This window comes from Schistocerca gregaria, chromosome 2 (genome assembly GCF_023897955.1).
Source record: "Schistocerca gregaria isolate iqSchGreg1 chromosome 2, iqSchGreg1.2, whole genome shotgun sequence".
NCBI classification, from domain to species: Eukaryota; Metazoa; Arthropoda; class Insecta; order Orthoptera; family Acrididae; genus Schistocerca; species Schistocerca gregaria.
In genome coordinates, this window is record NC_064921.1 from 478144200 (window position 1) to 478216288 (window position 72089).

The following is a 72089-nucleotide window of genomic DNA, read 5'->3' on the forward strand; positions in this document are numbered from 1 at the left end:
ATTACGAAACTATGCATTTCAAGTGATACAATTCATTAAGTATCTCCTCATATTGCACTGTTTCTAACATGCCATGTTGCACTAACATGTCATAAATTGCGACATTGGTGGATAAACGTGCTAATTTTCTGGGGTTGATTATGGACATAAAGTCTTCAAACTTTATTAAACAGCCTCATCAGCAAAGTCTCGAGCAGTAAATATCACAGTCTTCCTCGAAGTTCATTTTTGTTCACTGGTAAAACACAGCCACAGGTGGGTCCGGAAATGGTAGGTTAGTGTTTTACTTCCTTGTAGACAGCGAGGACACTAGATGTGGGGAAGACTGGGAAAGAAGATCAGCTGTGGCCTTACAAAGGAAGGTCTGCCATTTGCTTTTAGCAGTATAGGGATATCACGGGCAACCTAAATCTGGATGGCCATATGGGGATCTAAACTATCGTTCTGCGGAATGTGGGTCCAAGATCAAATGTGATTAAGAAAATATATACTAGCCCATCAATAACGTTAACTATATTTATGTTCCCCTGAAATAGTGCTTGTTCACCTCGTTTTTGGGTAATATAACCTCATTTAGGCCTAAAAGGAAGTGCCAAAAATTACTGCATTGCCTGATTAGCAGACTTTTCACGAGGTTTTCTGTGATACAGCAGGCGGCACACGAAAAAATCATCGAAAGCTAGACATGGGCTTCTAAGATACAATATCAATTCAAAAAGTTCAATTTTACACAGTTCCACACGATATACAAGATATCTCACTTGATCGAAAAAACAGTTATATCAATCGTCATTATCACCATCCGAGGGTTAAACGCACACGGATAAAATCACGATACATTACACAGTGGAACACAACACATTTCCGTATGACTGACAACGAATAACTTCCCTAGTGAAAGAACCCCGGCCACTATACAGTCACGCTGCGAGAGACGAAGGAACCACTCCCTTCGAAATTACTTGCAGCGTCTTCCACATTGCTCACTTGGCACTCTTTTGCCTTCGAAGTTATTTGTATTGAAGACCTATAACAATCTCAATTTTTCTCTGAGTAAATCTATACTCTGTTTGTACTGGTAAAATTCTTACCTTGATAACTTTTAAACTTTAACTTTCATAATTTTTCAAATGAGTTCAGGGGTAGATAATAACCTCTGAACTATCTCTTTAGAAATTTCTGATCTTTAATAAATTACAGTATCATAGTTGGTACAGTTTCGTTGTTATTCACATCAAATACAGTGCTGTAGTTTTATCTTTGTATCTTAGTTACTAAGGTAAGCTAACGTAACACGTTTTTCTAGTTCTGGTGCAACGATTGGTTTTCAAGTCATAATTCAAAAAGTAGGAAAGTAGCTTCATGAAAACTTTTACCATATGATTTTAAGAAAAACTGAACCCAATTCCAAAAGCAGAGCTCTTCAGCTTCAATATTGTGTACTTTTAAGACGTTGAAAAATGGAATAATTCAAAAATAAAAGAAGTAGCTTCACGAAACCTCTAAAAGAATGTTTTTATTACCATCGGGACCTAACTCCAAAATTATAGCTTCCTAAGTTTAATAATATGCTCTTTTAAAATTCCAATAAAACTGTATTTTTTAAGAAACTAATTATCGGGTCATGTCGAGACTCGAAATATTTGACATTGTCTTCGTTTTGCATAATCTGGCAGTATTGTAACAATATCTACACATTTAATTTTACGTAAGTTCATTATGCAATCTCTTTGTTTGCTGTGTTCGTGGCATCCATTAGGATCTGCTGTCTTGACCTTCACCGAGAGATGGGGAAAAATCATTATCTCATTCAGCATATTAGACCTACCGATATGTGCATGCTCCCGCACAACCTGTAACTTACATAATAATTGCACTTTTCTTGTAGTTAACACATTACTTCAGCTAACATATGTTTTGTTACAGTTATAGAACGATAAAACAAACAAGTTATATATGTAACTAGTTAATTTGTGAGCTCCATTGTGCCTATCACCAAGTATCGTATAGAGATCGAAAATTTCCCTTTTTTCAGTGCAGCTTACACTGTAAGTTACATCAGTAGTGTTATGTGTATTTTAATAGGCATTTCAGACATATTATACACCACTATTATCAAAATCTTTATTTACTTTTGTTAAGATGTTCACATTACGTTCACATAAAAAGTAGTGTGTTGCTCTTGACGCTTTCGTTCTTTTGTTGAACTGCAAACATTGCATGTGTGGAAATACCGTGAGTTATAACCTTTACGTTCCTTAAGAGATCAAAACAATGTTGACATAAATATTGAAAAATCTCTGACTGGCTGTTTCGTTTTAATAGGTGGTATATTACTAGGCTGCAAGTGAAGAAGAGCAAAATATGAGTATTTTGGCATGAAGTTGTCATATTAGACAAGAAACCACGATCTAAAAATAAATTGCTAAAGTACTTGGTTGTGACTGGGAAATTTAAATATAAATGTTGGCCTGAAAGCTCTCTGTTTGGCTTATTTCCATCAAATGGATGTGGGTTAGGAGAGGGAAGGGAAATGAAGGCATCGTAGAATGGGGCATGGCTTATTATGTCTTAGGTACAGTACGTATTTATGTATATACCCACCAATATGCGCTATCTTGCGTGGTATCGACGCTTCTTGTCTCTTCCTGTTTTTTCCTTGGTAGGGATCAAATATGAAATCGTAACGTTTCGTGGGCCGTCACCCATGAAGTAGTCAGTAAAGATATGCTGTTTTTATGGTTCCCCCGTTTTATGGTGAACACTAGGGTTAGTTGCTACTTGTTGATCTCGTGTCCCAGTTTTATGTCTGTTTGTGACATTTTGGGTGTACTAAGAGATGTCTTATAATAGCATTAGCCACCAGCTTCCTACCATTTATCATAATTATTTTATACATTTGTTGTCCTTTATCAACCTGCAGTGGTCCCATTGATAACAGTTACTAAGGGATAAAAGATTTGAATATGGGCATGTAGTTTAGTTCAGTACGTTAAAATAAGAGGATCAAGTCGTTAAGTGCAGAAATCTCCATTTTCATGTTTTTACATTTTTACATTTTTCTTACTTTTTAGATATTTGGAACTTTATATATTGGTAGTTTAGATACTTTTATCCAGAGCTTCTTTCTTGAATGCGGTGTTAAACAAGTTTTCAGGAGCATATGCGTGGACATGACCTGTGCTTACTATAACCTACAATGTTTAACTAGAATGTTACGGAAATAGTGTCACATGCGGTTACATTATTTATCATTTTACGATATTGTTCCTAATGGCTTTGTCTTTAAAGAGGAAAATGGCAATGTATTTATTACCTTACTTTATTTTATTGTTGTAAAATGTGGATGAGAACTGTTGCTATGGTATTGTGGTTTATTCGATAGTGTAGGTTACGATGCTTGTATACAGAAAAAAGAGAAAATAGTCCATATTTCCTTCCTTCCCTTCCTAACATTATGTTAACATCTTGGCTAGCATATACACACATAGAGCGTATCATTCCGAAATGGAAAAAGTACTTAAAGCGTCTTTGCATGGAAAACCTTGACGCTATTTGGTGAGGGGCACTTTTTTTCTGGCTGCCAGCTGCACAATACGCCGCTCTGCAGCCTACAGGAACATTAAAAAACAGAATTAGGAGATATGAAAAACAAAACAAAAGCGGGCAATAAAATTGAAAGATGGAGAAAAAGATATGAAAAAAATATAAGAAGAAAACGGTCGGGGCTGCTGATAAAAACACATAGTAAACACATGGAGGGGACATAGAAAAATGGGCGCTGGGTAGATGGGAGGAGTGGGAAAGGCAGTGGAGGGGAGAGCAAAACGGATTTGGGGGAGAGAAGGGAGGCAGAGAGAGGGTAGGTGGGAAAAAAACAGGATGAATGGGGAGAGAGGGAGCCCAGGAAGGAAGGAGGAGGTGAGGATCAGAGTTGATTGGAGGGATAAATGGAGGGAGGGAGGGCATCATCCGGGAGAGGGAGTTGACAGAAGCCACCTTGGGAAAGGAAATGAAGGGTGTAGAGGACAAGGATAGGGGGGACACAACGGTGAAAGTGCAGCTAAGGGTGGGGGTTGGAGAGGAGAGGAGCAAGCCGGTGATGAGGGGGATCAAGGTGGCAGGAGGTGACGGTTAATGGTGAGGCCAAGTTAGGTGAGGGTGGGGTAGATGTAAGGGAGAAATTAAGCAGCCAGAAGGAGTGAGTGGTACGACCAACAATGATTGCCTAGGACTTGGAAGGATTGATTTTCAGGAAGCACTGGTTACACCATGCAGCAAAAAGTTCAAGGTGATTCTGGAGAAGGTGTTGGGACCGTTGAAGGGTAGGAGCGAGGGCAAGGAAGGTGGTGCCATCAGCATACTGCAGGAGGTGTACTGGAGGGGGGGGGGGGGGGGGTTGGGGCATATTACCTTGTACAGGAGGTAGAGGAAAGGGGAGAGGATGCAGCCCTGGCCCACTCCTACAGAGGTGTAGAAGGTGTGCGAATTGGCGTTATGGATGGTAACATAGGAGGGGCGGTGGGAGAGGAACGAAGCAATCAGATGAATGTAGTTGACAGTAAGGGCATAGGTCTGCAGTTTAAACAGGAGACCAGGATGGCAGACACAGTCGTAGACCTTTTAGAGGTCGAGAGAGACAAAAATGAAGGAGTAACGGGAGTTAAGCTGGAGGGAGAGGAGATGAGGCGTAGGAGTTGGTCATCAGAAGAGGAGGCAGCTCGAAAGCCACATTGGGAGTTGGGGAAGAGGTGGTGCCGGTTGAGGTGGTGATGGATGTGCCAGGTAAGGATGGATTCCAAGAGCTTGCTGAACACTGAGGTGAGACATGTAGGGCGATAGGAAGAGGCATCAATAAGAGGCTCGTTGGATTTGGAGAACATCAGGATATGGGAGGTTCTCCACAGGTCAGGGTAGAAGCCAGAGGCAAGGATTACGTTGTAGGGGGTGGCAATGACTGCCAGGAAGGAGGGAGGGCAGTGTTTGAGGTGGCGGTAGGTAACATGGTCGTGGCAGGTAGCAGTGTTGCGTGAGGGCCATTGGAGGTCGTTACTACTGCTTGCACTATTAACTTTAAAGTGATTTTTTTAATGAAAAACAAACGAAACCCAAACACTGTTACCTAGTATCAGTAAACATTAACTTCATTACTCCTCTTCAAAAGGACGATGTGACAGCTGGCGCTGACCTAGCATAGTTGTTCTGACGTATAGAATCACGGCTTAGCTTCACTGCGTAGTCATTGTGGTTTTCGTTTTGTGTTCAGTGACCCAACCACATACGTTTATCATAACCGTGTTTGATACTAGGTGTCGTCGTTCTCAGTTCAGTACTACTTGAAAATACTACATGATATGACTGAGTGACATTGCTTCTATTGTACTGAATATCATGGCAACAGCTTTCAAACCCAGTTATGTGGTAAACCGTTTTACTTTACACCATTTTCAGCCGTTACCTACCCACCAATTTCAATTATACTTACATGGAGTTTAAGTAGTGTTTACCTTAAATGAAGGGCTTATTTCAATAGTGGTACAAGTCCATTTCCGTTCATATTGAGATACAGAGTCCTAAAGTTAAATGAGAGCTGAAAAATCTGCAGTTGAGATACCAGAAATATTCAAGCATATGGCTTCTTGCTAGAGATGAACCTTTCTTTATGTTTATTTGGCTCATTAATTTCATAAGCGTTATAGACAGAAAAGTGGAGGTAATGGACTTGTACCACTATTGAAATAAGCCCTTCATATGAAGTCAGTGAAGGTGACAGGCTGATGACTCTGCATTTCTTGGACTTGTTCCTACATTCCAGAAATCCCAACGTTCCCACGCAAATCCACTTCCAACAATTTACCTCCTGGTGTAACCAATGGGTCCTCAAAATTAATCCTTCCAAAACTCAGGCAATATTTAGAGGATGTACCACCCACACCATGACTTCCACCTCACCATTTACGACTGACCCCTCCAGTTAATGAACACACTAAAATGTCTGGGACTGTCAATCCACTGGCAACTAATGAAAAATTCACCTATTAACCATCCAACGGAAAGCCCACGACAGACTAAAATTACTGAACTTACTAACTGGTCGAACTTGAAGATAGCACCCCTCTGTTCTTTAAACCTACAAAATCTTGATCCGACCCATCATTTGCTTTATAGCTTTTCCTAAGTTCTGTAAGTCCCTCCAGGTCCTTGAAATGGCGCCTCATCTTCAGCATCCGTTGACCGTTTCCACAAGTATCCTTTATCAACTTATTTAACTCTCATCTCGCCTCACTCTGGGCACCTTCATACAACATACACCATCCGCAGACTCGGCTCCAGTAGTCCTATAGTTTCCCCTCTTCTTTCCATCCTTAGTAAGCTGGCCGGCCTCTGTGACCGAGCGGTTCTAGGCACTTCAGTCTGAAACTGCGCTGCTGCTACGGGCGCAGGTTCGAATCCTGCCTCGGGCATGGATGTGTGTGATGTCCTTAGGTTAGTTAGGTTCAAGTAGTTCTAAGTTCTAGGGGACTGATGACCTCAGATGTTAAGTCCCATAGTGCTCAGAGCCATTTGAACCATTTGAACCCAGTAAGCTGTCGCGTTACTACCAACACATCCCACCAATACTACACCTGCGCATCCTCCAAATACTCTTCCAAAGAAATTCCAATCATCTTCTTCACCCAGACCATGAATTGTGTCCCGACATTTACCCATCCTACCATATCTAAAAGCACCCCACTCATTCCATTTCATCCACCTTTTCCCGCCCTATATTATCCCTAACTTCTCTTCCCCCTTCTCTTCCTACCCCATTTCCCCTTTCAGTTTTTTAGCCTCACGGATACTATCTACTTTTCCTTTCTTGCCTCCCAACAGCCACTCGTACAAAGTCGATACTGGGGTTTTTCTAGTACGGCGATACTGAGTGTGACTTTGGCCTAGGGGGCGTGCGAAAAAATAGTGTGGAGAAAGTTGGCTCTTTAATGTCGCATTATATCCCGTTAATCAACGACCCCCTATCTTGCGGTTTCAACCGTCGTCCCTCGTGAGAGTTCCTTGCTCATAGCAGCTCGCTACTACAACCGCACTGTTATGTGTGGAATAAATCCAATGTAGACCTGCTCCCAAATTACGGCCTAAGGTCTAAGATATCTTTCGGAAAATGCTGACATCCTGCTCTTCCCCTTAATAAGTACACTGCGAAAGCGTTTACACTCGTCTGAATCACGCAAGACGGGCATAGTGTAAATTACCCCCTCTGTCATTGTCGAACTTCAGCCGTCAACAACACCCCACTGGTCCTCACTCGCATAAATTTCCCATGGCGTCCAATTTCATTGTACAGAATGCGGCACCTCCTCCACTACTCGCTGTATCTGTCCCCACAATTATTCGTATGCCTTACGAAATTTCTCGCACTCCTTCGAAACGTCCTCTAGGACTCCCCTGTTCTTGCCCACTCGTCACAAACTAGACAACACCTCCCACAGCCTCCTAATTTCATTCCAAAATTCCTATGCTTTAAACGCAAACCTAAGCGTCCACTGATGACTAGTAATCGTCACATCCTCTTGGCTGACAAACTGAACGCCTCGCTTCAAATGCATCAGGTGAAGAGGTACAGCACCGCCACAACGAACATTCTTCCACTTCCATTCCTCTTTCTTGGTGTACAGCAACCTGAAGTAAAGACAGAACTACCTTCATCCTCCCCCCTCCCCCCTCCCCCCTTCCCCCCTCCACACCAAAGAAGTTTTCTGTCACTGCCTAGTATCTTTAAAAGTTATAATTAAAGAATTCCTATTTTTATACATACTTGATACGTTCACTCACAACATGCTCCACTCAATACATCCCACACATCATATGCTAAATAACCACCAAGGAACATAATGAAATTACTTCTTGTACTTCTTTGATCTCAGGTGCATATGATACATCTTGCACGTTCATTTACACTTTCTTGTGTATTCCTCTCCTTTTTGCTTTTTGGTTTTTGTTGTGGTTCCACTGTTACTAACCGTAGATCGACTCTAGAGAGCCTTTTAATGATCGTAGGCTTCTAACGTGCACCGTAGCCTAACATCGACTTGTGGTTTTTAGTAACTGATGAGGACCATAGTGCCTCGTTACAGATTTCTTCATCGTGGCTTTCGGTGTATGCGGATTAGACAACATCACTTACTGCCCCACTCTATACTGCAGTAAGCTTCCCGCGTATTTCACAGCTTCCTCCTATCTCGGAACTGCCTTGATGTCTGCCCTCTGTACTCACTTTCTACTTCTCTGACTGTTGTCGCAAACTCACAGTCCTGCTCCCTCTGTCCTTGTCTCTTTTCCTTTTACTTTTCAAACGGTGATGCAATTCTTCACACAAGCATCACTGGCACAGTGACAACTAATGTGGACTTCTGAATTGTATGCGCACATATAATTGTAAAGGATTTTTTTACTCCGACGTAGTAGGATATAACGTTAATAGCATATGGTGGCCGATTTGAAACAACAGGAAATAAAATGTAGGTACAAGGGAAGTGATAAAATATGAATGCTTGTATTAGCAAAACTTTATTTCCCTAATACTTACAATTACCGAACTTCAGTGATTTCTGCTTTACATTTTGGTCGATTGTTGTAGACTTAGATATACGTTATTGAAACCAGTAACAGGAAAAAATAGTTGTGATTTAGAAGCCTCTTGTTCTATGTTTATCATTTTCTATGAGATTCTCTTGAAATGCTTTGTGCATTAAAAATAACTTTCCTGACAGTATACGCGTACATAATGTGATTACTGGTGAAGTATCATAATACCAGCTGAGTCAACGCAAGTGGTTGTAGACGCGAATGTCACGAGGAAGGCGCGTGTGCAGGGAGTTACTACACTTGTTATTGTGGATTGTCACTGGCGACCTCCACAGATAGGTAGCCTCAAGGACTCCAGTCACTTCTTCCAACATTATTCAAAAACTAGTGTTAAGCTTTCTACAATTCTTTGTTAATCTTCTAATGTACTTTTGAGATTGAAAATTTTAACATCGTTTTCCTTCATACTTCTGTACTACTTTTCTTGCGGAGAAATCCATTAAGCTTCACAGGGTAACTGAAGCGTTACTATCCTGTGCACCTCCTGCAGTCAGTGTGCCTTGTCGGCTCGTTCTGTGTTCTTACATCCTTGCCTACTGGGAGCGATCCGTCTCTGTCTAGTTGCCGTGTGCCGCTTCGGTCGTCTGTTAATCGACTCTTGAACTTGGCGCGGGTTGTTGAACACACACACACACACACACACACACACACACATAAAAAAGAGAGAGAGAGAGAGAGAGATAGAGAGAGAGAGAGAGAGAGAGAGAGAGAGAGAGACAATGAGAGTGAGAATGTGAATATTCGTGTGTGTGTGTGTGTGTGTGTGTGTGTGTGTGTGTGTGTGTGTATCTAAGCAGCCGGTGGTCGATAGAGTTGTGTTGGTTGGCAACATTTGGGCCTCATGTCGACGCAGCTGATTCACCCTGCATTAAGGAGGCATAGTTGCTGATGTGGGTGTTGGAGTGCTGTTCATTTTCTGGTGCCGTCTGTTCTGCCCTATGGCGGTAAGGTACCCGTTACTTGACTTCCGTATGTACCCCCGTATGGAACTTGCTCCCGCTACGCTGGATTGTCTGTGGTTCTCCGCCACTCTGTGCCAAGTATTAAATTTACTTTCATGCGCCTCTGTTTGAAATTATCTGATTGCTAAATTTGACATGTTTTAAAATTTCTTTTAATTGCAATTTGTTCAATGTCTGTTTATCTTGTTATTCGGGCCTGAAATTAATTGTCATGTGTTCTAGTCATCACGTGTATTAGTGGCCACTGAGGTCGAAATTGAGTCTTATTTGTATTGGTAGTTGCTTCCCTGACTGATGTAACGACTATAAAACTGCCTACGGCAGTGGTACGCAAACGCTAGCGACCCAATCGTCTCCATTCGTCCCTCCATTCACGCCTGTCGCGAAATCACTGGAGGCGGGCTGCACGATGTTGGGGCGTGAGCGGAAGACGGCCTAACGGTGTGCGGGACCGTAGCCCAGCTTCATGGAGACGGTTGCGAATGGTCCTCGCCGATACCCCAGGAGCAACAGTGTCCCTAATTTGCTGGGAAGTGGCGGTGCGGTCCCCTACGGCACTGCGTAGGATCCTACGCTCTTGGCGTACATCCGTGCGTCGCTGCGGTCCGGTCCCAGATCGACGGGGACGTGCACCTTCCGCCGACCACTGGCGACAACATCGATGTACTGTGGAGACCTCACGCCCCACGTGTTGAGCAATTCGGCGGTACGTCCACCCGGCCTCCCGCATGCCCACTATACGCCCTCGCTCAAAGTCTGTCAACTGCGCATACGGTTCACGTCCACGCTGTCGCGGCATGCTACCAGTGTTAAAGACGGCGATGGAGCTCCGTATGCCACGGCAAATTGGCTGACACTGACGGCGGCGGTGCACAAATGCTGCGCAGCTAGCGCCATTCGACGGCCAACACCGCGGTTCCTGGTGTGTCCGCTGTGCCGTGCGTGTGATCATTGCTTGTGCAGGCCTCTCGCAGTGTCCGGAGCAAGTATGGTGGGTCTGACACACCGGTGTCAATGTGTTCTTTTTTTCCATTTCCAGGTGTGTACTTAAGGTATGGTTCGGGCTTGGGACCACGCTCACATTTTCTTGTTCAAATGGTTCAAATGGCTCTGAGCACTATGGGACTTAACAGCTATGGTCATCAGTCCCCTAGAACTTAGAACTACTTAAACATAACTAACCTAAGGACATCACACAACACCCAGTCCATTTTCTTGTCTTGGTTAGTAGATTTTTCATATGTTCTATGATTATTATGCATGAATTATATGTGTGATTGTATGCTAGCGTCTTTCCGAGCAGTTCGTATTGTTTGGAGACGCTGCCCTAGGGTGTTATCTGTTACTCACCAGGTCATCGGGCATAGCCTGTCCGTGTAACCGCGTCGGCTGTGTAAGCGAGCGCTGGCGACGTACCTTTTCCCGTCACTGTAGCCTCTGAGACGCTGCGGGCTGCTGGCATGCTACGAGTTGAGTTTCTGTGTCATAGCAGTCGGGCGTTAATAAACCTGAAGTGCCCGTTATTGTACACCATCTTACTCCGACCTTTTTTAAATGGTATTTTATTATTTTTTCACGTCAGTACCTTACTTATGCCCAAGGGGATTCTCTGATAGATCAAATATTGAATATTTGCGTTCAGAATGTGCTCGCTGCATAAAAGCCCCAGCTCGTCAGGTACCAGACTAGTGAAATTACATGTTACTACACTTCTTTTAATTTGTATTCATTGTCGAGCAACCCCTTTGACCAGCTAAATTTTGTAATTGTAATCTTTAGCATCACTTTTGTCACTGTTTGGTCAGTGCTAAGCAAGGGTTTGACTTACATTTAATTGTACTACTTGCCTGTTAGTCCTTAAGTACATCTTATTCGTTTAGAATAACTAATTAATCATCAATTGGTTTAATGGAAAAAATTTTGAAGCAACTGCCTCAATGCCTTTCCTTAGTAATTTTATCAACTTTTTTGCTGGTATTTGATCTGCTGTTAACATTTAAAATCTGTCGCTCTCGCTAATTGTCACTCGTTACTTGCGCCTTCTTAATTACGTTCATTGCAAGCAGCTATTATCATTTGCATTTTATTAGTGTTTTTGGCATTTGTGCAATAAAAGATCGTTGGACTTTCGTGAAGTAACAAATGACTTCTGATAAATGGCCTGTACTTCTCCCATGTTCCTTTATCTTGGGGCATGCACTGATATTTTAGTCGTTGTGAATAATAATAGGCTTTTCTTTCCAAATAGTGTAGCGATTTGTCTGTTGGGAGAGTGATGCTATAACGGGTGTTGTCAAGTCCGTACCTTGTCCGTCTTGGTAGGTGCGCGGCCAGCCGGACGGATTGCCAAGGGAAGGAGTCTGGGTCCGATTGCCGGCAGGGTCGGAAATTTTTTACCCAAGGGGAACGGGCGCTGCGTTTCTTTTATATTCATATCGTCGTAATTGACTTTGTCCTAATGACCTGGCTTAATAGACAAGTCCCGGAAGCAAACAAATTGGAAGAAAAGTCTGTACGCTTTTCACCCTTCTGAATCCGCACGTGAAAAGATTCTAAGACCTCATCTAGGTGGAGCTCCAAATAAAATGGCCAAGTCCCATCCGCTGAGAGTACGCCATGGTTAATACTTAGTATGGTCATGGTGCAATTGCTCCCAATCTAACTACGCGGGCTCCTCGGCTAAAGTTCGTGCGTGTACCCAACTAAAACATTCAACACTCACCAAATTTCTAGCTATTGCTAAAAATTATTATTCATCACTTTCGTAAATGTTTCCCCTTTAAGATAGTAATTTTTGTCTATTACACTCTGAATCAGTAACATGAATACATCCTTTCACATTAACGCACCACCACACTACAAATCAGAAGTCAAAAATCTCTGCTGTAAGCCAAGCTCAACAGTATTCTCCCAAAACAGTAATATTCCATAACAAGGGTTAAATTTTCAGTTCACATACACTGAAGTGTCAAAGAAGTGTTGTAGGCATGCCTATTCACATACAGAGATATGTAAACAGGCAGAATACGGCGCTGCGGTCTGCAACGCCTTTATAAGACAACAACTGTATAGCGCAGTTGTTAGATTGGTTGCTGCTGCTACAGCCGCAGGTTATCAGTATTGGACTGTTGATGACCGGAAACATGGTGCCTGGTCGGACGAGTCTTGTTTCAAATTGTATCGAGCGGATGGACTTGTGTACGGGCATGGAGACAATCTCGTGAATTCATGGAACCTGCGTGTCAGCAGGAGACTGTTCAAGCTTGTGGAGAATCTGTAATGGTGTGGGGCGTGTGCAGTTGGAGATACACGGAACCCCTGATACGTCTAGATACGACAGATGACACGTACGTAGGCGTCCTGTGTGATCACCTGAATCCATTCATTCCTTTGAGCATTCCGACGGACTTGGGCAATTACAGCAGGACAAGGTGGAACCCCACACGTCCAGAATTGCTACAGAATGGTTCCAGGAACACTCTTCTGAATTTAAACACTTCCGCTGACCACCAAATTCCCCAGACATGAACATTACACCTGTCATCTGACATTTTCCATTTCATATTGGCGACAAGTGCAGCACACTATGCTCACACTATAGATGTTCCTCCTTGACCTGTCGCGTCCGAGATGAACACGGAAGACTTTCAAAGTGACTTCTATTAATTTCGTTCGTCCCTTAATATAGTCAAAAGCATAATTCTTATTAAGTGGTGCAACAGCTTCAATATTTTCGATACTTCCACCGAGGCTGAAACAGGGAAGCGGGGCTGCACGTCCGTAACGCCAGTTCTGACACTGCAGTGTGAGAACCGAGGATTAGGGTTAGGAAAATCCGACCAGTTACAACTCATACGCATATAAAGTTCTCAATAGATAGTTTTTTTCGGTGTTTGTTTGCTCTCGGTTATCACATGTTCCTTATTTTTTATTAAGAAACGAATAAAGAGCCGAAATATCGATTACCCAATGCAGCAGTGCTAAATTTTTTCGTTTTTAAACAAACCATTTCAAAAAAGAGAGTAATTTTTATTCATGATATTTGCATTGGTTTGAAATATAGCGATATTTTAGAAAATGGGAAGACAAATCAGTGTTGTTTTCATAAGAATGCCGACAGAAATGAGCAACAAACACACGGCGTAAGAACTCGTGCAGCTTTGCTGAGACAACGTTCCTGCTGCCTGTGTCGTGGCTTTTACGGTACACGTGTGCGTGCGGCGTGAAAGACCTGCCCCAGTCTGGTCTATCGGTAGTTTCTCGCCGTCGTCGCTGGTCATCCGTTGCAGTCAAGGTGGCACACACCCTAGTGTGGAAATATTTTTACGAAGTGACGTAGCAATGAAGTACAATGCTTCATTTTCTTTAAAATATTCCAGATTTATCTGCTATTTCTATGAAATAATGAGAGGAAGGGAATTGTGGCAACATTAATAAATTAAAAACTTAACAACAAATCATTCCTAGTGGGCAAGAAAAACAGAAGATTTTCCTCCTGTGTCTACATACAGTGCTTTTATCTGCTTGTAGCCCCTGAAAATGGACAAATTAACACGAAAAACAGTGTTGTTCAGCCTCCAGCACCGACTATTTGTAATGCCCTAATAGTGGTACGATTTTTGTACACAGTTAAAAAAAAAGAGAGTTAGTAAGAGAATACAGGTGATTTTTTGTGCTACTGAAGCCTTTATCACTTTTTAGAAAGGCAGTGAATGGTGGACGGACTAAGGTTTCTTTTATTTCCTTATCTGATTTGATATTTTAATTCTGTATATCTTGAAACTGACATAGTCAAAATTTTTCATTTTTTTTCGATTTATTACACTAACTAATATGAATAAAAATCCTCAAACCAGCTATTTCAGAAAGCGGTTTTATGAGCAGTTTAACAGTCTGGTTAAACTATTGCAGAAAACAAAATAACTGGAAACTCGTTGTTTTAGCGATAACTGCCATCCCTACTGAAGATTCGGCGCTTGCCAGGCAACTAACGAGCTTGGCCCCCCTACCCCTACACACTCACACAAATCGTATCGGACCTGCAGAGGGCTTGGGAGACTGCTCGTTCTCTATGTACCTAGCCTCGACATGCGAAATACCCATCTTGGAAAGACTGAAATTCTCTGCCTCAGTTTCCTTTTTCCCAATGAATCACTTTGGTTTCAATTATGCCTTCACCTTATTACCAAGTACACAATCTACCCTGCGATCCACCATCACATCTTGGATATTTGTGCCAGAGTCCTGCAAAGCGGCCCGCACGGCTCCACACTGGGCTTCAGCAGTTTCCGTCGAAACGTGCCCGTCACGTCACCACACGGGCAATGTTGGGCCTCCAGTCCGTGATCGGAGTGCCGCAGGCCGGCGTTGCCCTCTCAGCCCTTCAAATCGCCCCGGCCCAATGGCTGACATCGCACTGCTCCCCAATAGTCAGACGAAGCGAAACCATGACGTCACTGCGCAGGCCAGGCTGCTCCGCACGGTATTTTACATTTTATTCCCACCACTGGAAACACCTACTTTATTTTATCGTTGATTTATGTAATTCTAATTCACAAAAGAAACTTTACTCTAACAATTCAATCAAAATTGCATGTCGCATTCCTTGTCTCACCTAGTATAATTAGAGCTATGTTGGGAAGAACGTTTCACTCATCACATGCAACTCGGTGTCGTAAGTGCAGCATCTACACGCCGCTGCCTCGTAAGGCTCAGTTTAGTTTTTATTATAGTGATCTACTAGATCTTTTATTAATTTCAGAATGCCACGGTTTCTGAAACTATGTACGGTTTTCGTAGTGTCTGAAGCTATAATATAACAAAGTCGATTGTAAGAAATCCTAATGTATCGTCTTACGTGTAACTGGACTTAAAAAATAAGAAGAAAACAATTGTCTACTTCCTCACTGCTGGTGTTTGTCGCTATGCACTTGCAAATATTTTCTTGTGTTGGCGAAAGTTGTAGGTTTTGGCCCATTTGTATACAGGACTTAAAATTTTTCCAATGCTCTATTCATTACGGCAAAAGAAAAAAATCGTAGAACTCAGTACATGAGTAGTGTTAACACGTAATCAAATATGTAACACATATTTCAATAGCGAAGTTGCCGAAGGTTATTGTTAAAGGAAGTCGAATCGATACACGCCGAAAAATTCAGTCAGGAAACTACGTCGAGGAATTCACTACTGGAGACACAGAGTCAAAAATATTATTTTGGCTTTATTTGTGAATTGATGGTGACTGCATGGGATGTACGTCGGTATTTATCAAAGTAAATTATTTTTATTAACCATTTTGCGTCAAAACATCGACAATTATATCCAGTTATGTGGTTGCTTATCTTCCTACTAAAGTGTAGAACTATTACACAGGCCAACGATGGGAAAACTTTTTTGCTGAAAATACCTTATACTTATGTTTTTTAGGGTGAGAAAACCAAACATGATTTTTAAAAAACTGTATCACTCACCATTTCTTCACATTTTACAGTTAAATTTATTAAATTAAGCGATTTTTTAAAGAATTTAACAGCTTTTATATAGCTAAAATAATTTAAAAAGGAGGTGTAAGGAATGTAGATGACGTTGGTAGCACTGCTAAAAAACATTTGCTGGCAAAAATCCTATTTTTGTGTTAACATATGGTGTTTTGTTTACTGTCAACATAATCTAACTTTCCCATTTCCTGTACATGTGCTTAGTACAATGTCTAGTAGTGGTTGTAAAAACTCTGGTGTCACTTTTTGTTATATTTGTGCTGAATTTGTGATTAAAAAACACCAAACAAACATTACAGACTTTGTGAAATTGTTTATCTATCATACTTTGGATCTAAACATGGTGACCAAGAGGAATCTTGGGCGCTGCTGAATGTATGTTATGCGTGTGTTGAAGAGCTGGGAAATGGTCCAAAAAGGAGAAAAAAACCTTTAGATTATCTGTTCCTATTATATGGAGGGAGCCAAGAAACCATTCCGATGATTGCTACTTTTGCAGTGCTGATATTACTGGTCATAATTCTAAAACGAAGAAGGTAATAAGCTACCCTAACGTTCCGTCCACCATCTGACCAGTAGTGGATGATGTAGATATGCCGGTCCCTGGACCATCATATGATTTAAATTATATTCCAACAGAAGTATTTTCTGATGTACAATGTGATTTAGATGAATCAGATGATGAATTCCATTGTAATACAGAATATCTAGAGCCCAAATTGTTTACTCAAACCGAGCTTAACGATTTGGTTAGGGATCTGGGCTTAACAAAAGAAAAAGCTGAATTTCTTGGCTCTAGATTAAAAGAAAAGAACTTACTGGCAGTTGGAACCAGCATATACATGTATAGAAAGAGAGAGCAGTAATTTTCCAAGTTTTTTCAACAAGAAGGTGATTTAGTGTACTGCTCAGACATTCCCGGTCTGATGAATGAGTATGTTATTGAATACAAAAAGGAAGACTGGAGGCTGTTTATTGATTCATCAAAAACTAGTTTATAGGCTGTTTTATTACGCAATGGTAACATGTATGCATCTATACCTGTTGGACATTCTGTACATATGAAACAAAGATATGAAAACCTAGAATAGACTATTATGCTCATGGTGGGATAATATGTGTCGATCTGAAAGTAACATGCGTGCTCCTTGGTCAAGGAGTTGGCTTTACCAAATTTCTATGTTTCTTGTGTGAATGGAACAGTAGGGCTAGAGATCAACACTGTCGCAGAAGGAAATGACGTGTGAGGGAGTCTTTAAAACCTGGTGAGAAGAACATTCTACGCAAAAACCTTGTAGACCCAAAAACGTACTCCTACCACCTTTACTTACAAAGTTAGGCCTAGTGAAACAGTTTGACAAGGCTTCACCTACAGATGGGCCATGTTTTAAGTCTCTCTGCAAAATGTTTCCACACCTTTCAGAAGCTGAACTAAAAGAAGGCGTCTTTGTCGCGCCTGACATTAGAAAATTGATGTTTGATGTTAACTTTGAATCCACATTGACCTTAAGTGAGAAAGAGGCATAGGTATCATTCAAACAAGTCGTTACAGAGTTCTTAAAACATGAAAAAGACCCAGAATATGTTTCCATTATAGCTACATTGTTAAAGAAGTTTGAAACTTTAGGATGTTCACTTTTTGAACAGTCACTTAGATTATTTCCGAGACAACATGAGAGACGTTAGTGAGGAACAAAGAGAGCATTTACAAAACGTTTAAGTGATGAAAAGACGCTACTAAGGCCTCTGGAACACCAACATGGTGGGGAACTACTGTTGGTCACTCCACCGAGACGTTCAGCAAGCGACTCGTCGTAGAAAAAGCCACACAAAAAGCTTTAAAGAAAAAAGAGAAAGAAAATACAAACCAATACCAGCTGAAAAGTGAAACTCTATTAACACATATCATTCTTTCAAGTAGCTTCCTGTAAATACAAACCATGCTTATGCTGTAACAAAACGTTTCATTAATTTTACCATTTACCATATAGCATAAAACTTTTTTTACTATATAATAAAAAGCATATTGCTCGAAAACTATGGGTGATCCAAAAAAAACTAAGGCTAGATTTGGATTCAGCTCATAAAAATCTATAAAGATCAGCTGTCAATGTAAAACACGTTAAAAAAAATTCGTTGGCCTGTGTCTCTATGCTGCTCATTTTTGAAATACAACCTACTACCAGCTTAGAGGCAGAAGTGATGGCACTTTCCGTAGGACCTGACCATCTTTTACAGGACAATGCTCAAGCACGTACAGTGTAAGCTGTCACTGATTTGTTTGACTGATGGGGCTGCTAAGTGCTACACCACCCATTGCGCTCCCCTGACTTAAGCCCTCGTTAGTTCAACTAGATTTCTAAACTGAAGGGAACACTTCACGACATTCGCTTCAAAACTGTTGCAAATTCGTCGGGCAATAGACAGCGCTGCTCGAACTACCAACGTAACTGGCATTGCTAAGAGTATCCTACGACGTCCACATTGCTGGCAACGAGTTATACACAATGATGGTGGCTATTTTCAAGGTCGGTAAAAGTTTGAAACCCGTATCCATTTTGTACGAGCTGTAAATAAATAGTTGCCACTATTAAAGTTCCAACCCCCGTATTAATTTCATTAGTTGTACCTGCAGCCGTCAATTATAAATTAACTGCCGTTATTGCTTAGATGTACTGTCATACAATAACACATACCCTGTCTCTTCTCGATTTTCGTTATCTTTCTCTGAGTCTGTTTTCCTCCCTTATATGAGCGTATTCATCTTATTTCACATGCAGTCTAGATCGTTATCAAAGATTATCTTCCCCTCTCAACGCATTGAGATTTTTGTGTTCTTAACCACAAACATACGTATTATGTCTGAAATCTTGTACTATCACTTTAGGATTTAGTCCAAAGGAGCATGCGGCTTTGCAAAAGCACTCATAGAAAAAAATTGGCGTTCTGTATTTTGCAACATATTGCATCTTAATTCGTTGGCGTCTTTCCTCACATAGGCTACTTCATTGCCTTACTTAATGACACTAACCACCTCCATTTTCAAGCACTCAGTTTAAACGGTTTTAATTTTTATAACCAGGATAGCGGCAGTTGTACGACACTGTGACGTCTTCATACTTCTGAAATACACACGTAAAAAAAGTTTGCATCACCCCGGTTCCCAGAACTCCTGAAGACAAACGTTGACTGTGGATATTGTATCACAGACACAGTCTCTAAACCCGCCCACAAAACAACCACGCATGAGCAGCGCCTATTAGACGGAGGGGTCGGACAGCCGATGAGTTCCTGTCATTCCACCAGGAAGGAGGTACATGGCTCGTGTTGTCTGTAGTTCAACCATGCGTAGACAGTCAGTACCGTGCTTTGATCGCGTCTGCATTGTTACTTTGTGCCAGGAAGTGCTCTCAACAAGGAAAGTGTCCAGGTCTCTCGGAGTGGGCCAAAGCGATGTTGTTCGGAGATGGAGGAGATGCAGAAAGACAGAAACTGTCGATGACATGGCTCGCTCAGACCGCACAGAGGCTACTATTGCAGTGGATGACCGCTACCTACGGATTATGGTTCCACCATGTTGAACAATGCTTTTTGTGCAGTCACAGGACGTCGTTTTACGACTCCAACCGTGCGCAATAGGCAGCATGATGCGCAGCTTCACTCCCGACGCCATGGCGAGGTCCGTCTTTGCAACCACGACACATGCAGAGCGGTACAGATGGGCCCAACAACAAACCGAATGGACCGCTCACGTTCTCTTCACCGATGAGTGTCGCATATTACTTGAACCAAACAACCCCGTCAGGCTTAACCCATTAAACGCGCCGCTTGCCCACGGCCGCTCGTTTGCCGGCGGCGGCCTTGTCCCGCAGCGGCCTCATTCTTAGCTTTGTCGTGTCAGTGTGTCAGTTATGAACTAAGTTTTGCTGCCCCTGAGCGTTCGACGCGTATTGAGTGTATTTGTGCTCATTTTTCGTGGTATAATTATTGTTGTTATGGTCTTCAGTTCTGAGACTCGTATGATGTAGCTCTTCATGCTACTCTATCCTGTGAAAGCTTCAGCATCTCCCAGTACCTACTGCAGCCTACGTCCTTCTCAATCTGCTTAGTGTATTCATCCCTGGCCTCCCTCTGCGACTTTTACCCTTTACGCTGCCCTCCAGTACTAAATTGGTGATCCCTTGGTGCCTCAGAACATGTCCTACCAACCGATTCCTTCTTCTAGTCAAGTTGTGCCACAAACTCCTCTTCTCCCCAATTCCACTCAGTACCTCCTCGTTGTTATGTGATCTACCCACCTAATCTTCAGAATTCTTCTGTAGCACCATATTTCGAAAGCTTCTATTCACTTCTTGTCTAAACAATTTACTGTCCATGTTTCAATTTCATACATGGCTACACTCCATACAAATAGTTTCATAAACGACTTCCTGACACTTAAATCTATACTCGATGTTAACAAATTTCTCATCTTCAGAATCGCTTTCCTTAACGTTGCCAGTCTACATTTTATATCCTCTCTACTTCAACGATTATCAGTTATTTTGCTCCCCAAATAGCCAAACTCCTTTATCCTCGTTTTGCTTTTGTTGAAGTTCATCTTATATCCTGCTTTCAAGACAGTATCCATTCCGTTCAACTGCTCTTTCAAGTCCTCTGCTGTCTCTGACAGAATTCATCGCCGCACCTCAAAGTTTTTATTTCTTCTCCATGGATTCTCATACCTACCCCGAACTTTTCTTTTGTTTCCTTTACTGTTTGCTCAATATACAGATTGAATAGCATCGGAGAGAGGCTACAAACCTGCATCACTCCCTTCCCAACAACTGCTTCCCTTTCATGTACCCCGACTCTTATAACTGCCATCTGGTTTCTATACAAATTGTAAATAGCCTTTCGCTCCCTGCATTTTACCCCTGCCACCCTCAGAATTTGAAAGAGAGTATTCCAGTCAACATTGTCAACCGCTTTCTTTAAGTCTACAAATGCTAGAAACATAGATTTGCCTTTCCTTAATCTTTCTTCTAAGATAAGTCGTAGAGTCAGTACAGCATCACGTGTTCCAAAATTTCTACGGAATCCAAACTGATCTTCCCCGAGGTCGGCTACTACCAGTTTTTCCATTCGTCTGTAAAGAATTCGCGTTAGTATTTTGCAGCTTTGACTTATTAAACTGATAGTTCGGTAAATTTCACATCTGTGAACACCTGCTTTCTTTGGGATTGTAATTATTATACTCTTCCTGAAGTCTGAGGGAATTTCGCCTGCCTCATTCATCTTGCTCACGAGATGTTAGAGTTTTGTCAGGACTGGCGCTCCCAAGGCTGCCAGTAGTTCTAATGGAATGTTGTATACTCCCGGGGCCTTGTTTTGACTCAGGTCTTTCAGTGCTCTGTCAAGCTCTCCACCCAGTATCATGTCTCCCATTTCATCTTCATCTACATCCATTTTCATAATATTTTCATCAAGAACATCGCCCCCGTATATATTCCTTACACCTTTTTGCTTTCCCTTCTTTGCTTGGAACTGAGTTTCCATCTGAGCTCTTGATATTCATGCAAATGGTTCTCTTTCTCCATAGGTCTCTTCAATTTTCCTGTAGGCAGTATCTATCTTACCCCTAGCTATATATGCCTCTACATCCTTACATTTGTCCTATAGCCATCCCTGCTTAGCCATTTTGCACTTCCTGTCGATCTCATTTTTGAGACGTTTGTATTCCTTTTTGCCTACTTCACTTACTGCATTTTTGTATTTTCTCCTTTCATCAATTAAATTCAGTATCTCTCCTGTTACCCAAGGATTTCTACTACCCCTCGTCTTTTTACCTACTTGATCCTCTGCTGCCTTCACTATTTCATTCCTCAAAGCTATCCATTCTTATTCCACTGTATTTCTTTCCCCCATTCCTGTCAATTGTTCCCTTATGCTCTCCCTGAAACTTTGTACAACCTCTGGTTCTTTCAGTTTATCCAGGTTCCATCTACTTAAATTTCCACCTTTTTTGCAGTTTCTTCAGTTTTAATCTACAGTTTATAACCAATAGATTGTGATCAGAGTCCACATTTGCCCCTAGAAATGTCTTACAATTTCAAACCTGGTTCCTAAAGCTCTGTCTTACCACAATATATATTCTATCTGAAACCTTCTAGTATCTCCAGGGTACTTCCATGTATACAAACTTCTTTCATGATTCTTGAACCAAATGTTAGCTATGATTAAGTTATACTCTGTGCAAAAATTCTACAAGGTGGCTTCCTCTTTCATTTCTTAGCCCCGATCCATATTCACCTACTAGGTTTACTTCTCTTCCTTTTCCGACTTTCGAATTCCAGTCACCCATGACTATTAAATTTTTGTCTCCCTTCACTACCTGAATAATTTCTTTTATCTCATCATACATTTCATCAATTTCTTCATCATCTGCAGAACTAGTTGGCATATAAACTTGTACTACTGTAGTAGGCGTGGGCTTCGTGTCTATCTTGGCCACAATAATACGTTCACTGTGCTGTTTGTAGTAGCTTACCTGCACTCCTATTTTTTTTTTAATTCGTTATCAAACCTACTCCTGCATTAACCTTATTTGATTTTGTATTTATATCCCTGTATTAATCTGACCAAATGTCTTGTTTCTCCAGCCACCGAACTTCACTAATTCCCACTGTATCTAACTTTAACCTATCCATTTCCCCTTTTAAATTTTCCAACCTACCTGCCCGATTAAGGGATCTGACATTCCACACTCCGAGTCGTAGAACTCCAGTTTTCTTTCTCCCGATAACGACGTCCTCCTGAGTAGTCCCCGCCCGGAGAGCCGAATGGCGGACTATTTTACCTTCGGAATATTTTACCTAGGAGGACGCCATCATTATTTAACCATACAGTAAAGCTGCATGCCTTCGGGAAAAATTACGTTTGTAGTTTCCCCTTTGCTTTCAGCCATTCGCAGTACCAGCACAGCAAGGCCGTTTTGGTTAGTGTTACAGGGTCAGATCAGTCAATTATCCAGACTGTTGCCCCCTGTAACTATTGAAAAGGCTGCTGCCCCTCTTCAGGAACCACACGTTTGTCTGGCGTCTCAACAGATACCCCTCCGTTGTGGTTGCACCTACGGTACGGCCATCTGTATCGCTGGGGCACGCAAGCCTCCCCACCAACGGCAAGGTCCATGGTTCACGGGGGTATTATTAGTGGAATAAATAATATGTGGTGTACCCTCACGCACAGTGACTCAGAGGAAAATAAGAGAAGAGCAAAGAAGTTTCCAAGAAATATGGGAAGTAGAGTTTTGCTTTATACATGGACACTAAGGAGGTAGTGCTACTTGCTTAATATGCCAGGATACGATTGTGGGACTGAAGAGATACAATTTATTTCGCCACTACACAAGTAAGCACAATTCATTTACAGTAGCTTTTCCTTTTAATTCAAATGAAAGAAAGGAAAAAAAATTGTTCATCTAAAATCTACCAGTCGTTGTCAACAAAAGTTATGTTTGCAGCAGTTGGGCAAATTGAGACTGTCACAAGAGCATCACACCAAGTATGTAATATTCTCGCAAAAATATGAAAGCTTTCACTGATGCTGAATTAGTGAAGCAATGTATGGTGACTGTTTCTGAAACTTTGTTTCAAAATTTCTCCAACAGTAAACAAATATCAGCTGAAAAAATAAGCTCACACTTTTAGAATCTACCTTTCGACGTCGTATAGATGATATTTCAAAATATAAGTTTGAGGCAGTAATTAATAAAGTCAAACTATGCAAATACCTCAGTCTTGCATGTGATTCCAGTACAGATTTAGCTTCGATGGCTCAGATTTCATTATTTGTACGTTACTGCACAAATGATGGGGTAATAGACGAAGATATTGTAGCAATTATAACCATGAAACATCACACAAAAGGATGTGATTTTGTGGATGCAATTAAAGATTTTGTAAGAAAATGACTTGTCTATGAGCAAATTAATATCAATATGTACAGATGGTTGTACGTCAATGACAGGCGTCAACAATGGGTTGATAGCACTGATGAAGAAAGGATAGAATTTGCCATATTTACTCTCCATTCACTGCTTACTGCGTAAAGAAAATTTCACATGTCAAATTTCAAATACCAAATTGAAGAATGTTATGCAAACGGTTATAAGCGTTATAAATTTCATTCTTGCCCGTGAACTTAATCACCGAAAATTAAAAAACTTCTGCAGGAATTGCAAGCATGTTACAGTTATGTTCTCTTACATGCTGCTGTCAGATAGCTAAGCCAAGGAAAATTGCTAGAACGGTTTGACAATTATTTTATTGTTAAAACAAAGTGTCAAAAATTATCCTGAACTTGTTGAAGAAGAATGACGGATACTTACAGGTTTTTTGACCGCTATTACACAAAAGTTCAACACACTTTACTTGGAATTACTAGTACCAAACAAGATAATTGGGCAAACGACTAACAAAATATTTGCATTTGATGCCATACTGCAGTTGTATGTAAATGAACTCGAAGTAAAAGATCTGTCTAATTTTCCAACTTCACCTATGCTCCAAGCAGGCTTAACTATCGCCGAAAGTATCTACCAAAACACGAAAGAATATTTGGAAGCCTATTTGGAAGAAATAAGAAACAGATCTGCATATGGTAGAAATATTCAAAGCTGTTCCATTCTCGTATAGAAACCTTGGCACGTTGGATATGATGATCTCAAATTATTCTGCCAATTTGGATTTCCTAAAACTAATTTGCTAAGTGAAATAATTGAACTTCAGCGTGACACACAGCTTAAAGCTCTGTTTATAGAATATCTTGAAACACAACAGTACACTGAATTTTGGAAATGTGTGACTAACAATTATAAAAATTTACGAGACTATTCACAGTTCATTTTAACACTATTTCCTTCAACGTCATTTTGAAAAATGAAATACCTGAAAAATAAATATCGTAAGCGGTTGTCCAGTCATTTAGAAGACGCAATGAGGAATTGCATGCAGAACAAACGAGGCAGATATAGACAACAAAGCCAAAAAAGTTCAACATGACAAGTCACATTAACTAAAAGTTATATATTTGTATTCAGTTTGTTTTGAAATTATAATGAAGAAAACTCTAATTCAATAAGAGACCTATAGCTTTGTTATATAGCCTGTTGCATGTGCAGTGCATCTCTCTGTTCTTATTTTTTAAGTTTCGTATTTATTTATACATTTTTTGAAAGTTTGAGATTAATGCAATTATAATAAAGTTTTTGTGGCCATTTGAATAATGTAGTATAATACTTTAATAATACATCTATCTCATCTTGCATAAAAGTACTTTAAAATAAATTTCAAGAACAAAATACACTGATCCCATATTTGTTTTCGGAAGTGGCTCAAAATTACTAGCGAATATATATATATATTGTGAGGCTACAGTGAAGATCTCTAGCTCTTTAAATAAGTGTCTGCAGGATGATCTTGGATGAGCTCCAGCAATTATTCTCATTACATGCTTTTGTGGAATAAATACTCTCTTACTCAGTGATAAGTTACCACAGAATATGATGACATATGAATGCATAGCATGAAAGTAGGTGTGGTAAGCTAATTTACTAAGATGTATATCTCCAAAATTTGTGATGACCCTAATAGTATAAGTAGTTGAACTCAAACGTTTCAGCAAATCCTCAGTGTGTTTTTTCCAGTTCAACCCCTCTTCAATGCATACACCTAGAAATTTTGGATATTCTACCTTAGCTACCGATTTCTGATCGAATTCTATATTTATTAATGGTGTCATTCCATTAACTGTGTGGAACTGTATATACTGTGTTCTGTCGAAGTTTAATGACAGCCCATTTGCAGAGAACCACTTAATGATTTTCTGAAAAACATCATTTACAATTTCACCAGTTAATTCTTTCTGTTGGGTGTGATAGCTATACTTGTATCACGGCAAAAAGGACCAGCTTTGCATCTTCGTGAATATAGAATGGCAAGTCATTAATATATATATATATAAAGAACAGCAGAGGACCCAAGACCGAGCCTTGCAGCACGCCATTTTTGATTGTTACCCAGTTTGAGAAATCACTAGTTTTTTACATATTATGTGAACTGTTTATTTCAACATTCTGCACTCTTCCTGTTTGGTATTATTTAAAGCATTTGAGCACTGTCCCATTCATACCACAGTACTTGAGCTTATCTAGAAGTATCCGATGATTTAGACATCCAAAGCCTTTGCTAGATCCCAAAAAATCCCAACAGGTGACTTCCGGTTACACAGAGCCTTTAATATTTCATTAGTGAACGTATATATAGCATTATCCTTTGAAAAACCCTTCTGAAAACCAAACTGACATTTTGTTAAAACTTTATTTTTACAAAGGTGTGAAGTTACTCTACAATACACTACATTTTCAAGAATTTGGATATGGCTGTCAGAAGAGAGATTGGGCGGTAGCTGTTGACATCAGACGTATCCCCTCTTTTATGCAGTGGTTTAACAATGGCGTACTTCAGTCTATCTGGAAAAATGCCCTGCTTCAGAGGGATATAACATAGGTGGCCAAGAATCCCACTTATTTTTTGCGAACAAGCTTTTATTATCCTACTGGAAATGCCATCAATTCCATGTGAGCTTTTATTCTTTAGAAAGTTTATTATCCTCCTAATTTCAGAGGGGAGGTGGGTGGAATTTCAATTGTATCAAATGGTGTGGGTAAGGCCTCTTCCATTAACTGCCTTGCTTCTTCTCATGAAAATTTAGATCCTATTTTCTCTGCAACATTTAAAAAATGATTATTCAAAATGTTTTCCACTTTTGGGTTGTTGTTTATCAAGTTTCTAATCGCACTGATGGTGATGCCCTCACCCTGTACTCTTGGTTGCCCTGCCTCCCTTGTAATAATATTCCAAATTGTTTTGATTTTGTTATCAGAGGTATTAATCTCTGACATGATGCACATGCTTCTGGACTTTTTAATAAACTTTCTTGATTAGCACTGTAGTTCATAATATTTGGATGTTTCTGGGTCATTTCTCTTTCTTGTTGTTAGGTACAGTTCCCTTTTGTGGTTACAAGATATTTTTATTCCTTTAGTAAGCCAAGGTTTTTTGCATGGTTTCTTATAATTAGATTTAACTACTTTCCTGGGGGAAACAGTTTTCAAATTCTCTTACAAGCGTATCATGATATACATTATATTAGCATTGGGTTCCTTGTACGCCTCATCCCAGTCTAACTGCTGAAGATTTTCTCTGAAATTTCTAATTCATTGATTGAACTCACAACTTTGGAGGGTAGTTTTGAATTACTGAATGGAGCTATGTCATATACTGTAACTAGCTGAGCATTACGATCAGAAAGCCCATTCTCAACAGGACAAGAATTTATGTTTCTAAACCTATTTTGGTTTATAAAAGTGTTACATATAAATGTGCTGCTGTCCTTTACTACCTGAGTAGGAAAATTAATGACAGATGACAAATTGAAAGAAATGAGCAGGTCTTCCAGGTCATTCTTCCTATTACACTTTTTCAGTGAATCAACACTGAAGTCCCCACTAATAATAATATATAAGAATAATATATTAAATAAAGGTGCAAAGGACACTAAATATGTTTTGAAAAATAATGTGTAAGTAAATTATTACCAAATGCACTTAAATTTGTGTTACAACGCTGAATATGCACGATCAAAAATTAGGCCTAAACAGCCAAATGTAACCAAAACGAACTTTTTGCGATAAGTGGAATAATAATTAAGTAAAAGAAAAATCTTTAATGGAAAGCTTGAAGAGCACTCTAATGAACGTATTTAATTAGTTAATCTCTACCAATAGCACTGAAGATTGCATTATAACGCTATAACACTCGGAAAGTAAGGCAAAGCCGTGAAATATAAACAAAACGAACTTTTCGCGATTACTGGAACAATACGCAAATAAAAGAAAAACTTTTACTGGTGGGCGTGAAAAGCACCCTAATGAACGAATTAAATCAGTTAAACTACAGCAAATGTACTTCCACTTGCGGTATAATTCTAAATATGCACACTCAAAATTAGGCCTAAGAAGCAGTAAGTAAACAAACGAACTTTTCGCGATTACTAGAACACTAAGCAAATAAGAGACTAACTTTTAATAGTGAGCTTGAAGAGTACACTAAATAACGTATTTAATTAGTTAAAAGTGAAATATAAACAAAACGAACTTTTCGCGATTACTGGAACAATACGCAAATAAAAGAAAAACTTTTACTGGTGGGCGTGAAAAGCACCCTAATGAACGTATTAAATCAGTTAAACTACAGCAAATGTACTTCCACTTGCGGTATAATCCTAAATATGCACACTCAAAATTAGGCCTAAGAAGCAGTAAGTAAACAAACGAACTTTTCGCGATTACTAGAACACTAAGCAAATAAGAGACTAACTTTTAATAGTGAGCTTGAAGAGTACACTAAATAACGTATTTAATTAGTTAAAAGTGTTCAACTACAATTAATTACAACCTAAATTACTAATCTTTCACGAGCACTCTGTCTCCGTAGGTGCGACCATGTGCAGGGCAACCATCTACTTACGGGAGCCCTACACATTATTAGGCAGGTGTACCAGTTACTTTGGCTCTTCAGTGTAGAAGCGCGAGATGAAGCCTGGATATCTTCTCTTACATTGAAACCGCAGTTGCTTGACAATTTTTATTATTATAGAGTTGCTGCCTTCTTTAATTAAAGTGTGACACTATGCTTTTTACTTTATTGCTTTTCCCTTTATGTGAAAGTCGGGAAGATTGTAAAATGTAAGTCGAGAGAAAGAACGGTTAAGACTAGAGCCTAGCGGAAAGATACATGTAGCGAAATTGCGTCAACTTTTGAGAGAAGTATTCATAGTAATTCTGTTGTGAGTGACGTCAACGTGGAACGCTTGGAACAGTTACAGCACCTAATTGTAACTCTCGTATGGGAATTTTGAATCTGCCTTAACACTAAACACTTTTTACCATTTATTTATTTATTCCCAAACTAGTTTCATTGACAAATATCGCCCCCATTAGTGGATTCTTTAAATCTAAAACATGCATATAGTTGCATAGTTATAAAACACTATAAGACATTATTACATTTGAACTGCATGCTTTTTTTTAATATTATGTTCTGTGGATATTTTCATACTGCCTTATTCATTACACGTTACAGCATGGTTTTAAGATTGTTGTTGCTCTTTGCGGCATATTTTATCTGTTTTTCTGTTGTGTATTTCTCGGAATACATGCAATTGTATAACGCTAGCATAAGTTCACGATTTTGTATTTGTTTACTAACAGCCACTCATACAGTTACAGATGACATGATATGCCGAGAAAAACATAAGAAATAGCAGAATTCCATAACTTTGTCTCCTTTGTGGTCTCCAATTGTAACGTTAAGTTTCTCGCTGTTCTCATTTCTGCTACTTTTCATTACCTTGATCTTTCTTAGACCTATTGTTTACCGCTATTTTTGTCAGTTTATCGAACGTCTTGCACCATTTTACATTCTCGAACACTTTTCCCTTGTCAACAAATCCTACGATTTTTCTGCAATCCTGCTTCCATTATTAACCGCAACTTCAGAATTGCGTCTTTGCTATGTTTACCCTTTACTAAGGCCAAACTGATCGTCATCTAACACATCCTCAATTTTCTTTTCCATTCATCTTAAGCAGATTGTGCGATAATTTTCACACTTGTCAGCTGTTTCTATCTTCAGAATTGTGTGGCTGATGTTCTTCTGAAACTCGGATGGTATATCGCCAGTTTCGTACGTTCTACACATCAACGTGGATAGTCGTTCTTTTTGCCACGTCCCTCAACGATTATGTGTAGTTATTTGTTATTTACACATCTGAAAGTACAAGAACATGGCGAAAGATCCAAAAAAAATTTTGAACTTAACTGACCTATACAATTAGTTTTATATAAGTAGCACAGAAAAGAAGGGAAACAATGGAGAAATTCTCCTGTCGTAGCACAGAAAAGATTAATATGTTCCTCTTTAAAAGACTCTGACACTCTGACAAAAAGTGGTGAAACAACTGTCTCAATCCTCATTTCGCCTTCCTCGCCAAAATTTTTGGCATGATAATACATCCGCTTTTCGCGTTCTACGTAAGAGAATAACAGGAGACGGTGGAAAAGGGAGGACGGAGTTGTGATGGGAGAGAGTGACAGAAGGAGCCAAAGAGAGAGGAGATAGTGATGGTTGATGACAGACAGTGCAGTAAGAGAGAATGAGAGATGGATGTTGGCAGAAGCAACTAGGTCAAAAGGAGAGAGAGGCACTAGTGAAATGAAAAGTACACACGAGTGGAGAGCATACTTAGGCTTGGGCATCTGGACTGTTCCAGGTTGGCGACCTTCTACACATAGGTATAGGGTAGCACGCGTTTTAGATCGAGATTTTCAACAGAGAAAATAAGACGGACTCTGCAGAATTTTTGAGCCTGAAGACAGTGGCAGTGGGAAAGAAAGATGAAAGTGAGAGAGGCGACAGCAGAAGAAATACTATAAATCAATGTGAGAAAAAGGAGACACTCGAAGAGACATATAGTATATAGATATTGGCAGTGAGAGGGAGTTGCTGAGGATGAAGACTTAACTGCAGAGAAAGGAGTAATAGGATTTAGAATGTTACGTATAAAAGAGAGTGAAAATGTTCGCATCCCAAAATTTTGGGTGTCGAAGGCGGAATGAAGAAGTGGTAACCCACTTTTCTGGCAGTGCTTTAAAGATGAATATATTCGCCTTGTTTGTGCTGCGACAGAAGCCTTTTCCCGCTGGTGTGCACATCATCAGTTAAGTTTCAATTGATTGTACTCTGCTCAAAACTGTCGGTGATTTCACTTAGAAATAGACCCTGTTCTGAAACGTTTATGTGCGGGTTAAGGGAGCGTTCCGCATGCGGAAAAAGTGCTAGCTGTTATAAGTATTGTTATCTACTTTGAGGAAGACCCAGCCGACTATTTGAGTCATTTGCAGATAGAATTCGAGGAGTTACCGCTGACATGTTGTGACAAAAAGCATAGAAGATAACGGTATCTCACTTCGTGAGGCGATGCTCGAATATAGATGTTCTTGTTAAAGGAGTAATAATTATTCAGGCGTGGCACTAATATGCAATATTGTCCTTTGTATTGTAGAGCAGAAATAAATTTGAATTGAGTTCTACTTATGCGAGTATAAAAACGCAATCTCAGTCCGTATTTTCAATTTTTTTCCCATGCAATTAGGTGTGATAGTACCACTTTTCACAACGTCATGTTAGAAAACTTGAAGTAATTCGGAATGAGAGTAATAACAAGGGAAGCATAAAGAAATGTTGCGTTCCACGACAAAGACAATATCCAGTATCTAACAAGTTTATTGAACAAAAACATTTGCTTCACCTGTATGGAAATAGAGACCAAGGATAAAGTAACCATAGTAACACAACAGGTACAAAATAACTTTGGATTACAATAAGGTCAGACTGCCACCAGACACCGAGGTCACTGGTGAGAGACCATGGCCGAAAGCTACTTTCGGTTGAAGCATTACCTGGAGCCAAGACGGGAATGAGCACTTGCTGGATTCTTAGTTCGGCAATGATAACTCTCTGAATGCTAGCTCCGTGTCATGTAAGGCTGAATCCAAGAATGATGACAGTTCTTGTTTAGACTCATTGGAGTAGCAGTTGGAGTTTCTGTCTGAACGCCGGATCGTCTAATTCAGAATAACGTCAATAATGATGGACACGCTATCCTACTGCAGAAGCTAACATTCCTGGATAGCAGCTGGCTTGAGAGTCCGGAAGAAGTAATGACGATGACTTCTGACAACGGTGTTTGTCCCTAACGATGGACTTCCAGATTAAACCTGTTTGGTGGCGTGAGTAGCACCCGTCGTCTGAACCAGGAGAGGCTCTTGAAGCCTGACTGACTCGTAGCTGCCTTGACTTACCTGACACGTGACGTGCAGACGCGAGTGGCTTCCACATTGGCAGGCGCCGGTTTCGACTCGTGGTGGCCGGTCACGACGGTCTCTTGTCGTGGGGTCGCACTTGGGATGTTGAGGCGTGCACGGGCAACTGTAGCTGCCCACGTGATGGCATTGCCCAAAGGGTTGCCCGTCTATTTGGCGACTGCCTCCGACATGGCACATAAAAATAAATGGAGGCAAGGAATATGGATTTATCCTGTAAACATATCCTAGGCTTAGGCTAAGCCATTTATCCGCAGTATCCTTTCTTCCAGGAGTTAGCCATTTCTCTGCAGTATCATTTCTTCCAGGAGTGCCAGTCCCGCTAGGTATGCACTTCACACACGGATTTATAAGCAGTACCAAAGACAGGAGTCCACAGAATACAATGTGACAAAACCAGTTTCTGTTTCATATAAAGCAAAAACGAATATGCAATCATTTACCTCGCCCAATATTACGAATGAGAGCAAAAAGTAAGCTAAATACGAAATACATAATTAAGTTGCAAAGAAAGAGTGCAATCTGCACAAAAAATTTGTAATCAGGAACATAATTTCCACTCGATAACAGCCGCGCAGTCATATTTCCAATATTCGGTCTTATAAATAAATACCCTTTACTTCCAGACTACCAGAATATTATCATCTAGTACTCGTATTTCGCGTATTCAGAGTTCTCTGCCACGTCACTTGGAGTATTACCGTCGTCCTCTATAACACGGCCCCTGCACTTCTGATATTTTGATGCTCTGTGTTGTAGACAAGAGAAGCAGCTGCGCCCACCGAACAGAAACAGGGATCAGTCCACACGGTGTCTACTGCAGGAGTACAAATAAGGTTTCTTTCCTAATAGAAAATAAGCAAAATAAATACCTGGGCAACTACGGATTTGTCATCTAATAATTGATGAAGTTGGGTGTAAATACTACTCTGAAATGAAGTTGGCGTGTGTGAAGATGTCCTGCTAGGCAGCATCAAAACCAGTCAAAACACTACCAAAAGAAATTGCTTTCGAACATTTTTGTTTCAGAATTGTTTTACACATATGTCGATGCTTCATGTATACAAAATATCCATCCACAGCTGTACTTCTGGGTGTGGCCGTGTCTGACATCTTCAAGTACATTACTGCAAAGCCGAACATGTAGAAACGGCACGTGTGACATAATGTTCATGTTGTACGAACCATTCATTCAGAAAGTGCTAAAAATTATGCTAATGAGTAGTTCTTGTTTCTAAATGGTTAGTCAGTAATGTGTCTTATGAAAATCATCACGAATCATTTTCAGATTTGCTTTCAGTATTTTTATTCGAATCATCGACAGTTTTACTAACAAATCCTTAACCGTAACATCGGAAATCGTCTCCAGAGTTTGCTCAGAAGAATTTCTTTTTCGAATGAGTCACTGTTTAAGTAACATATGTTCACCTTTCATGCCTTCAATCAAAGGCACTCCCACTGTTTAAGTTGTTTGATCATAGGATTTATTTTATCACCATAAATACAAAATTAGCGACACCGGCTACATGAGTACAGTTATTTGTCTGCAGGAGCTGGAGCTACTGCTGTACAAGCCTCTGACTTAGCTGGTGCTCTTGTTGACTTCGGCGGACGCCTTACTGAGCAGAGACCTGACGTTCTGGAGGCCCTGTAACACAAAGGAGTAATCGATATCACCGCTCTATAAAGACTCAAAGTGCAGCTGTTGTGCCTCTAAATCTAAACTTTGCGATACTCTACATCGTGAAGACCTATTATTCCACCATTGCTCCTTAGAAAGATATTTGTGATGTATTGGACGTTTTATATGCACGTGTTTAAGTGCTGAACCACATAAGTTGTATTCCCCAGTAGACTATTGCGTAAATGATCCTAGATATCGAAACAAAGTTTCCGGCATATAATAGCATAGTAAGCGAAAGATAATGTTCTGTCTTGGCAGTACATCTTTCTTATGTACCAATATAAGAAGAAATTTATTTTCCAATAGAACGACATGATATTTTGGACGACATTCGAAATCCATTGGAGGGAGGGCTTCACCGATGTAACGGTTTTTAAGGTATGCTGTGAAAATTTCCCAAAACACTGCTAGGTAAAGCTGAAGACAGCTACCTGGATGCTGAAGGCGTAAAAATCGCTCAACAAACTTGTCCCGATGCAAAAAACCGTGCTCACCAATCTGTATCGTTGTATGTGCATCTAGTGTCTATGCATTTGTGCATGTAATATAACAATCACCAATGAAGAAAAGCTCTATATTCCTTAATTTACGGCAAGTGTGATATAAATGCTAAGCAAGTTGTCGAAATATACGCTGCAAGGTATATTAATCGACGACACGTATCACGATTAATGATTAAAATTATCCTAGCTATTTTCGCAAAAATTTCACAGAAAATATGATCAAAGCTTGTACTGGACGTCCCATTCCGGAAGGTTCTGTATGTCATTAAAATGTATACACTTTCATTGAAATTGAAAATTCCCTTAGTTTTTTCTTCGATACATAAAGCCATTTAGAAAATATCGAGGTGTGGAACTTTAGATGGTACCTCAGGTAGTAGCCACATACATACTTAAGCACGCTTTCTAAAATATATAAAACTATTTAAAATAGAAAAAAGTCAGGAAACGCAAAAAAGTTAGAACAAATTCAGAAAAATTTCGTCTAACTTAGAGATGTTGTCTTCGTACTAAAGTAAGTGTACATACAGTAACTTATCGGTTGATAATCTCTTAAAACCTGTGAACATCATTACAATTATTTATATTTCTGTATATCTTTCAGTTTGGTTAGGTAACAGGTGTTAAGCAACATAGTAGTATAATCAAGCTGTGTTCAACATTGCGCCAGTGAACTGATTCTACACTGACTTTCAACCAGTTTTGTTAATTATTCGATTCCTATGAAACTGCTTACTTATATCGATAAAGCCAACATATTTTTGGTAATGTGTAGAATCTTTTAAAGTTACTCAATGTTATTTGTGGTAAAATAATGACATAGATAGAACGTATGTGCGCGTAACACTACAGATATTGCGAGAAGTGAAGGGCGACTACCCATCGTAAACATGCGTCTCTATTGGGGGAGATAGCATTACTTTGTGCTAACAGCCATACAATAAATGTCTATATGTACTTAGGAAGCAGACTTAAAGTAATGTGGGCATGAAAATCAGTATTCATATTCTTGAGATAATACCTCGTAATGATAGGAATGTTGGGTCGGAGTAGATATGGAGTCGAGTCTAAAAATTGAGAGTTTCAATACCACATGAATTCATGAAAATACCGTTTGTAACGTAGCACATTATACCGAGACTTTACATCTTACACTGAAGAAAGCTATCTCAGGTAGTGTCTTGTCGCGTAACAGGGAAGAGAGCAGTTTTTTTGTTCTCACAAGAGCACAATTGAGGCTGTCGCTGCTGGGGCGTCTTGCTTGCCCATCGTCCGGTCCATTCGTTATGTACATTAAATCTAAAAAAATAATATTAAATTTTAGTCGATGTTTTTCATAATCCATACAAAGACTTGTACTGATAATGCAAAATCTCAGCTCATTATTTTCAGCACTTGCGGTAATATAAAATTTTACCTATAAACCATAATACCTTTTTTTTGGTACTGAAAAACAGAGCTAAAGCTGCCGTTTACAGGCTTGTATTGATAATGTAAGAACACTATAAAAATCTCAGTTCATTACCTTCAGTACCTTCGGAGATAAAAATTTTTAGCTAAAACCTATCGTAAATTTTTCGGTTCTGCAAAAGACAGCTAAAGCTTCTGATGTCTTCATTTCCAATCACATTTAAAACTATATCTAAAAAGTTTCACTTCATATAAATTCTTGTACTGGAATTTTCTTTGCTATCGCTGCGATGGGTTGCTGAGGTAATAGTAACTATTAAAAAAATTTTTTTTCAACTATGTTTCGTTAAGAGTCTCGCGGAGAGACTGAGAGCGTGGGTGGAGGATATACGTAAAATGTGAATGTTTTATATTTTAAAAATATGTAAAATGTACGAGTGGGAAAATTCCGTAATCATGAATCACGTAATGTATGGGACGTGAGTCCAATATACACACTTTTGTATAAAAGCAGCCACAAGAAATGTTAGCGTTAAAGCAATTAGTGTTTCGTTTCTGGGGATAATTCGAATTTGGTTTATCTAAATTAAATTGGGTTTCGTAAATTCAGAATTTCTTTTATAAAATGGTTTCTGCAGTTCTACTGGATGACTTATGAGCGCTGGAGCTTATTATGATTGATTGCCTAAACCATCAAACAATAGGAAATAAGCAATTCCCACGCCTTATGTAGTTCTTTGTGGTACAGCTCTTTGTCTCAACGTGTCACTCGGGATCCGTCTTACGGTACAGTTCAATGTGGGACCGCGCCATACAAATTTTTGTTATGATGAGGAAAATCTTACTTTCTGTCGGTTCTGTTATCGGAATTATGAAGCGGCTACTATACTAAACTTTTTTAATGAGAGTTTGGAGTTTTTATGTAACTCAGTTTGGAAGTCATTTGCTTATGAACTTTTCTGCCGTACTTAAAGCTCACCGTGGCGTGTTTCGTGAACATCTCGGATTACTTGGACCTGCACTTCTTTCCTAGAAGCCAGTGAACGAGTAATGCGGATAATTATGGGTTCTTGTAGTAAAAGCAGTAACTAACTTACACCAGTGATAGTTTTAACGGTAAATATGGACTTGATAGCCATTTACAACTTCATTTTGGAGATAATAAATTCTAATTAGTTGAACTTTAAGCATTAACAAGCAAGTTATTTAGTATCCAACGTCAGAAATTTTTTCCAACTTACAGATTCTGCCTCTAAGCTCGAGGTAGGCGGCCTTTGCTTTGTGTATATTTAGTCGGCGTTACTTCAACGCTGCTTTTCATGGCCGACTGAGTATCTACCAACATAGAGTGAAAGGGTCTGACAGCAAGAAACCTATCAAGATAGACGTATTGAAAAGCTAGAGGAGAACATACATATGGCCCACACGCTGAATACGTTGTAGGCGATGTGAATGCCACGCATAATAATTTCCGGTGTATCCAGTACTGCCTTTTTACTTCTAAACCTAGTCAGCCCTTTCCAAGATAATGCTATAGCACCCCTCCCATTTTATGATTAACTAAGTACAGTCTTGTTAACTTAAATATAAGGCAATCAAAGGAAGACTTTTGTCAGGAAATCACTAACGCGAGCACCGTTGTGATACGCACCTGCTGGAGGGACTTTGTGATGTTCTGGATGACGGCGCTGGCGGTGTTGGCCTTGGCTTGCTGGAGCTGCTCCAGGGCTGCTTCTCCACGCTCCACGAACTGCATGGCTGTCTGGAAGGCCTCCTGGGTCTTACTGGGGATGGAGCTCACCGCGCTCTGCAGGTTGGCGGCCGCTTCCTGCACCATCTGGGACGCCTCTTGCGAGATCTGCTGCCCGGCTGAGATCAGTGCTTGCTGGAAGTCAACAGAGGAGACAGATCAGGGAGGACTGTGTAGTTTGTACACAAGTGGCGCGACCTTACAACGAGCCCTCAGCTGTAAGCAGTGGTAAGTGACAAAATGGTTGTTTTTTGAAGTTGTTCTGTGAAGTTTCAATAAAAGCTCCTAACAGGATATTTCACATCCGCTTGATTCACGTCCTACATTAAAATATTTCAAGAGTAACAACGTATTTTTAAAATCTTAAATCCTTTCAAAAATTTTACTCTTAAAATGCGTCGTTCAGTACTTAACTTTGTAAGTTGATGATCTTGGGTTTGTGGGGCGCTCCAAGTTTTTTCACAGTTCAGTCTAGCCACAGTCATGAACGATGAGGATGCTGATGAAGTGATGAGGACGACACAAACACCCAGTCCCCGGGCAGAGAAAACCCCCAACCCGACCGGCAATTGAACCCGGGACCCCGTGATCCAGAGTTGGGTAGGGTTGTTCTGAGGGAGGAGACCAAACAGCGAAGTAATCGGTCTCACCGGTTAAGGGAGAATGGCGAAGGTAGTCGGTCGTGCCCTTTTCAAAGGAACCATCCCCGAATTTGCCTAAAGAGATTTGAGGAAATCACGGAAAACCTAAGTCAGGATGACCGGACGCGGGCTTGAACCTTCAACCTCCCGAACTCGGGTCCAGTGTGCTAACCACTGCGCCACCTCGCTGAGTCCCGTGATCCAGAGGTAGCAACGCTAGCCACTAGACCACCAGCTGCGGACAACTTTGTTTACATGCAAACTGAGTGCTCTTCAAGAGGGTTATGGTTAACTTACGCTGTTTCCTTGCTGAGGGAGTTGATGAAACACCACCGTGAAAGTTCTCAAAAATACGAATTTAAAAGGTCTTAATTGCTTCAGTTTGTGACACTAAGTTTTGTATCATCAGCTTTTGTAATAATAAAAAATATAACAACTTCAAAAAATTAATCTGAGTCAGCGAAGTATAAAATTAGTTTCACTATCGCCTTGCTACGGCACGCATTCACTGAGGTGATAAAAGTTATGGGATAGCGATAAGCACATATGAAGATGACGTACACAAGATATAAAACAGCTCGTAAGATAGGAGTCTTTGATCGCGGAATAGTTGTTGGAGCTAGACGCATGGGACATTCCAATTCAGTAATTACACTCCTGGAAATTGAAAAAAGAACACACTGACACCGGTGTGTCAGACCCACCATACTTGCTCCGGACACTACGAGAGGGCTGTACAAGCAATGATCACACACACGGCACAGCGGACACACCAGGAACCGCGGTGTTGGCCGTCGAATGGCGCTAGCTGCGCAGCATTTGTGCACCGCCGCCGTCAGTGTCAGCCAGTATGCCGTGACATACGGAGCTCCATCGCAGTCTTTAACACTGGTAGCATGCCGCGACAGCGTGGACGTGAACCGTATGCGCAGTTGACGGACTTTGAGCGAGGGCGTATAGTGGGCATGCGGGAGGCCGGGTGGACGTACCGCCGAATTGCTCAACACGTGGGGCGTGAGGTCTCCACAGTACATCGATGTTGTCGCCAGTGGTCGGCGGAAGGTGCACGTGCCCGTCGACCTGGGACCGGACCGCAGCGACGCACGGATGCACGCCAAGACCGTAGGATCCTACGCAGTGCCGTAGGGGACCGCACCGCCACTTCCCAGCAAATTAGGGACACAGTTGCTCCTGGGGTATCGGCGAGGACCATTCGCAACCGTCTCCATGAAGCTGGGCTACGGTCCTGCACACCGTTAGGCCGTCTCTCACGCCCCAACATCGTGCAGCCCGCCTCCAGTGGTGTCGCGACAGGCGTGAATGGAGGGACGAATGGAGACGTGTCGTCTTCAGCGATCAGAGTCGCTTCTGCCTTTGTGCCAATGATGGTCGTATGCGTGTTTGGCGCCGTGAAGGTGAGCGCCACAATCAGGACTGCATACGACCGACGTACACAGGGCCAACACCCGGCATCATGGTGTGGGGAGCGATCTCCTACACTGGCCGTACACCTCTGGTGATCGTCGAGGGGACACTGAATAGTGCACGGTACATCCAAACCGTCATCAAACCCATCGTTCTACCATTCCTAGACCGGCAAGGGAACTTGCTGTTCCAACAGGACAATGCACGTCCGCATGTATCGCGTGCCACCCAACGTGCTCTAGAAGGTGTAAGTCAACTACCCTGGCCAGCAAGATCTCCGGATCTGTTCCCCATTGAGCATGTTTGGGACTGGATGAAGCGTCGTCTCACACGGTCTGCACGTCCAGCACGAACGCTGGTCCAACTGAGGCGCCAGGTGGAAATGGCATGGCAAGCCGTACCACACGACTACATCCAGCATCTCTACGATCGTCTCCATGGGAGAATAGCAGCCTGCATTGCTCGAAAGGTGGATATACACTGTTCTAGTGCCGACATTGTGCATGTTCTGTTGCCTGTGTCTATGTGCCTGTGGTTCTGTCAGTGTGATCATGTGATGTATCTGACCCAAGGAATGTGTCAATAAAGTTTCCCCTTCCTGGGACAATTAATTCACGGTGTTCTTATTTCAGTTTCCAGGAGTGTATTTCGAAGTTCAGTTTTCCGAGATATACTGTATCAGGAGTCTGCTGAGAAAACAAATTACAGGCGTTACCTCTCACACCACGGATAACACAGTGGCTGACGGTCTTAACGACCGAGACCAGCGACGTTTGCGTAGAATGACCTCATCGCTTGGACTATAGACGACGGGAAAACCGTGGTCTGGTTAGACCGGTTCCGGTTTCAGTTGGTAAAAGCTGACGGTAGGTTTCGAGTGTCGAGTAGACTCCACGAAGCCACGCACCCCTGTTCACAACGAGACACTGTACAAGCTGGTGTGGTTCCATAACGGTGTGGACAGAGTTAACAGGAAATGTCTGTGTACGGCTACTTGGACAATATTTGCAGCCATTCATGGACTTCATGTTGCCAAACAACGTTGGAATTTTTCTGGATGACAATGCGCCATGACACTGGCCACAGCTGCTCGCGATTGCTTTGAAGAACATTCTGGACAGTCAGAGCGAATGATTTGGCCCCGAACATTTATCGGACATGAACGAGAGATCCGGTCGCGCACAAAATCCTGCACCGGCAACGCTTCCACAATTATTAACGGCTATAGAGGCAGCAGGGTTCAATATATTTCTGCAGTCCGTGTCACGTCTAGTTGTTGCACTACACCGGGCAAAACAAGATCTGACATGATATTAGGAGGTATCCCAAGACTTCTGTCGCCTCAGTATATAATGTTATCGATGACCCTTGACATTTCTACCCTCATCCTATCATATTAATTCACTTAAACAATGGTAATGGACCAAACTTAATCTTGTTTCGATGATTACAATTATTCTGCGTGTTGTAACATGTATAAAATTCTTTAATGATAAACTGTAAAACCAACGTTTCCGCATTATTACAGCGGCATTCGTCAGGGGAAAAGTAAGTTACTTAACTTGCTTGAGTAACTACTCACATTCAACTGATTACCGATAACTTTCGAAGCGCTTTTCAGTTCAGCAACATGTTCACGATCTTACGTGAGTCGTAGTTCTTCGTGTCACTTTGGGATTTGTATAAGTGATCCCCGAAAACCATCTTCGTGGCACGAGCATCGCACTCGTTATTACTACTGGCAGGGCGGGTTCTGGCACTGAACACAGTCGACATGCACGCGTCCTGACAGATTTTCCACTAGTTACAATAAGTTATAGACAGAGCTGCAGTTTCTCAGTTTAGCTTGAAACTAACAAGTAGTACCAAGAAGAATATCATGTTTTACATGCAATAATTCTGCTTGTCGTCGACTGTTTCTTACCATTAGTCCCAGTCAAGGTCTTCATATACAAGTTAAAGGTCACGCTTATTTGCAAGAAAATATTCGTTCCCTCGACATACAATTTAGCAGCTACAAAATGGAATGACAGCCACGCAGTATGACTAATTCCAACAATAGGACAGAGATGAACGAAACCAAGTCATATGGAATAAAGTAAGTAAACTATTTACTATATTAGTTGATACATTTAGTCCATTGTGAGTGTAGGCTGTAGATGGTCCATACCTTCATGGAAAAATCTTTCCGATTGCCTGCGGAACTATAATCGTACCTAGGCGTACACCTCTTCGCCCGAAACAAATCGACGGCTGAGAATGCCTGTCTTCTGGGCTCCAAAAATATAGTGCAGTGTACTAAAACCAATAGCCACGCCAGCCCCGGGAAAATCATGATGACCAACTTCTTTGACTGCAGGGGCCCATTGCTGAAAGGCTTTCTGGAAAAAGGCACCACACTTAACGTACGGTGATACGTGGGCACTTTGCAAAAACTGAAGCACGCCATAAAATGAAAACGCGCAGGGATGTTGACGGACGGCTTCACACTGTTGCACAATAATCTCCGGCAACATCTTGCCAAGGTCGTTTCGAGAACGCTGAAGAAGTGTCGCTGGGAAGTTCTTAGGTATCCCCTACACAGTTCCGATGTCTCGCCAATGCGTTTTCCATACATTTGGAGTACTGAAGAAAGACATTCGTGACCGTCGATTTGCTTCGGACGAAGAGGTTTAGCGGTGGCCGAGCGGTTCTAGGCGCTTCAGTCCGGCATTGATGTGTGTGATGTCCTTAGGTTAGTTAGGTTTAAGTAGTTCTAAGTTCTAGGGACTGATGACCACAGATGTTACATCCCATAGTGCTCAGAGCCTTGTGAACCATGTGAAGGGTTGTATGCTTGGGTACAATCTTAGTTCCATAGCCACCTGCAAATATTTCTCCATGAAGGCAACGACCGTCTAGACTCACAGCGGGATATATGTATTACCGGTTATGGCGACTACTTTTAAAATAGTAAACAGCTTACTTTCTTTATTTCCATCTGTCTCGTCTTCATTTGACTGTCCGTAATACTTCAACGTTACACTGAAAACAGAATGTCTCCTAATACATCTTCTGTATAGATTAAACAAATTTAGAAAATTTTGTTTTCTATGTCAATATTATATCATTACCTAGAGAAAATTACCTGTTCGTTATCACGTTCTTTTTTGTTTTCTGTCACAAGCAGAGTGCAATAGAACGATACCAAAAACTTGAAGAGGCTATAGAGGGTATCTTGAAGAACGGATTGATGATAGGGAACGCATGTCGGAAAATTTCATTCAACGCCACACCGCCCTTCAAAGTTACAGGGGCCAACGTATAATGCCGGGCCTTCCCTTCAGCAACAAAAGTCGTATTTACAGTGCCGAAGCGCAGGCGTGGCGTTTAGGGTATTATATGGAGTCGGACACGTCCTCTAGTACCTCAGTAACACTGAAGAACGTACAAAGCCGCGTTTGCTGCAGAAGAGGGGTGTAGGGCAGGAACACTCTGTCGCGCCCTTGAATGATATTTCCGGTCCTAGGTTCCTATCCTTTATTTGTTCCTCAAAAAACGAAGTAGTCGGCCCAACGGGAAACGGCGGACGGGGGCAACGACCTTCGGCTTCCTCTGTCTGAACCCGTTGTTTTGCGCTTCTGCGAAGGCAGAACTATCACTTTGTCATAGGGACCACCGAGCCTTTATGATGTCCTGGGAGTCGTACGCAAACCATATGATAGACCTTGGTCACACTCATCACTAATTTGTAAATAGGAAAAGAAAACAAAGCACACCCCAAAGCAACGCCAAGTACACAAAGCATTTGGTAACGCCTTCCCAACAGTTGCTTTTTTAGATTGCCATTGTTGTAAACATGTAGTCAGGCCCGACCTCTAGCGGTATCTTATACAACAACGGTTCAAAGCATGCTCCCCTAACTACAGGTAACACTGCGAAGCTAAAGAGTTCCGCATAGTACAATCTACAACGATTGTAATGCACATTGTATTTTTCTTCTTTATCAATGTGAACCCGAAACAGTGCTTGTAAAGTGTTTTTGTTTGGTGCTGCTGTGATACATCGAGTCCTTCCTGAATCTCAGTGACGCCGTAGACGACGTGCTTTCATAGCTTCGTGGATAATGTTCTGCTTCCCAGTTCTTCCAAGGCCATGCGTGTATGGTCTACGAACTCGCCCGGCTAGCCTTGCGATCTAACGTGCTGCTTCTCGACTGGAAAGGCGTGCCGGTCCCCGCCACGAATCCACCTGGCGGATTAGTGTCGAGGTCCTATGTGCCGGCCAGCTTCTCGTTGGTTTGTAAGGCGGTTTTCCATCTGCCTCGGCGAATGTGGGCTGGTCCCCCTTATTCCGCCTTAATCACACTATGTCAGCGATTGCTGCGCAAATACTGTCTCCATGTACCACGTACCCGTACGCCATAATTACACAACCTCGCAAACATTTGGGGTTACACTCGTCTGGTATGAGACGTTTCCGGTGTGGGTGAGGGTGGGGGTGGGGGTGGGGGTTCACTGGGGGCCGAACCACACAATAACCCTGGGTTTGGTGTGGGTGGAATGGTGTGGCCTATTGTGGGATTGTGAACCACTGAGGGCTACGGCAGGAGGAAGCTTCTCCGTCGTTTCTAGGTCCCCAGTTTAATGCACAATTCATAATAGTCTAAGACGTCGTTTAATCACATACTACTTTTTTTTGTTTTCCATTTTGACTCTTGTATTGCCTCATGAATTTTCAGTTAAAAATATACTCGCTGTATTTTCATGTCATCCTAATTCTATTGGCTTATTAAATTTTTCTGGTTTTGTTCTGGTAACACTTTTTCCGTATTATCGTTCTCCATGTTCATGGTTCATTCATGTATGGCTGCTGAAAGTTAATTAAAGATGCAACATTAATTTTACTTTCGAGTGAAAGTCTCCTTTCTGCTATCACTTAATTGAAGCAGTCCATCACAGATACAGCATTTTTCCTTTTTTCTCACTCACTTCCTTTCATCAACCTGTATACAGATACCTCTATCTACGTCCGTTTAATTTTCCTCACTGTTAATATTCTTTTTTTGTGAATCAAGTTTTAGGATGAATTTTTCACTTCGGTTGCATGTTTCACCAAACACTTTTAATGAAATTTATTTGTAGCAAGGCCCACGGGCGTGATAAACCTCTTGCCATTCTTGGAAGAAGTACGTTTCCTACAAAGGTTGCTTTTCATTTCCATGTTACTTTTATTTCGTTCACTACGACTTACGTTTGTGCCTCTCCGAATATCATGGTTACATCTATGAATTTCAGCCGACCACTGGCTGCACATAAAATTATGACTTAAACCCAAAACACATGCTGTCAATGGGTTGAATATTTTACTTGAGGACAGATATACGGTCGAAAAGTCCTGGCAAATAAAATAAAAATAACGTGGAAATGAAAAATAGCCTATACAAAAAACTTACGTTTTTCAAGATTTCTGATGAAATTTTCAGTCGCCTACATGCGTTGTAATCTTAAATAGTTGATTATCTGATTTCCATTTCAACTTTCTGTATATCCTGTTTCGGTATTTCTATAGCTTATTGATTTTTCGTAGGTTATTTCTTTAAAAAGACCTATTGGATTCTATAGATTGTTGCTTAACTGTGTCTGCTAGCTGCTGCCTCCACGAATCCTAACAGTTGTCACAGTTTTTAGGGGCTTTTACATTCAAACGTTATACTATAGTTCATGAACATACATGCGCCTCTTTATTCTCTGCTTTACCTCCGCCATACACCATATGCTATGTATGAGCTGCATGATGCCCCTTTCTGAAACTTCGACAACTGCCACTCTGTATAACGTCTCAGACTGTTATCAAAAATTTTTACTATCGTCTTACTGATGTGTCCAGTACGTTTTTAAAGCGCATGATTCAAGAAGCTTTGAGATACACGTTGATATATCAATGCAAAAAAAAAATCTTTCTGACTTCAACTCTTTAACAATCACATGAATGTATTTGGCGGAAATGTCAGAAATGAATGCAAGAAATGTAGATCGTAATGTAGGAAACATAAACATTCGCTACTTTTTTCCCCTGAGCCAAGCAGTGTTACTGGAGCACATCGTTCAGAGGGAAAGAAAGTACTGGAAACTCACCTGTGCGGACGACACTGCCTTCTGGGTGGCATCCTGAAGTTTCCCCTGTAGGCACAAGAGAAAGCGATGTGCATAAGAAGTTGTGGAGAAGTCACCAGCGAAAGACAAAGTGGCGCGTAGCTATAGACTCACTTGAATGCTGGTCCAGGCAGTGGTGGAAGAGTTGTAGGCGTTCTGTATCCACGAGGCGACCTCCTGCGCCTCCTGCTGTGCGACGTCCACCATTCCCTGCCACGTCTTCTCAGCCCCCTCTATGGCGTGCTGCGCCATGTTCTTCTTGACATTGTAGAAGCCCTCTAAGATTTTTCCCACCTGGGTGAACCAGTCGCTGATGCCAGGGGAGGGAGCTGCAGCGGTGCTCTGCGAATCACAGTAGAAAGACGTTATTACCGATGCATCTGTAGCGTGTGCGGATAAAACTACAACTATCTCCCTTCCCTTTCTTTAACAAACAGCCCTTAGGGCCCTGTCATCAGTGTTTAGCAGACGAAGTCTTATAGTTATAAGGACGTGCTGAAAAGTAATGCTTCAGAACTTTTCATCAGTGAACATTGTTAAAGCTTTTTAAATAAAATTAACATTGTTAACAATCTAAATCTTCATCCTCGTGTCTACATATTTATTTATCAACACAGTCACCCTGGCGACGAACACATTTCTCTCGACGATAGACCAGTTTGTTAACCTGTCACTGTAGAATGTTTGACATTGTTGACGGAGACAAAACCTCACCCCTGCTTGCACCGCTTCAAAGCGAATCCCTCGGAGGTGTTCTTTAAGGTTTGGAAACACTCCGCCCTCTGTCACTCACGTTGCAACCACCGTTTCCTTCGTTACAAGCAGGAACAAGCAAACGTCGCACAATACTGATGCTGATACAGCCATCACAGTGCACAGCTTTCATTCTTGTGTGGATTTCAGTTGAAGGCACGTTTCCCGCGGTTACACATTAGAATACAATATTTAGTTTCTCACTCTCCGAGACAGTTACATTGGGCACCGCCATGTTACACGCTGCCGTATAGCGACAGAGGTTTGCAACTAGCGTCAGTGAAGAGGAAAAGTCGACCAAGTAATATGCACGGCACGTAATATCTCAACGGATATTGAAAACGGAATAAAAAATTCAGAGGAATTACTATCCCGCACGCCATCGTACATACTGTTCCTATATACACTTCACTTTTAGCTATCGAAACATTTTTGAGGGTTTCATACTCAAAACATAGACACAGTCTTCAAGCTAAAGAAATGGTCTTTAGAATAATAATTAAAAATCGTAATGGAGGTTTTTATTCAGATCTGTTTAAATAATGTGTATTCTAACCAAATCAAGTGATTACATCTACATAATACTCCGAAAGCCACCTAATGGTGTGTGGCGGATGGTACTTCGGTACCACTATCTGATCCCTCCAACCCTGTTCCAGCTCCACCAATGTGTTATGGACATCAAAAGGAATAAGAGAAATTATTTCGCAAACAGCAGCATCCATGATCATGAAACAAGAGTTAAACATAACTTACATTTACCAAGAGTAAACAAACGAGAAATACAAAACAGCATCTTTTGTAAGACTAGAAAACTATATAACAAATTACCCAAGGAGATTAAAGACATATCTAAAATTTAAATATATAAAAGTCGGTTAAACCTTACGTCTTAAATGATTTACCACAAAGTCAACGATTATTCAGCACGAAATGGTAAGAAGTTAACATTATTTAAAAATAATCAACTATTATTCTATAGTAAGCTGTCGTAGTTTCATTAATTTTACTGTAAAAACCTATGCCCTTGATCGGAGCTGGATAACTCTAGCCTCTTCCCTTTTCTTGAGATCAACAGCTCCTTTCTTTTGCTGAAGACGGGGAAAGAGTAGCGCGAAGAATTCAATAGAATGCTGAAAGTACCGTCGAGGTCTCGATGCGAGAAGAGAAAGAGAGAGAGAGAGAGAGAGAGAGAGGGAGGGGGGCAGGAGGGGGGGGGAGGGGGGGGAGTATTCTGTAGACGCGCGCGCCCGCTCGTGTGTGTGTGTGTGTGTGTGTGTGTGTGTGTGTGCACTGACCAGTGATGTAATACAAATCAATAGTGTAAAAATACTTTTTTCATTAACTCATAACTATTTCACAAATGGTGTAAAAACCATGGTGCGTCATAAAATTGAAAACCCAACATGTTGATTTAGACCTATATCAGACAATATTATTTAAACACGAAGCAGTAATTTTTTAAGTTTCCTTTATCATTTAGATTGGCATGCCCCAAACCGTTTTGTGACTGAACGGTGAACGAACAAACAGCTATCTATGTCTGAGAGATATGGCGTTATAGTCGGACAGACAGGTCCCTTCACCTATCAGAATATACTGCCTTTTCGTATCAGGTATCACGCCTAGACCAGCACGTTCTTGAGTTATCCTTGGTGATTAGTCAATCACAGCCCCTTTCGATGTAAGAAACTAACTTTGAGGTTAAGAATAGATTTTGATAGCAAAATAAGTATATGGATGTGTGGTTTCTGTTCTTACAGATATGCAAGTCTGATGTCAAAGAAGTTACTGTGTCAGAAGGAAATGTCAAGAGGCCGCATTAAGTACCACGTTTCCCTTTATACTAATTGTTATTGATTAACTATTTCAATTTTAGCCTATTATTCATTACAACCTTCTAATGGTTTAATCTATTTGCTCACCATCTATTTCCTCACCATGGAACTTTAGTTTTGAATCGCTGCTTAACAGCTCAAGGCCTTTCCAGGCGTACGTCTCTCCGTTGTAATTTGTGCACAGCCTCTTTGCTAAAGCTAACTGGAAATTTTTCATGTGTTTTTGACCTATTTTTCAAAAGTGAAAGTTAAAAATTCATAACCTTTTTGATATCGGCAGTTGTGGAAGTGTTGTTGTTGTGGTCTTCAGTCGAGAGACTGGTTTGATGCAGCTCTCCATGCTACTCTATCCTGTGTAAGCTTCTTCATCTCCCAGCACCTACTGCAATCTACATCTCTCTCAATCTGCTTAGTATGTTCACCTCTTGATCTCCCTCTACGATTTTTACTCTCCTCGCTGCCCTCCAATACTACATTGGTGATCCCTTGATGCCTCAGAATATGTCCTACCAACCGATCCCGTCTTCTAGTCAAGTTGTGCCACAAATTTCTCTTCTCCCCAATTCTCTTCAGTACCTCATCATTATTTATGTAATCTACCCATCTAATCTTCAGCATTCTTCTGTAGCACCACATTTCGAAAGCTTCTATTCTCTTCTTGTCCAAAGTATTGATCATCCATGTTTCACATCCATACAGGGGTACACTCCATGCAAATACTTTAAGAAACGACTTCCTGACCCTTAAATCTATACTCGATGTTAACAAATTTCTCTTCTTCAGAAACGCTGTCCTTGCCATTGCCAGTCCAAATTTTATATCCTCTCTACTTCGACCATCATCAGTTACTTTGCTCCCCAAATAGCAAAACTCATTTACTACTTTAAGCGTCTCATTTCATAATCTAATTCCTTCAGCATCACCCGATTTAATTCGACTACATTCCATTATCGTCGTTTCACTTTTGTTGATGTTCATTTTATAACCTCATTTCAAGACACTGTCCATTCCGTTCAACTGCCCTTCCAGGTCCTTTGCTGTCTCCGACAGAATTACTGTGTCATCGGCAAACCTCAAAATTTTTATTTCTGCTCCATGGATTTTAATTCCTACTCCGAATTTTTTGTTTTGTTTCTTTTACTGCTTCCTCAATTTACAGACTGAATAACATCAGGGATAGGCTACACCCCTGTCCCACTCCCTTCCCAACCACTGCTTCCCTTTCATATCCCTCGACTCTTATAACTGATATCTGGTTTTTGTACATGTTGTAAATAGCCTTTCGGTCCCTGTGTTTGACCCCCTGATTCTTCAGAATTTGAAAGAGAGTATTCCAGTCAACACTGTCAAAAGTTTTCTCTAAGTCTACAAATGCTAGAAACGTAAATTTGCCTTTCCTTAATCTATCTTCTAAGATAAGTCGTCGGTTCAGTAGTGCCTCACTTGTTCCAGTATTTATACGGAATCCAAACCGATCTTCCCCGAGGTCGGCTTCTACCATTTCTTCCATTCGTCAGTAAAGAATTCGTGTTAGTACTTTGCAGTCTTGACTTATTAAACTGTTAGTTCGGTAATTTTTACATCTGTCAACACCTGATTTATTTGAGATTGGAGTTATTATATTCTTCTTGACGTCTGATAGTATTTCACCTGTTTCATACATCTTGCTCACCAAATGGTAGATTTTTGTCAGGGCTGGCTCTCCCAAGGCTATCAGTAATTCTGATGGAATATTGTCTACTCCTGGGGCCTTGTTTCGACTTAAGTTTTTCAGTGCTCTGTCAGACTCTTCACGCGGTATCATATCTCCCATTTCATCTTCATCTACGTCCTCTTCCATTTCATAATATTGTACTCAAGTACATCACCCTTGTATAGAACCTATATATACTCCTTCCACCTTTCTGCTTTCCCTTCTTTGCTCAAAACTGGGTTTCCATCTGAGCTCTTGGTATTCATGGAAGTGGTTCTCTTTTCTCCAAAGGTCTCTTTAATTTTCCTGTAGGCAGTATTTATCTTAAACCTAGCTATATAAGCCTCTACATCCTTACATTTGTCCTTTATCCATCCCTGCTTAGCCATTTTGCACTTCCTGTTGATCTCATTCTTGAGACGTTTGTATTCTCTTCTGCCTGCTTCATTTACTGCACTTATAAATTTTCTCCTTTCGTCAATTAAATTCAATGTTTCTTCTGTTACAAAAGGATTTCTACTTGCCCTCGTCTTTTTACCTATTTGATCCTCTGCTGCCTTCACTATTTTATCTCTCAAAGCCACCTATTCCCTTGTACTGTATTTCTTTCTTCAGTTCTTGTCAGTCGTTCCCTAATCTTATCTCTGAAACTCTTTACAACCTCTGGTTCTTTCAGTTTTTCCAGGTGCCATCTCCTTAAATTCCCACCTTTTTGCAATTTCTTCAGTTTTAATCTGCAGTTCATTACGAATAGATTGTGGTCAAGGGCCACATTTGCCCCTGGAAATGACTTACAATTTGAAACCTATTTCCTAAATATCTGCCTTACAATTATATAATCTATTTGAAACCTTCCAGTGTCTCCAGGCCTCTTCCACGTACACAACCTTCTTTTATGATTCTTGAACCAAGTATTAGCTATGATTATGTTATGCTCTGTGCAAAATTCTACGAGGCGGCTTCCTCTTTCATTCCTTACCCCCATTTCATATTCACCTACTACTTTTCCTTCTCTTCCTTTTCCTACTATCGAATTCCAGTCACCTATGACTATTAAATTTTCGTCTCCCTTCACTAAACTTCTTTCATCTCATCAATCTCTTCGTCATCTGCAGAGCTTACAATAATGCGTTCACTATGCTGTTTGTGGCAGCTTACCCGCGATCCAATTTTTTTTTCATTATTAAACCTATTCCCGCATTACCCCTATTTCATTTTGTATTTATAACCCTGTATTCACCTGTCCAGAAGCCTTGTTTTTCCTGCCAACTAACTTCACTAATTCCCACTACATCTAGCTTTAACCTATCCATTTCCCTTTTTAAATTTTCTAACCTACCGGCCCGATTAAGGGATCTGACATTCCACGCTCTGATCCGTAGAACGACAGTTTTCTTTCTCCTGATTCGTCGTCCTCCTGAGTAGTATCCTCCTGAGTAGTCCCCGCCCGGAGATCCGAATGGGGGACTATTTTACCTCCGGAATATTTTACCCCAGAGAACCCCTTCATCATTTAACCGTGCATTAAAGGTGCATGCCCTCGTGAAAAATTACGGCTGTAGTTTCCCCTTGCTTTCAGCCGTTCGCAGTACCAGCACAGCATTACCGTTTTGGTTAATGTTACAAGGCTAGAACAGCCAATCATCCAGACTGTTTCCCTGCAACTACTGAAAATGCTGCTGCCCCTCTGTAGGAACCTCACTTTTGTCTGGCCTCTCAACAAATACCCCTCCGTTATGGTTGCACCTATGGTACGGCTATCTGCACCGCTGAGGCACGCAAGCCTTCCCACCAACGGCAAGGTCCATGGTTCATGTGGCAGTGTTGGAATGAAAAAGTGGTGGGAAAGTACTAAAAAATTGCAAGAGCCTTCCTCTTGTTTCCTTTTACGAAGTCCATGTTATGCCTTACCCCACCCTTCTCATCTCGTTCTCAGTTCTCTAGATTTTAATCACATACTTCCTACGTGCTTTATAGTTTGCTGGAGTTGGTTCTGTGTCATTACAAGAACACTGAATCTTTCACTGCCCTGCACTTGGTATTTGGTTCCTTTCCTTGTTGTAACTACGCTAATTATGATAAAATTCGCTCATACTGTGACACACTCACTCTCCTGAAAGTTTTTGAACTCATTTCAGTTCACAGATCTCTTCTAATTATTAATTTAGACTACCCACATCTCTCCTCAGCTTTTGCAGTTTCGTGTGGTACTAAAAATTTTTATAAACCTTGCACCCAAACAGAAAACTTTTACAGTATAAAACGTGCTCACCATTAATTTGTAATTTTTTATTATTTCTTGAAAGCTATTGTGTCCTCATTGGAACGGCTCCCGTTGGCTTTTTTTCATTCCTTTGACGTTATTCATCGCTCGTTATTCCTCTTTCAAAGGTAGTTTCCTACTCCATAATTATGAGGGTATCCTCTAGTTACATCTGTCTCCAAGAGCGTTCTTCAAAGCATCACGATACCTCTTGTACTAACGTTTTCAAGGGACAATACTATCCGTTGAGATAAGTGATCAGAGGAGCTAACAATAAGCCACCTTCAGCTTAGATATTTAAACAATAAACCCTTATTGTGAGTGTTATAGTATCTCAGTTTTCTGAGGGGCAATCAAATGAAACTCAAACACACGCCACAACGGGACTATGGAATGGTTCCATACAAAAGTAATCACCACCTGTGATAAGACATTTATCCCACAGGTGGGCGTGACGATCAATTTGTGTGTCTTAGAATGCTGTCGGCCGCTGACGGATTCCCAACTGCTACAGCTCTTGCACCTCCGCGTCCGACTGAAACCGACGCCCACGCATGTCTTTTTTCAGGTGTCCTAAGATGTGAAAGATCGGCCTGTACGGGGGGTGTTGCAGTTTTCCCAACCAAATTGTTGATGAGTAACCTTCGTCCGACTAGCAAGCGTTAAGGTGCAATCCTGCTCGTCGAGTTCCTTGGGAGTGGAACCAGAATCTATGTGTAGCGCTATGAAGACACTTTGCTGAAATCGCAACTCGCCATAAAGTAAAAAAAGGCAGGAAAGCTGTCAAGCGGAATCATCCTGTTGGACGATAACACCCGCCCCCACACTGCCAATCGGACGAAGGCTATGCTTTAGCGATTTGCTTTGGAAACACTGCAACATCTTACTCACATCCCATATCTTTCACCATGTGATTTCACATCTCTGGCGATCTATAGATGAGGAGGTGGAAGAATGAGTGCGACTTTGCATTCAACAGCAGCCGACCGTGTTCTACGAATCAGGAATTAATCGTCTTGTCTTATAGTGGGATAAATGTTTTAACGTGTGTGATGATTACTTTTGTATAGAACCGTTCCATGGTCACGTTGTGGTAAGTGTTCGGTTTGCATTTGACTGCCCCTTATACGAAATACACGTACCTGCACTGCCACACATACAGCCAAGAAAATGAAGAGCTTAGAAGCCATGTTGGAACTTTACCCAGTGTCGAGTCAACGTGATGACACATATACGCTGTCGTTAATTTATACCCACATGCGTCCAAGGGTAATGTCAAAGTGTACCATCGCTATACTCGCCTATAAATGAAATTTGTTTGTGCAGGTGGCGACATCATGAGACAAATTAGAATCTGTTGTGATAGTTGCTAATTAGTTACGTAACACATACGCATATGTTAGTACCACCCGCGCGACAAAACACAGCATTTTCTTGTTCCACGCGACGACAAGGCCATCAAATTATTACTTCCGTAAGCAACAACCCAGCATTCTCCCGAAACGACGCAGAAAACTGAGGATGGCTTAAATCAAGATGACCAGAAGAATTTGAATCCAGTTCAGAAAATGATCCCAAGTAAATACTCCAGTTGCAGATCGTGCACCATCATATTCCAGATGCTGCACAAGGAACGAATCCAGTCTCACGGGCATTGCATCAGCTCCTTCGGTTTGTAAATTTTAGTTAACATTAAGTTTGCAGGAAATATTAAGTAACATTGATATCAAATGTGTAGAACTTACAACGGCCAATTCTTTCAAGTCGACACTTTGTAACCTTCATCTTCCTAATCATCCTATTGGATTGCGTTATAACTGACCGTGATCCCGTATGCCTACTGAAATTATACATCGACGGGGGCTATTGTTACCGAAGGAAAATAATACCGGTTAGAAGCAGGAAAGTGTACAACAGACCATTCTGAAGGAAGTTTATTCCAAACCTAATCTAAATACTGATAACAATTTTGAAATGGGTGGGATTTACTGCAGTAGCTCGCAAAAGACACCGACGGTGGGGCAGGGGGAGAGGGAGAAAGGACACCACGTAATTTTTAATGGAGAAAATGCCGATTAGGAAAAAAGGGATAATTAAACAGTCGCCAGCCATCTAGAGCAATGAATATCCAGAATAGCATAGAAAATTAAGCAAATAATCACAGGCGTGGCAATAAAATATTGTCAGACTTTTCCACAACACGACGGTTCACGAGAAAGTAAATGAATCAGAAGACACTGCATTTACCCATTCGGAAATACCAAATTTTGAAAGCAAAGTTAAATGAATTACTGGTTAAATAAATTACTGACCGTAACTAAAACTCCATTACGTAAAACAACGACTTTCAGCAACCTCAGCATAATGTAATGCAAAATCTGCAAAAACGCAAGCAACTTCTTTTAATTATTGAAAGACTGAATTGAATTTACTTTAAGTAAATGAACAACTGATTTATTTTTAACATAAGAACAATATAATACGCACCAAACCAGCAGATGTCGCTCGCTAAGTTAATAAATTAAATGCGCACTCTCAATTTGTAATGTATCCTTAGTTATTAGTGTTGCCTTAACTTAAGTGAGTGAAGTTACTACTCAGAACTGCAAATTAGTTTAGCCTCTGTTATGCAGTACAAGAATGAACAGGTACTGAGGCAGCAAAATTTAGACAAACTGGTCATTAGCTGAAAAACAAAACTAGCAGTAAACAGTTAATCAGTTTTCATGTTTTCCCGACACACGGTGATTGCATGGAAAAGAAAGGGACTCTGCTTGGTAATAACATCTGATGACAGATGAAAATGACAACAAAGATTCCCTACAAGTTTTAACTATTGCAGGTTATTATTCAAGAAAGCTAGTCATTAAAGATTGTGAAACAAATGCCACTGGGTAATGCCTGTACAATATTAGTTATACTTTGTCAGTTACGTCTTATGACGTTGTAGCTGTGCAGACGTCGAAGAATGTAGCCGACGACATTGCCAAGCTACTGCTGGTTGCGAACCACACGTAATTTCCAGAGTCCCAGTAACTCATGGGACAGGCTATAGTTATAACTGCAGCTTCCTTCACCAGTCCACTCCCACCGTGCTTCGCAGGTTAACAAAGTAAGTGCTCCCACACAGGTGCGGCCAAAGATGCACACGGCATGTGCGGAAGCGCCCAACAAACATCTCCGCACTGCTTCGGGACCAAACCTGCTACCTACTCTTTCGATACTCAAGCTGCTGCCTCAGTTCTCTGCTCGCAGCGCTTCAGAACATACGAAAATTTAAACAGCGACGCAGTTACTGTCATTTCGTAGTTGCTCTCGACACATTTAAGTAAAATTCTCTTAGCGATTAGCCAGCAATGTACATTATAATTGCAATCAATTATATACACTCACAAATAAATACACTATTTCATCTATTATGTGTTAGATATAGTTTCTGTAATAAAGCTTACAAAGAAATAGCGCCGGACGCGGTGGCCGAGCGGTTCTAGGCGCTTCAGTCCGGAACCGCGCTGCTGCTACGGTCGCAGGTTCGAATCCTGCCTCGGGCGTGGATGTTTGTGATGTCCTTAGGTTAATTAAGTTTAAGTAGTTCTAAGTCTAGGGGACTGATGACCTCAGATGTTAAGTCCCATAGTGCCTAGAGGCATTTGAACCATCCAAGCGTCACGGAGTGAACCAAAGCGATGTTGTTCGGACATGTAAGAGATGCAGAGAGACAGGAACTGTCGATGACATGCCTCGCTCAGGCCGCCCAAGGGCTACTACTGCAGGGGATGACCGGTACCTACGGATCATGGCTCGGAGGAATCCTGACGCCAACATGTTGAATGATGCTTTTCGTGCAGCCACAGGACGTCATGTTACGACTAAAACTGTGCGCAATAGGCTGCATGATGCGTAACATCAGTCCTAATGTCCATGGCGAGGTCCATCTTTGCAACCACGACACCATGCGGCGCGGTAAAGATGGGCCCAACATCATGCCGAATGGACCGCTCAGGATTGGCATCACGTTCTCTTCATCGATGAGTGTCGCATATGCCTTTAACCAGACGTGTTTGGAGGCCACCCGGTCAGGGTGAACGCCTTAGACACACTGTCCAGTGAGTGCAGCAAGGTGGACGTTCTCTGCTGTTGTGGGGTGGCATACACCACTGGTGGTCATGGAAGGCGCCGTAACGGCTGCACGGTACGTGAATGCCATCCTCCGACAGATAGTGAAACCATATCGGCAGCATATTGGCAAGGCATTCGTCTTCATGGACGACAATTCGCGCCCCCATCGTGCACATTTTGTGAATGACTTCCTTCAGGACAACGACATCACTCCACTATAGTGGCCAGCATGTTCTCCAGACATGAACTTGAAAGGGGCTGTTTATGGACGACGTGACCCACCAACCACTCTGACGGATCTACGCCGAATCGCCGTTGAGGAGTGGGGCAATCTGGAGCAACAGTGCCTCGATGAATTTGTGGATAGTATGCCACGTCGAACACAGGCATACATCAATGCAAGAGGACGTGCTACTGGGTATTAGAGGTACCTGCGTGTACAGCAATCAGGGCCACCACCTCTGAAGGTCTTGCTGTATGGTGGTATAACATGCAATATGTGGTTTACATGAGCAACATAAAAAACGGAAATGATGTCTCTATTCCAATTTTCTACACAGATTAGGGAGCTCTCGGAACCGAGGTGATGGAAAACTTTTTTTATGTGTGTTTTTACCATTAAGTGTAACGCCACCTAAGCGTGACGAAGTGACAGCGTGAAACGACACTGACGTGACATCGAGAGACAAACCGGGATCTCTTCCTGTGGCATTTCGTCTCGTTGTAAAGGATGGGGAGAGGGGGGAGCTTTATTCTTATTGGTTCAGGGGGACGGGTTGAAGGGGTGGTCTTGAATATACTACATACAACTGCGCGGGCAGGCTCCCCAGGAGTTATCGGTGGACTGAGCTAGATCAGCGCAAGAACGGGCAGTGCCTTAGTTGCACAAGCAGGCCTGGGTGATAGGGCGAGGGGCGGGGATGACTTTGAATGTACTGCATGCAAGTGCATGTTTTCGCTCGGGGGGGGGGGGGGGGACGAGGAGGGAGAAGCGTGTTGGGTGACGAATGTACCTCACCTAAAGGCCTCACCCCTGATACCCCCCTTATCGCTGGATTAAATCGGATATGACCGGCTATAACTATTTCCTGGCTCATACCGGCCTTGATTATCTACCATAGCAAAGATAACTCTATATTCCATACTGTCACAGAATCTCTATGCGTCTGGCACGCTCTCCGCCAGGTGTCTGCAATCGTTCTGTAAACGATATTGCAAAAGGCTATCTCAGCTTCCAAATCGCGTGTTATGCTGGCTGTCCTCACAAGCGCATTCAGTTTCATTCAAGAACTGATTGTAGCCTCTGAATTCTAGCTAGAGGCACGATTCGTGCCTACATTAGCTACTATTTGCAGCAGAATGGACCCAGTGTGCTTAATAACCACCGACGCGGCTTGCTTCACACCTCGAAGGACTACACCGAGCGTCCACTGGCATTTATTTCTCTACTTGCCGGACAAGTAAGAAGGAAATCTACAGACAACTAAGAAGGAAATCTACATCTTGGCTAGCTGAAGACCTAACAGCTCATGAATCCTAAAGGTACTGCAGCTACGGCATACAAACTTCACCCTACGCATGAAAATTCTATTGTCTACAAGCAGAAGTGGAATAGTCATACAAGCTCTCCTATGGAAAACCTACGTGACCTTGGTATAGACAAAATAAAAGCTGCAGCTGATTCCGTTGTCCCATGCGAAGAATTGAACAGGAATTTCATACCACCTACAGCCAGTGGTGGATACAGAAAAACCTCAAGGAGAGGGCGCTAAAGATATTTTGAAGTACCTTTACTTTTGCCGTAATAAAAAATATGCAAAGTTTAAGAAAGTTGTAGTTCAACTGATTATACACATTTAGAAGACAATGCCATCTCGTGATATAAAAAAAAGTTACAATTGCGGCTCTCTTCTTTAAATGATGAATTCTGTGCGCCTATTCTTCCTGGCAAATTGGTTAATTACGTCGTCAATAGGACAATCAACGTCAGGGTGAGTGTTCAACAGAACTAGGCCATTAGGTCGATCCTCCTTCACTGTCGACCTCAGCCATGTCTTTGTGCGCTGCAATGTTGAAAAACTGCTTTCTACTGTACTAATAGATGCAGGTAGACAAGCAAGTATCTTGAACAGCGTGTGCGAAGTAGGATAGTCAGACCTAGGACAGACAGACAACGCTTTCATAACAGACTCACGATCATTGAGGGCATTTATGTTCGTTTGCTTGTATTTCAGAATCTCTCTCATTAGTCTCTTTTTAATCAGAAAGAGTGATTCTTCTTTAGAGAACGGGGACGGCGCGGGTGGCGTGGTCCCACAAGGGGGGGGGGGGGGAGGAGGGGGGCGCCACAATATGTATCCGCCACTGCCCACAGCCAAACTGAACCGCAAACGAGACAGAGACTCACTGATTGCCTCGTGGGAATAAGAAACTGTTGCCACGAGTCTCGGTCCGGCATACAGTTTTGCAATACCGTCAAAACAGTCATCATGAGTATCATATGGTATCGCAATCCAAATGATGAAACTTATTACTGACCCACTGTTGCCTCCCTATTACAGATGTCTTCAAGCGTTTCTTAACCATAAGCGTCTCTCCCGAGCCCTGGAAACAGAGACTAGTTAATCCACTACCCAAAAAGGACGTTGCCACAGTACTCTCTTATTACCGACGTATTTTCGTTCTTTCTGCACTGTACAAGGCCTAAAAATATATAGTCCACAACCAGCTAATAAACTGCCTAACTAAAATCTACCTACTATACGAATACCAAGCAATTTACCGCATACATCGCAGCACATATCCCTTAATAATGGCAACAGACCGCCTGAAGCTTGCCATGAATGCACGGGAGGCTTCTGTCACGTGCTTCTTACCCTTCAACAAAGCCCTTGACGCCGTCTACTTCGACATATTGCTTGGCAGTCTTAGTAACCTGAATTTCTCGCCGAGTGCAGTGCAATGGTTTCGCTTATAGCTGATGTCTCGCCAGCAATGGGTCATGTCCGGCACCATGAAGTCACAGTGTAGGCAGGTAGTATCACTTGCCTCCCAAGGATTCGACTGTCCTTTCATTGTATGTGAATGATGAGTCATCAGTTTTGTCCTCCTGTAAATGCCACTCACGAGCTGATGAGCTCCGTTTTTATCTCAGTGTAAAACCAATAAACCTGAAGATAGCTAATCGATAATTTCAATATCGGCCTGTGTGCACACAATGTAGTGTTAAAGCTCAACCCATCCAAAACCAAAGTGATAGTGGTTGGTCATTCTAGGTTAATTATCCCAAAATATTTGGAGTTACTACCATCTTTAATTCTAAATGGAACAAATATCAACTTCTCTCCCTCAGCGAAAAGTCTATGGTTGATCATAGACGAGAATCGGAATTGGACCGTGCACTTAACTACATTGTGAAAGAAGGCATCTCTCCATGCCCTATAAAAATATAAAAAGCTCTTCCCTCTTGACCTCAAAAAAAGAAAAAATCTTGCATAAACACTTACACTCCCAATTATTCGTTACAGCGATGTTATCCACGTCCTTCGCAGGGATGCTCACAACCCCCCGGAACTGTTTATGAATGACTGTGTTCGTTATATCTGTGATATTCGACACTTAGATCATATCTCAACATCATTTGAACAGCTATTCCGGGTGCGTACAGTCAAGTACAGAGATTGCCATACCCTCTGTGTCCTCTACTGTCTTATCAATGAATACTGCCCTTCATATCTCTCTTGTTCCTCGATGCTCTTGTCTGAACAACTAAGCGGAAAATGGAATAACCTCCTGCGTTATATTATAGAACTGAATAAGATCTTCTGCTTCAGAAGACTATTATTGACGACATATCTACTGATGCAACAATAATGATAACCATTGTCCATGTACGCTCTCGTTGCCCCGTACATCTTACTTTCCAACCAGATCTTTCTCATTTCCCCGTATTTTTATCTGGTACAGTCTCCCTAAATTTCCTACTCCAGGAACTCGCTATAGGAAGAAACATCTACTTTGTACACCTAAAAATGTTTGTATCTTCCTCTATCAATATTATTATTATTATTATTATTATTATTATTATTATTATCGTTATTAGTGGCAGAAGCAGGAGCAGTAGTAGAAGTGCTGCCAGTATTAACTTTATTAGTTAATAATCAGTATTATTTACTCACATCATTTCAATACCATTTGTTATGTTAAAATTGTTGTTTGCTATATAACTATGATGTAAAAAAATTATCAAATCCTTGTGAGATGTTTTAGAGGGACTGAGGCCCTAATCAGATCAGGTTAAGTAAATAAATGAATACTATCTGCCCGAGGATTTCAACCTGCCCCGTAACTTTGAGCTCCCAGTAAACCTAACCTCTGTACCTGGCAAGCCGTAAAATGAGATGATGTACTGACGGAAGTAAAGCTGCGAGGACGGGTTCTGAGTCGTGCTTGGGTAGCCCAACATGTGTAGTCCCGCCCCGAGCGCCGAGCGGGAAGGTTGTTAGTTTATCGCCTTACAGCGCCGCGCGCGCTTGGACAGCTTTCCCACAGTCTTGTTTGTGCCATCGTGTGAGTCGAATCGTTGATTGGTACGGAGCTGTTGCTGTGTGTGTCCGTTAGCGGCGTAGTCTGCTCATAATGTAATGTAGCCTTGACTCAAATGGCTCTGAGCACTATGGGACTTAACTTCTGCGGTCATCAGTGCCCTAGAACTCAGAACTACTTAAACCTAACTAGTCTAAGGACATCACACACATCCATGCCCGAGGCACGATTCGAACGTGCGACCGCAGCGGTCGCGCGCTTCCGGACTAAAGCGCCTAGAACCGCTCGGTCACTCCGGCCGGCTGTAATGTAGGAAGCACGGATATTTGGAGATTCATGATTGGCTCCTTGATACAATCCATGTAACACATGACAGGGTTCATTTGCCTATTTAGATTCTGATAACTATGTCTTTTTCGTAAAGTTTCTGGATCCACTACAGGTGTATTCCTGTTGCATCATGGTTCTCAAGTTGTCTTTAAGCACTGTGATGGTTCCGTAAGTATGGTGCTTCTTGTTAAGGCGGAACCGCATTATATCAACGTCCGAGTGTCCAGTCTCCCGCCGAAATTTGACAACAGTTCACTTAAGGAGTTGTTACTCCCTCACCGTTATGTGAGACGTATACGGCGCGAACGCTGGTCCACTCAATACCGGTTGCAACGTTATAGCAGAATCCCTTCAGTGAAGAAGGTAGTCAAACTTAATATTCCTTCCCATCTAAAGGTATACGGTTATAGCATTCATATAACTTACAGTGGGCAAAAGGTGACATGTTTTCTCTGGAATGAAAGTGGCCAACTTAGTTCTAACTGCCCACGGTGGGTATTTATATTGAAGTCCTGATCTGAACAGTGTCAAAAATTAGCGTTTGCTCAGGAGGTTGGTGCCATGTCTTCCCCGGGTGCAATGGAACAACAGAGGAATGGCGCAGCTTATTGCTCCAGACTTTCCGTCTTTACACTTTGTTGTTGCCAAGCCGACAGTGTCCGCTGTGCAACATAAGACACGTCGAACGGGGTATGGTAAGGAGTTGGATACATCTGCTTCCCGTCCACCCCTCCATTAAATAACCTTGTCGGTTGATGTATGTTATAGTGTTGAGTCCTGTATTCCTGGTGGGGTCTGTAGTGCGAAAACAGCAACTGAGTTGGTTAGTGCTTCTTCTGGTATTCATCCCGCTGTTAAATCCCCCGGAATCACCCAAGTATGATTAAGTCGGTGGATCTTCTGATGTTCCAAAATTCAACATCAACAAATTGAGGTGTCCCTAAAATTATCTGTTCCCTTGGTGTCAACAATTCAGGTGACGTCGAAACGTCGATACTCCATTGGTGGCAGTTGGTGGCTATGACATCCTACCTGGCGTCGCAGATATTGCAATGTCTGACGCCTCTCTTGTTTGGCTATATGAATTTCTAGGATCCCATCCTACGGAGTGGTCCTCTGCAGCTTCTTGTTTGTCGCCTGTTTTGATTAATGTTCAAGAACCACCTACGTCCCCGTCTGCTGATGCTGTACTGTAAACAAAACATCCAATATGCCCTGCCGGAAGGAGATATAAAAACTCCAGAGGCGGGGATGGGAACCCACCCGTCTGTGACTCGTCACTGGACTCAGCATGGAACTACACGGTTATTGATGACGTAATTCAGCTGGTCCACACCTAGAATTCTGCCCCTTGTTGTTAAAATATGCAGGCTTATAATTTTCTTTCTTTGAATGTTAATAGGGTGGAATCGGGTCTGTGGTTCGCTTCTTTGCGTCACTTTATCTATGATGCCTGTGCGGATGCCGTATTCCTACGAGTAAATACTCGCTTACTGGTTTTTGAACTCTAATGTGTCTCCCGAATATTCCATCGGGACTGTTGTTTTTTAGGGAGGGCATTCCCGTTGAATGGATATTTGATACTGGTAGAGGAATAGGATGTATCTTTATTCATCTGACCTTTATTCTCCTTTAAGCACCGCCTGGTATCGGACGATCTTGGGACCGTTCCCAATTTTATAAGGAGCAAGCGGTTTATTTGTTACGAAAAAGACCGCTAAATATTTTGATATGTTGTGACTTCAACTGTATGTTGTATCCTGTAAATCAGTCTCTCAATTTTAATTTTTGTCGGGAATTGCAAGATTTAGTTCGCTCCCTGAAATTTCAAAAGGGCTGAGTCTGAAAATATCCGCCTCTCGTCTAACATACCAATTGTACTGTTACTTCTTGCAGTAGACTTCACAGACTTTATTTATCTGATAGGATGTGTGATAGGCTTTTGACTGTCGATGTCATCCCCGCCAGCTTCACTGACGGCTCAGCGGTGACTACAACTTTGAATCATACGCGACGGTCGGTGAAATTGTTTCGATCCCCTTGGGTGCTGAATGTGGTGTACTTGGATGATCCCTCTCTCGGTGAAGTGATCCGGGAAGTGTCGGACAGTAGTCCCCGTTCAACTGCGCGATACGCCACTATTTTGGAATGGTGGATTCAACTGGCAAAGCCGATGCTCAGACAAACGTTGATACGAAATGGTTCAAAGGGCTCTGAGGGTTATGGGACTTAACTGCTGAGGTCATCAGTCCCCTAGAACTTAGAAGTACATAAACCTAACTAACCCAAGAACATCACACACATCCATGCCCGAGGCAGGATTCGAACCTGAGACCGTGGCTGTCGCGCGGTTCCAGACTGTAGCGCCTAGAACCGTTCGGCCATTATGGCCGGCCGTTGATACGATTCTGCGTTAGTAGAGGGCGGGAATTTCGGAGAGCTCAGGAATTATATTAGACTCTCTCACTTACGTGACCTTTCTGAAAGTAGTACCAAGTTCCGCTACGGATTGCAGACGTCAAGCTTGTAAAGACGCAATTCTTGCTGTTGAAGAAGCGTCAAATGGAAGGATTGACGCGACAAAAAGCACGTTCCGTGGTAGAAGATCGATTCCCCGTTGATGTCCGTGTATCACGTCTCTCAAGACAGAGGACGGCAATGTCGTGACGGCACAAAAGAACTACTGCATGTTCTACGTCAGTTCTGTGTTGGGCTGTAGCAGGTACCTGTTCCTGTCGATACGTCATCAGATTTGCTTGTTGAGGCTCTGGATCGTAGATTAACACTTGCTCGTAATGCTGCATTCTTAGAAGCTTTCCAGTGTGAATATGTCTGTTACCTTATGGTCAGATCGCATTCTTCAACTCACCAGGCTCTGATCATCTGCTTAAGGAGTTTTAGGTGCGCTTTTGGCCTTTGATGGGTACTACTTTTACATTGCTTTTGTGCGAAGTGTCGCCAGAGGGGTTTCTGTTCGACTCGTTTAAAGCTGGCAAATTTGTGTTAATTGCTAAAAGTTCGTCAGCCGCTGTGGCCGAGCTGTTCTAGGAGCTTCAGTCTGGAACCGCGTGACCGCAACGGTCGCAAGTTCGAATCCTGCCTCGGGTATAGATGTGGGTGACGTCGTTAGGTTAGTTAGGTTTAAGTAGTTCTAAGTTCTAGGGGACTGATGATTTCAGATGTTAAATCCTATAGTACTCAGAGCCATTTGAACAATTTTTTTTCGGCGTTGTTGGGGAAAGTTTTTACTGACCAAATTTGCATTTCTGGTGGTACTATTCTGACCCTTGTAGCGGAATGTCGTGATATCATATCGGTGGCCGCTGTTCCTTCTGTTCCTGTTGCTCTGGTATCTTCGTATTCTGACAAGGCGTTCGACCGGGTCAACCACGGTTTCCTGTTGCAGATACTGGAAGCCGGTGGTTTCACAATTAACGCGCACAGGGTCTTGTAAAATTTGTTTACAGGTATCCAGAGTTCCGTGGTTGTCAACGGGCAACTGACAGCCCCTATTACCCTCCGTAGGGATCTTCCTCAGCGAAGTCCGCTTTCAGTGTCATTGTTTATTCTATCACTTGAGCCCTTCTTCGAGGAACCGTCGTTTAATTGCAAGGATGGACACTCTTGGGCGAGACTATCTCGGTGCGCGTATACTTCGGCAATGTGATGGTGTTTCTCCACTCTCCTGCTAAGATTCCATTGCTCAAGGCTACGTTGAATGTCTTTTGCCCTGTATCTGGTGCCTCCACCAACGAGAGGAAATGTCGGTTGATGAAATAGTGGAGTTTTGATAATACTGTCATTTTGTGGGCGACGGTACTTGAATGACGTAAATCTTTGGGAGTCATAATTGACCACTCTCAAAATGGGTACATTTAACTGGAAGTCGGTTACGGAGAAGATACAAGGAACAATCTCGGAGCATGAATGACATTTCCCTTAACCTGCTTCGGAAAGTTCGGATTCTTGATTCCTTCGTCTTGCGCAAAGCATATTACATCGCTTAAATCTTCCCTCTTCTAGTGATGATGGCTGGGAAACTAAGCAGTCTAGTCGTTTTATATGGAACTACCACATTTTGCGATAACGATATGAGGTGGTTACGCTTGCGCGTTCTCTCAGGGGTTTGGGACGTTCCGATATTCAAGAGAAAGCATCTGTTATTTGTTCGGCGCAACGTGCTATCTGTCATGCAATACGAACATTCACGTCTCGGTTATTTTACTGTCTGCGGCCGGTTGGTCTTGATACGCCTGCCGATGTAGGTTGAGAGAATTTCCAGTTAAAACATTGTCTTGGATTTTATATTGCTGTCAGTTCTTTGGGGGCTGATATTCTACAGAGGCAGCATATCATTAACACATTGTTGTAAATGCGTGGTAGAGGGATTAACTGTGCGGCGCCTGTTGAGCGGGCATCACCGTAAGCTTATTGGAAGACGGTGTGGTTTCATCTTAGCCTTCCCGTTCTACCTATAGCACTGACGTCCTCGTGCTATCAGGTGGTATATGATCTGTTATCCACCAATGAGCGTCTGTTTCGTATTGGCAGTATAGTCACATGCTACAACATATGTTTATCTGTCATGATCACGAAGCGAAATAACATTGGCTTAAAAAACAATTCGCATTTCTAACTAAATCCATTGAGATAGCCTCTTCGGAAGATGCCCTATTGCGTCCAGACTCTTCCTGCTTTCCCAGAGCAAAATGAAATACCCTTTCATGGTTGTTGGTCCACTATGTTCATTACTTTGTAGATGGAGGGGGCGGTAGAGATCCACTCGCCTTCCACCAATATATGGCCACTGCCATGGTGCCGCGGCTTATTCGCCAGTACATTGAAGTTGTTCAGTATTTCGTCCTCAATGTATCGGTAGAGATAACCGGTCCTTGTGGTATTCTTATCATAGTCCCTTTCCAGGAGTATTGTTTTGTTTTTTATTTAATTTTTGTGGCCCTGTTTGTCTAGTTTTCTTCAATTAATAAAAAGAAAATACACAAGAAATTGTTGCACGCAACAGCTAGAAAGGATTTTTTTCCTGAAGTTGCAGAAGCTCCGATTCTGTTTTATTTGTTGTAAGAACTCAATAAACAAATAAAAAAAATTGAAGAATTAAAAATTAAGAAAGGCCAATATCCTTTGATGGATCTGCACAGTGATACGTGGGGGAGAGTGAATGGGAAGAGCCGGAGGCATTGTGGCCCGGCCTCGGGACTCGATAACTGCCCTCCGTGTCTCCACCCGGCCTGAACCTGCCTGTGTCTATTCTTTCGTGCTGGTTAAAGCATTTTCTATATTATAAGAAAAGACGTTGGACTGCTGAGCGGCTGACTGGCGTTCGATTCTTGGTCGTAGCTTTTTTTAAATTTTTTTTCTGTGTGTCCGATAATATTCGGATGGTCGAAATGACTTTCCTTTCCTTTTCTTTCGAAGTGAAACAATGGAAAGTGTGATGATAATCAAATGACTATTAAATTGGTGCGCAGGGAAAAAATTGGTGGAGCGCTTGCCTACGAAAGGCAAAGGTCCTGGGTTCGAGTCCCGGTCCAGCACACATTTTTAAACTGTCAGAGAGCTTCGTCACCTAAAATCTGGTTCTGAGCCGTAGGTGGACGGCCATACGACTAGTATCGGCTTTTTCCTTCCACTCAGAGTTTCGCGACCGCGCCGCTGTTCTCCATTCAGTGAGTTGAGCATGAACCGGACAGGTCAGGGGTATCGGAAGACTCTATGACAACGAGATCCAAGGTGACACTAGAGGCACCACAGGTGCCACAGCTCTCGCCCCAGGTGCCTCAGTACCACCGCAGCCTAGGGAAGCAACCTTTAATCTCTCGCCCGTGGCTAAGGCAGTTACCAACTCGCAGCTTGCGACTGCTTCGCACTCTCGCTTGTTACTGCTGCATCCGTAAACAACAGACTCAGTTCTTATCGATCTTTATCTACATTTAGTTACATAAAAGGAAATACTTTTCTCGCCTCTGTAGTCGATAGATCCAATATACACTGAAGTGCCAAAGAAACTATTATAGGCGTGCGTATTAAAATGAAGAGATATGTAAAAACGCAGAATTCGGTGCTGCGGTCGGCAATGCCTATATAATACAACAAGTGTCTGGCGCAGTTGGTAGATAGGTTGCTGCTGCTACAGTGGAGCTTATCAAGAATTCAGTGAGTTTTAACGCGGTGTTATAGTCGGCGCACGAGCGATGGAGCACAGCATTCCCGTGGTAACGATGAAGTGGGGATTTTCCCGTACGACAATTTCACAACTATATCCTGAATATCAGGAATACGGTAAAACATTAAACCTCCAGCACCGCTGTGACTGGAAAAAAAGCGCAAGAACAGGAGCAACGGCGACAGAAGAGAATCTTCCAACGTGACAGAAGTGCATCCGTTCCTCAACTTGCTGCAGGTTTCAATGCTGGCCCATCAACAAGTGTCAGCGTGCGAACCGTTCAATGGAACATCACCAATATGGGCTTTCGGAGCCAAAAGGACCACTTGTGTACCCTTGATGGATGCACGAGACAACGCTTTACGCCTTGCGTGAGCCCGTCAACACCAACATTGGACTGTTGATGACTGGAAACATGCTGCCTGGATGGACGAGTCTTGTTTCTAATTGTATCGAGCAGATGGGTGTGCACGGTTATGGAGACAACCTTTAGACCCATGGATCCTGCTTGTCAGCAAGCGACTGCTCAAGCTGGTGGAGGCTCTGTAATGGTCTGGGGCATGTGCAGTTGGAGTGATATGGACTCCTACGTTTAGATACGACTCTGACAGGTGACACATACGTAAGCATCCTGCCTGATCACCTGCATTCATTCAAGTCCATTGTGCATTCCGATGGACATGGGCAATTTCAGCAGAACAACGTGACACCCCACATGTCCAGAATTGCTACAGAGTGGATCCAGGAACACTCTTCTAACTTTAAACACTTCCGCTGGCCACCAAACTCCCCACACATGATCATTATTGAGCATATATAGGATGCCTTGCAACGTGCTGGTCAGAAGAGATTTCGACCCACTCGTACTCTTACGGATTTATGGACTACCCTGCAGGATTCATGGTATCAGTTCCGTTCAGCACTACTTCAGACGTCACATTCGGGAGGACGACGGTTCAATCCCGCGTCCGGCCATCCTGATTTAGGTTTTCCGTGATTTCCCTAAATCGCTCCAGGCAAATGCCGGGATGGTTCCTTTGAAAGGGCACGGCCGATTTCCTTCCCCATCCTTCCCTAATCCGATGAGACCGATGACCTCGCTGTCTGGTCTCCTTCCCCAAATAACCCAACCCAACTACTTCAGACATTAGCCGAGCCAGGCCACGTCATGTTGCGGCACTTCTGCGTGCTCAGCTGCTTTTGGCTGCTGCTCACGCCAGGGACTAGAGCACTACAAAACAAAATCAGCTCACCCGACATTACCGCTCACGAAACCAGCGGACTCAAAGAAAGCGATAAACACAACACAGATACACAGTTGGAGCTGACTCCTTCGCAGATGCACGCAAGCAAACGACAATTCTAAATCCTGTATAGAGACCAGGTATTGCTGCTGTTGCTGGCTACTTGCTGGTCTGTTACTCGACTACAGCTGCATTGCAAACACTTTCACAGAATATACGGACACCTCCCAACTTCCGAAACATTCCATGAACAGTCTCTTCACAAAGCTATGTTTGACAAACGTCCCAGTTGCAATGACACAAGATGGCTGATTATGATTTTGAAAATAATACCTTATGATCTGAAGTTCTGAGAATTGCAACCGTACCTTCACTAGATACTGCTCTTTATCTACCCAGGTGTAACATGGATTTAGGAATAGACTTTCGTTACAAGATATGCTATTGCGCATAAACTGTACGTTCTTGTCATATATCACACCCAAAGGTTAAAGCAGATAAAACAACAATATATAGCTTTTTTATTCATTTAAAATATGGATATAATTTACTCAAACATTGTTTTGGGGGAATGGGGGACGACGGAGTATGGATAAAGGAAAGCATTATTTGTGCTGTCTGTGGGGCCCCGAAACACCTAATTCCGCCTTTGACTCTATTCTTCTACTACCCTCTGAAAAGGCTTCAGGAAAGTGACTTTCTTCTGCCGTTAATCAACGACATCGATGACCCATTCGCTTACATACTGACTGAAGCATTTTGTATTTAGTTTCTGCATTCGTGATGAAAATAAATTGAGAATACGGATGCTACATCTCTACTATTACAGTAAGAAGGAAGAATGATTCAATTTTGATTCTGAATGTTTCGTAACCATTCATTTATGGACAAGCTAACGAATCTTTCATCTCAAAATGATAAGAAATTCGGTTAACCAGACTAAACATTCGAAATATCTTACAAAAAATAAAAATGTTGTAAATGAGCAATTAAAGAGTTAATGTGTTTTGTCAAATTTCATGTGTTCAAACCTATGTCATATCGACGTTGTTTTTTATACTACAACACCCACTCTATACCATGTTATAATGTGATTTCATTTCCACATAGACACGGCAATGAAAGTAGAAAAATATGAGTCGTCATACTTTACATGCTAAATGTGGAAGTATTATTATCGTTCTAGTTTTCCAAATCTTGCAAAGTATTTTTCTCATGAAACCAACAAGTAAAAATGTTTGAGAGTGCTATTGTTTTGCAGTGTTGAAGATCTAACATTATGCAGAAGCTTCAGAAATGTCTCATATGTTTCATCGCGGAGGGGTGGCTTTTTAATAACATTTTTAACAAAATACATAGTAAGGAAAGTTCTTTATTAAGTGACATTTTTCATAGGCAAGTATCTCTTTATCTATGACACATAACTGAGAAGTTTATTTATGTTATCAGCAACGGTTCTAGCTACCGATAACAGACTGTCAAAAATTCTAACTTTCAATTATTTCCATGAAACTACAAATTATTTGTCAACAAGTTTATTCACTATTTTAGTCAATGTCCAATAGTATCTAATTCCATGTGGTTCAGACTTAATCGTTAGTATTGATACCTTCACGTTAAAAAAAAAGTGTTTCCCTTTGAGGTAATGGTGTAGGACTACTCTGTTAGTATATATCCTGAAATAACAGGTTATATCTATGGAAATTGTCTATGTGCTTTTTACCTGTATTCACATAGTCAAATAACGCGAGACGAAAAAACGCTCTTCGGGAACTATATGACGGGTTGCACTGCAACCATTTTAGTAACTGTCTACGCAGAATACTAGTGCTTGCAATAATTCCAATTACATCAGTAACTGTATTCTTTTTCTTTTATTTGTAGGCATCTCTAACCACTAAGACTGCTCATGACTAGCTTAAGCATTCCATTTTCGTCGATCACATTGCCTGGTATAATCTCTTCCCAATCAGTTACGGGACATAGTCATAATAATGTCTTTATCGCGGACTTGTTGGTTAGGATGCATCGTCATTCTCAGAAGCGAGTTTGACAAACTGATGTGAGCTCTATTAATAACTAAATACCACAATTGTCTAAAATTAATTAAATAGTGACGACAATATACTAATACGGAGCTTACAATACTAATCTTCATATCGTCCTTGTGTCTTTTTCTCTCACCTTTGATTTCACCGTACGTGTGGCACCGTCTTCCACCGCCGATTTCACAGTCCATCTGTCAAGAAGCATCAACGCCAAACCCACAGTATATTCGCCATTGGCCACCTCTCCTTCGCATCAGATATTTTCATCGTCACAACAACTCATCGCAACATGCATCATCTTTAAAACGTACTATGTATCTGCTTCGTAATCGCCATCAAACACGCAACAACGATAGTCGTTTATATTTCTCCATTTACTGTTCCCACTGAATCAAGATGGTGCACATTTTCTCATACTCAGTTCATCTTTCTCAACACAAAATCTCTTCTGCAGCTTCTGCTACATCCATTGAATATTCTGATCTGATCTCCCACCGCGCGGGATTAGCCGAGCGGTCTAGGCGCTGCAGTCATGGACTGTGCGGTTGATCCCGGCGGATGTTCGAGTCCTCCCTCGGGCGCGGGTGTGTGTGTGTTTGTCCTTACGATAATTTAGGTTAAGTAGTGTGTAAGCTTAGGGACTGATGACCTTAGCAGTTAAGTCCCATAGGATTTCACACACATTTGAACATTTTTGACCTCCCCACTCACGCCACTTTCTTTTTACAACCAACAATTACCACAGCACGAATAACAATCCACAGAACAACGATAGTAGCGTATGAAGTTCCATCAACAGCCATTGCACCAACAAGCTGCTACAAAACAAAACAAAATTAAGGCATTTTGCAAGAATTGTAATGTTGACTGGTAATCTATGATGACCTCCACTACTCCCCACAATGTCCAGACACGCCCCCTCTAAAAACCAAACTTAAATTGCTCTCTGTTCCACAGCCAAAAACTCGAAATCACGGCTCTTTTCCTTGCCACACTGTACACTGTTATTTAAACCATCGTCCAAAATGGCAAAACCCAGTATACTTAAACCTCCAAGCCCTAACCACCTGGGGTTAATAAAAAAGTATAAATATTTGTCTTTCAACTAACCTTTTACAAAAAAGTCCGAAAAAGTCCACAAACTCTAACTTCAACACAGACTTCCTCCATGAGTTCTCCCCTCATATTTGATCCTCAAATGTCTTATAACCTGTGACCACCCAACCCAAGCAAAAGAAATTCCAGCCCTATCCCATTCTACCCCGTAGCTACTGTGATCAGTGGAGACAAGTAAGATGGAATCCTAACTAAAGTATCATCCCAATAATGAAATTAATAAGCCCCCCTCTTCAACAATGACACCGTGCCCACTTTCCTCATTCAAATATCCACAGGGTCAGTGTGCATAATAAATCAAGTAGCTGAAAACTGAAAT

The 72089-nt window shown here is 41.7% G+C and overlaps 1 protein-coding gene across 1 annotated transcript; it reads right to left on the reverse strand.

The window, feature by feature from the left end:
• Nucleotides 1–33551: 33551 nt before the first annotated feature.
• On the reverse strand, nt 33552–53423 carry LOC126327089 (uncharacterized). Its single transcript, XM_049995823.1, has 5 exons — nt 53327–53423; nt 45752–45979; nt 45620–45664; nt 37339–37572; nt 33552–33738 (listed from the first exon to the last, which is right to left on the reverse strand). The coding sequence occupies exons 1-5, from the start codon at nt 53372–53374 to the stop codon at nt 33673–33675; spliced, it is 621 nt and encodes a 206-aa protein (XP_049851780.1). The 5' UTR covers nt 53375–53423; the 3' UTR covers nt 33552–33672.
• Nucleotides 53424–72089: the final 18666 nt, after the last annotated feature.

Coding starts and splice junctions, on each gene's coding strand:
- LOC126327089 (XM_049995823.1), bottom strand. CDS start 53,374: ATGGCTTCTAAGCTCTTCATTTTCTTGGCTGTATGTGTGGCAGTGCAG. Junction 45,980..53,326: donor CTGTATGTGTGGCAGTGCAG/GTACGTGTATTT, acceptor TGTGATTCGCAG/AGCACCGCTGCAGCTCCCTC. Junction 33,739..37,338: donor TCACAAAGTCCCTCCAGCAG/GTGCGTATCACA, acceptor TTTGTGTTACAG/GGCCTCCAGAACGTCAGGTC.